Source organism: Camellia sinensis, chromosome 11 (assembly GCF_055761805.1).
Source record: "Camellia sinensis isolate YWXY chromosome 11, ASM5576180v1, whole genome shotgun sequence".
NCBI classification, from domain to species: Eukaryota; Viridiplantae; Streptophyta; class Magnoliopsida; order Ericales; family Theaceae; genus Camellia; species Camellia sinensis.
Genome location: NC_138971.1, coordinates 175,375,999 through 175,448,087, shown reverse-complemented (window position 1 = coordinate 175,448,087; position 72,089 = coordinate 175,375,999). Strand labels below are relative to the sequence as shown.

General features: G+C 36.9%; 2 protein-coding genes and 4 non-coding genes across 7 annotated transcripts; 5 read left to right on the top strand and 1 right to left on the bottom strand.

Moving 5' to 3' along the window:
• Positions 1 to 11,749: 11,749 nt before the first annotated feature.
• Positions 11,750 to 34,262, top strand: LOC114283660 (uncharacterized). Its single transcript, XR_014345158.1, has 15 exons — positions 11,750 to 11,850; positions 24,183 to 24,331; positions 24,418 to 24,529; positions 24,615 to 24,697; positions 24,957 to 25,020; positions 25,115 to 25,232; positions 26,050 to 26,204; positions 27,101 to 27,154; positions 29,420 to 29,492; positions 29,944 to 30,078; positions 32,584 to 32,621; positions 32,734 to 32,784; positions 33,217 to 33,384; positions 33,466 to 33,578; positions 33,880 to 34,262. It is a non-coding gene; the product is annotated as an uncharacterized LOC114283660 (transcript).
• Positions 13,897 to 16,551, bottom strand: LOC114283626 (uncharacterized). The gene is made up of 4 exons (XM_082895693.1): positions 15,585 to 16,551; positions 15,356 to 15,474; positions 14,665 to 15,079; positions 13,897 to 14,219 (listed from the first exon to the last, which is right to left on the bottom strand). The coding sequence occupies exons 1-4, from the start codon at positions 16,549 to 16,551 to the stop codon at positions 13,897 to 13,899; spliced, it is 1,824 nt and encodes a 607-aa protein (XP_082751819.1).
• Positions 34,263 to 46,684: 12,422 nt separating the features above from the next.
• On the top strand, positions 46,685 to 52,304 carry LOC114283659 (uncharacterized). 2 transcript variants are annotated; one of them, XM_028226530.2, is made up of 7 exons: positions 46,685 to 46,987; positions 47,947 to 48,013; positions 48,113 to 48,171; positions 48,272 to 48,361; positions 48,637 to 48,776; positions 50,916 to 50,970; positions 51,669 to 52,304. In XM_028226530.2, exons 2-7 carry the CDS (start codon positions 47,947 to 47,949, stop codon positions 51,849 to 51,851), a joined length of 594 nt encoding a protein of 197 aa, XP_028082331.2. In that variant the 5' UTR covers positions 46,685 to 46,987; the 3' UTR covers positions 51,852 to 52,304. The 2 variants fall into 2 exon arrangements, with proteins under 2 accessions (XP_028082331.2, XP_028082330.2); XM_028226529.2 differs by having other exon boundaries at positions 46,710 to 46,987; positions 48,269 to 48,361.
• Positions 52,305 to 53,443: 1,139 nt separating this feature from the next.
• TRNAA-CGC (transfer RNA alanine (anticodon CGC)) lies at positions 53,444 to 53,516 on the top strand. The gene has a single exon. It is a non-coding gene; the product is annotated as a tRNA-Ala (tRNA).
• Positions 53,517 to 68,768: 15,252 nt separating this feature from the next.
• Positions 68,769 to 68,883, top strand: LOC114283678 (small nucleolar RNA snoR69Y). Its single transcript, XR_003636646.1, has one exon. It is a non-coding gene; the product is annotated as a small nucleolar RNA snoR69Y (small nucleolar RNA).
• Positions 68,884 to 68,999: 116 nt separating this feature from the next.
• On the top strand, positions 69,000 to 69,089 carry LOC114283679 (small nucleolar RNA snoR53Y). Its single transcript, XR_003636647.1, has one exon. It is a non-coding gene; the product is annotated as a small nucleolar RNA snoR53Y (small nucleolar RNA).
• Positions 69,090 to 72,089: the final 3,000 nt, after the last annotated feature.

Here is a 72,089-nt window from a genome sequence, read left to right as displayed (position 1 = left end):
ACATTCACATTGATAGGAGTGTAAAATTAGTCCACGCCTCGTAGCTGCCCGAAACCCGACAACGACCTGTGGGCGGGCCCGGCCCGGCCTGTTGACAATGTGAATGTTCACATTGACATGTTAACATTCACATTGATAAAAGAATAAAACTAGACAGCAGCCCAGGGCGGGCGCGACTCGGCCCGGCCCGGCCCGTTGACAATGTGAATATTCACATTGACATGTTAACATTCACATTAATAGGAGTGTAAAATTGGCCCCCGTCCCGTGGCGGCGCGAAACCCGCCTGCGGCCCATGGGCGGCCCGGGGCGGGCCCGGTCCGGCCCGTTGACAATGTGAATATTCGCATTGACATGTTAACATTTACATTGATAAGAGTATAAAATTGGCCCGCGACCCATGGACGACCAAAAGCCCGCCCGCTGCCCGGGGCGGGCCGGGCCCGGCCCGTTGACAATGTGAATATTTACATTGACATGTTAACATTCACATTGATAAGAGTGTAAAATTGGCCCGCAGCCCGTGGGCAGCCCGAAGCCCCACCGCAGCCCGAGGCGGGCTTGGCCCGACCCGTGACAATGTGAATATTCACATTGACATGTTAACATGCACATTGATAGGAGTGTAAAATTAGCCCGCGCCCCGTAGCTGCCCGAAACCCGTCCACGGCCCGTGGGTGGCCCGAGGCGGGCCCGGCCCACCCTGTTGACAATGTGAATATTCACATTGACATGTTAACATTCACATTGATAAGAGTGTACAATTGGCCCGTGACCCGTGGGCAGCCCGAAGCCCGACCTCGGGCCAGGGCGGGCCCGGCCCGTTGGCAATGTGAATATTCACATTGACATGTTAACATTCACATTGATAGGAATGTAAAATTGGCCCGCAGCCCGTGGACGGCCCGAAGCCCGATCGCAGCCCGAGGCGGGCTTGGCCCGACCCGTGACAATGTGAATATTCACATTGACATGTTAACATTAACATTGATAGGAGTGTAAAACTTGTCCGCTGCCCGAAGCTCGCCCGCGGCCCGGGGTAGGCCCAGACCCAAACCCGGGCCACCCCGGGCCGCCCATGGGATGCGAGTCAATTTTACACTCTTATCAATATGAATGTTAACATGTCAATGTGAATATTCACATTGTCAACAGGCCGGGCCGGACCCGCCTCGGGCCGCCCACGGGCCGTGGGCGTGTTTCGGGCAGCCACGGGGCACAGGCTAATGTTACACTCTTATCAATGTGAACGTTAACATATCAATATTAATATTCACGTTGTCAACGGGCCGGGCCCGCGTCGGCCCGGGGTCGGGCTTCAGGCTGCCCACGGGTCACGGGCTAATTTTACACTCTTATCAATGTTAATGTTAATATGTCAATGTGAATATTCACATTGTCGACGAGCCGGGCCGGGCCCGCCCTGGGCAGCGGCCGGGCTTCGGGCCGTCCACGGGCCACGGGCCAATTTTACACTCCTATCAATGTGAATGTTAATATGTCAATGTGAATATTCACATTGTCAACGGGCCGGACCGGGCTCGCCCCGGGCCGCCTATGGGACGCGAGTCAATTTTACACTCTTATCAATGTGAATGTTAATATGTCAATGTGAATATTCACATTGTCAGCAGGCCGGGTCGGGCCCGCCCCGAGCCGCCCACGGGCCGTGGGCTAGTTTCGAGCAGCCACAGGGCGCGGGCTAATTTTATACTCTTATCAATGTGAATGTTAACATGTCAATGTGAATATTTGCATTATCAACGGGTCGGGCCGGGCCCGCCCAGGGCAGCCCACAAGCCGCAGGCGGGTTTCGGGCCGGCCACAGGCCGCAGGCTAATTTTATACTCCTATCAATGTAAATGTTAACTTGTCAATGTGAATATTCACATTGTCAACAGGCCGGGCCGAGCCCGCCCTGACCCAGTCCCGGGCCCGGGCTTCGGGCTGCCCACGGGTTATGGGCCAATTTTACACTCTTGTCAATGTTAATGTTAATGTTAATATGTCAATGTGAATATTCATATTGTAAACGGGCCGGCCCGGGCCCGCCCCGAGCGACGGGCTGGTTTCGGGCCGCCCACGGGCCGCAGGCCAATTTTACACTTCTATCAATGTGAATGTTAACTTGTCAATGTAAATATTCATATTATCAACGGGCCGGGTTGGGCCTATTTTTTTGGCTTATGGGCCGGCCCGGTCCAACTCGAATTTTTCCGGGCACCCACGAGGATCGACATGAGCCGAGCCCCTACACATTGACGATATAAACATTTATATTGACGGTGTGAACATTCACATTAAGTGTATTTTGGTAATTATGTCACCCATATGACTTATTGAAACATAAGAAAATAATGTGAACTAAATGGAACATAAGTAGATGAAAAGGGTATTTTGGTCTTCTTATCTCAAATTGGACCTAATGGAATAGTCAAAAAGAATATGGGTTGGATGGAATAAAACTCTTAGAAAATGGATTTATCAAAAAAACTCCTTTTTTTTTTTCCTTTTTTTAATATGTAGGATATTTACAAATGAAAAATATTTGACTCCTCAATTTTTTTCCATAATCTGACTTATAATGATGTAGTTATAAGTGTCAATTTTTATAAAAATATGAGAAGAGAATTAATAAATTATACATTTTAACCAACCACATACTCAAACTTTGACTATTTGAAGATGTTATTTCACTATAATTCCAATTAAGAGAATTTTCAACCCGTAATATATTCTTTTGTCAAATTATAATTTGATAAAAATTTAAAAATGTGAAACGTTGAAAATTATTATTTTTTCCAACAAAATTGGTGAAAAGAAAAAAAAAATTGGGATAAGAATGAAAGTTCTTTTAAAAATTGATAAAAATTTAATAAAAAAGTTAAAGTAATTCAAATCAAATCAAAAATTTTATTCAAATTTAAAATCAAATTAGATAAAAAAAAATTAAAAGAAAATGATGAAAGTTTAAAAATATTTTGAAACCTTTTTATTTATAAAGACTAGAAATTCGTATGTGTATTATATTCATATTGTATTTTTAGTTATGAAATTGAAATCAAAAGAAATGTAACTTAAATTATTGGATTAATAATAGAAACATCATATTAGTTATTGTTAAATATCACTTCACTTCATATTTGATAATAAAATTGTATACTTGTCTTAATTATAATTTCTAAATTTGTATATTTTCATAATAAGAAGAGATACGTCATAACTCATTTAATCTCATTTAATCAGGTTTAACTTTTTTTTAATATAAATTATTAAAATTTCACTAAATATATATATATATATTTAATTTTTTTTAAACTAATAATTTAAAAAGTTATAAATATAAAAGTTAACTTGTAAATTTTATGTAAACCACAAAATAAAATATTAAATTATTTCAAGATAATTATAATATTTTTTTTTAATTGATAAAGTCACGTGCATAACACGGGTTACCACTAGTATCTATACTATATATTACGCAAAAGGGGGTTTTTAACCCTAAGTCTTGTGGGAGTTCCAATCTCCAAATCTAAATCTCCTTATCAACATTTATTAACTTTTTTCAATCCACATGCCTGCATTTATTGATTTGGTCAAAATCCCTGATTAGTATTTAAAATCATCTCATACAAATAATTATAGATACAATCCGTACATAGTTACTGCAGTAGCCTTTTTAATTTCTCCTGTACACTATGGTTAGTGATAAGATTGTTAAATTATTTTTATAAAAAATCTTAAAAAACATAATTTATATATTAAAAAAAATTAAAACAAATATAAATATATATAATGGGTTTTTAACCCACAAATCTTGTGGGAGCTCCAACATTCCAATCTTAATTTTCTAAATTTTTGATTTAAAAAAAAAAATCTCAGCATTTATTAACTTCTCCCAACTCACAAGTCTTTTTTACTTTTCCCTACTTACTCCTACACCCTTTTCAACTTCTCTCATACACTATGTTAGTGATGGGATTGTTAAATTATTTTTATAAAAAAATCTTTAAAAAATAATTTGTATATTAAAAAAATATCTAAAACAAATATAAATTCTTATTAAATCTATCTATCTATCTATCTATATCTATACTATATATTAAGCAAAAGGGGGGTTTTAACTCCAAATCTTGTGGGAGCTTCAATCTCCCAATCTAAATTTCCTGATTTTTTGATTTAAAAAAAAAACTTAGCATTTATTAACTTCTCCCAACTCCCAAGTCTTACCTTCATAATAATATTTTAATGCATTAAGAACAACCATAAAAAAAATTCTTTGAAATCCAACACATATGAATTCCTTGAAAAGTCCCAACACATATGATTATTATTCCTTATAATAACACTTTAATGTATTAAGAGCAAGTATAAAAAAAAATTCTTGAAAAGTCCAACACATATGATTATTATCAAAATATTAAACTTTAATATAATATAATAATAATAAAAAGACATTTAATTCCTTAAAAAGTCCAACACATATTATTATTATCAAAATAATAAACTTTAATATAATATAAAAAAGAAAAAAAAGAAGACATTTAAAAATCACAATTCACATATATAGATAATTGTAAACAAAATCCGTGCATAGCACGGGTGATATGCTAGTATTATATAAAAAAACATGGGATTTTTAACTCACAAGCTTTGTGGGAGGTTCAATATCTCAATCTTAATTTTTTAATTTTTTTTCAGTATTTATTAACTTCTTCCAACCCACAAGTCCTTTTAATTTCTTCCATACGTACTACTACACCCTTTTCAACTTCTCTTCTATACTATGGTTAGTGATGAAATTGTTAAATTATTTTTATAAAAAATCCAAAAAAATATAATTTTACATATTTTAAAAAATTAAAACAAATATAAATTATTATTAAATCTATCTATCTATATATTATATAAGTAAAAGGGAATTTTTAACCACAAGTCTTGTGGGAGCTCCATTATCTCAAACTAAAATTTCTAATTTCTTGATTATAAATAATTTAAAAAATCCTCCATAGGTTTCATTCAAACAAAAATAAATAAATAAACATTTTTGACTTCTCCCATACCTGCTACTACACCATTTTCAACTTCTCCCATACACTATAGTTATTATGAGATTGTTAAATGATTTTTATAAAAAATCTAAAAAAAAAATAATATTGTATATTAAAAAAATATTTAAAACAAATATAAATTCTTATTAAATCTATTTATCTATCTATCTATATCTATATATTATAAAAGTAAAAAGGAGTTTCTAACCACAAGTCTTGTGGGAGTTCTAATATCTCAAACTAAATTTTTTAATTTTTTCCCATAAGTCTTGTGGGAGTTTCAATATTTCAAACTAAAATTTTTAATTTTTTAATTATAAATAATTTTAAAAAATCCTCTATAGCTCTCATTCAAGCAAAAAAATAATAACAATAACAATTAATATCTCTTGATTTATGACTTTCAAATGGAAAGTATATCAAATGTATAAAATAAAAAATAGAAAGTATACTAATCCATTTCAAAATTCAAATTTCAGGAGCACTAAATATGGAAAGCATTCAATTAATTTAAATTTCAAATTATAATGATTTATCCCATAATATACAAGTTTTAAATATTGATCTATTACATGATTTATCTATATATCTATCTACTATTATAATTGTAAAATATTGTCATTTCATTAAGGTTGAAAGTTGTAATTATTTTTTTTTCATTTTTTTATTTTGTTTAATTTTTTGTTAATATGTGTTACAGTGTGATTGGTATATAAATTAATTTTATATTCTTAAAATAAAATTTCAAAATTAGATTCTTACATAAATTATGTTATTATAAGTGGAATGAGATCAATATTCATTCATTAAATTTTGCATCCTTTATTAAATTATAAAATAAAATTTCAAATTATATTACTACAATTAGAATGAGATCAACATTCACAAGTGTCATGATGATGTGTCATAATATTATTGGTCTAAATATAATTTGTTTTATATACATGGGTTCAAATTATTAATCTCTATTAAGTTTTTTTTTCTATTTTTGTTTTAAATTTTATAAAAAAAAATTACATCCTTCTAAACTATAAGGACTTGAACAATAATATTTTTTAATATAATTTTTTTTTAAACAAAAAAACAAAACATAACTTTTTTAGTATTTACCAAACATGGTGGATTTTGTTAGATTTTTTTTATTTATTATTATTTCAATTGTCAATTAAAGAAATTAAAATAAAGAATAAAGATATCTTTGACTCAAATTGTTAAAAAGTTACTTTTGCTAAAATAAATTAGAAAGAAACGTTTTTTTTTTTTTTAATTATAAGTGATAGTTCCGTTAAACTTTAAAAGAAAAGAGGGTTATATGTGATAATTTATTGTTCATCTAAAATTATTTTCAGATTAAATGAAAATACCATATTAAATTTTCTTCTTACCTTTTTTATTCAAATACTTTTATTTTGTAAGAAATTTGATTTCATTCTATTTAATATTTTATTGTATTTTTCATATAAATTATTTATGCAATTATAAAAATTAAATTTTTTTAATATCATCTTAGTGGTAGTTTGGGAAGTGCCAAATAAGTATATTTTTTTACTTTTTACGAAAAGATGTATAGAAAAGTAGAGATATGATGTGACATAAAAAAGATAATTTAATATATTTTTTTACTTTTTACGAAAAGATGTATAAAAAAATAGAGATGTGATATGACCTAAAAAAGATAAAAAAATAAAAAAAATGAGATAATATGACACTTCTCAAACAACCTTTTATTCGATGATTCATTTCTAAAAGGTGTATTTTTTAAATATTTTCAAGAAAAATTCTGTTGAAAATCTTAAGTATATTGTTTTTTTCTTTTGTTCATTAATATTAAAATTTTAATTAATTTTATTTATTATTTTAAAAAATAAATTAGAAAATAATTTATATATTTATATATATAATTTTGTTTTGATTGCTCAGGTTATTTGGTGTTTCTGTCAAAGTCCACTCAAATTTAATTTAAATTTTTGAATTTCTGCATAAGTTCTCACTTAATTAAAAACTATGTTGTTCAATCGTTAAAAAATTTAAAGCTCAAGTCAAGTTGCTTGGGTTGAGTTCACTTAAGTTTGCAATTCTAGCAAGGAAGGTTGAAAGTTACATAATTAAATTTGTGACAAATTAAAAAATAATAAATAAATTGTGATAAAATTGTGGGATTTAAATTGTAAATTTCAATCTTCTTTGTTTTCATAATTTGCATACAAAAATTTAACTATTTATATTATTTTGTATAAAAATATATTATTAATTTACATGTCGTGTATAGCACGGGTTACCACTAATATATAAGAAAGAGAATGAACAAAATCAGAAATAAAACAGGCTCCAAACAAAGTGAAAATATTTTAAATTGTGTTTAAATTATAAATCTGTTGAGGAAAAAAAGTTTAAAAGATTTTTTTTTTTTTTGAATCCACTAAAAATTAATTTTTTTAAGCAACCCCCTAATTTTATTTATACTTTATTATATATATATTTTTTTTAAATTTAAAATTCAAACAAACAGAAATATTTTGTATTTTCTTAATTCTTTTTTTCATTTTTAAGGTTGGCAACCAAATTATTAAAGGCGAGGCTATTAAATTAAAGTATTAGCAACGTATTTGTCATCTAATTCGTTAAACAAATAATTTTATTTGGTTTAAGTTTCTTAAACACTTTTCAGAAAATTTTATTTGCTTATTTTTCGTAGTTTTTTTTTGTTTTTATTGAATTATTTTAAATATTTTAAGCAATTTTTATTTTTATTTTTAGACACACCTAACATAAATATACTTAAAAAATATAATTTTCGTGAAAAAATCTTTAAAAAATTGACTAAATACCAAAAATATATGAAAATTTAGTATATAGTTCGTATTTTTGTGTATTTATTAATTTTTTGAAATATTTTTTCACAAATATATATTTTTTTAGATACATCTAAGTAAAGTGCGTCTAAAAAATTTAAAAAAAATACTTAAAATTTTAAAAATATTTTCTAAAAATAAAAAAATACGAAAAACAAAGAACTCAGTTTTTAAAAAACTGAATTCAAAAAACTGAAATCAAACACATCGATTAATTTTATAAGATAAAACAACACGATTTAGGACTGGTTTGACAACCCTTGAAAAAGCTAAAAAGTCAAAAAATTACCAAAAACATTAATAAGTTATCACTATTCATCAAAAAAATAATATTTAAAAAATAATATACAAATATTAATTTAAATAGTAAATTAATATAAAAATTTAATCCGACCAACCCATCAACGTACGTCAGCCACATGTAATGAAAGGAAAAACAAAAAATAATAACATGGGTACATTCACTTATTTGCATGGTAAGGTTGGGCCTGTGGAGGCCACCATGAGTCTCGTTTTGATAATGTGAACCGTTCAATATGTAGAATTCGTCTAGTACTATGTACCTATAAAAAATCAAGTCTATCGTATATCGCTAACTATATGATCAAATCAGTTTTATATAAAAATTGGATAGTATTATAGTTAACAGTTGACAAAGAAAACTAACACGATCAGATAGTTATCGATATTCAATCAACGTGATTGTTTATAAGCATGTAGTACTCAATGAGTTCTACACATTCAACATTTCCGATTAGAAAAATAGGACCCGTGGTGGCCCCCACGGGCCAAACAATACCATCCAATCAAAGCCTGAGAAGTAGACAATATTTTTTATCTACTCACCCAGCCGGTCACCACTGCCATTTCGTACGGCTCCTACCCTATCTTCTCCTATACACTTATTTATACAATTTTTTAATACACATTTTTCATAAAAGTCAAAAAATTAACCCAAACATCCATATTTTTTTCCTCAACCTTTTAGTCTAAAAAGATAAAAAGTACACTTATTTAAAGCACCCCAAACAACTAGTACAGTTTCTCAGAATTGTTTATATTTTATAAATTTGTACATTTAGGCTTTGTTTGAGTAGATAAAACAAAGTAATTTATTAATTTATTTAGATCATATTTATTTTTCTGTATGTTTCTTCATAATAATAATTAAAAAAAAGGGGTCATATCTAAGGGGGATTTTTTTTAAGGTCCCTGATATTAAGAATTTATAGTATAAAGGACACTCAATATTTTCATAATGTCTAAGGTCCTTCAACATCAATCCAGAGAAAATTCGATCCAGAGAATTTCTCTGGACTTTCCAGAGAAATTCTCTCCAGACATCCAGAGAAATTCTCTTTATCCAGAGAAAATTCAGATAGTCCAGAGAAAATTTAGACATCCAGAGAAAATTCAGATAGTTCAGAGAAAATTCACACAATCCAGGAAACTCTGCATCATCGTGCATTTTATATGTTCTCTTACAAATATCTTTTCATGAAGGGTTACTATCAAAATTCTGTTTGCTAATCCTAGTGCTCTTTGTAGATCAAGTTCAACAAGATGAGGTGGTTGACAGTAAGATTTTGCCATACCTTAGCATAGATAAGAAAGAAAAGAAGTCATTCCCTAGACTTCCAGAGAAAATTCAACTTCAAAGAGAAAATTGGTCCAGAGAAATTCTGGGAAGAATTTCTCTGGACTTTCCAATTTCTCTAACATTCCCTAGAATTCCCACTGTAAATTTCTCTGGCCTTCCATTCTCTCCAGAGAAATTTCCCTTCTCTCTAGAGAAATTGTAATGTGCTTCATCTTGTTTGAATATGCTATATTGTTGATATTGATTCAGAATTTCTACAATTTGTTTGGGAAATTCCTATCATTTTCTTTGAATGAATTCAATAAATTTTTGTTGTACTTATCTACAAATTTTTCAGGGTATATCTATCCTTACCTAATTCTAATGGAGAGTGGGAAATATACAGAAGGCCAGAGAAAAAAATTTCTCTGGAGAGAAGGGAAGACCAGAGAAATTTGCAATGAAAAGTCTAGGGAAGGTAAGTCCCTGCACCAATTTTCTCTGTGAAGTCGAATTTAGCAAAATCAACAATTATTACCAACTCTACAACCTGAATTATGTAGAATCAAATATCAAATTTCACAGAGAATTCTCTGTGAACTTCATAGAGAATTCTGGTTCACAGAGAATTTCTCTGGTGACTTCACAGAGAAATTTTCAAATTTCTCTGACTAAACCACATACTCATCTCTGTGATTTTCTCTGGCCATCTAGAGAAAATTTCTCTGGCCTTCCCTTCTCCCCAGAGAAATTTCTCTTCTCCAAACCCAAAGAAATTCACTTAAACCAAATAAATTTCCCAAACCCAGAGAAATTCGCAAAGAGATGAAAAAGTCAGTGTATACGCAAAGTGCTTTCAATTTTCAGAGCTTTCAGGGTTTTTAAAGTAAGAACTCCTCAGATTCACACTCTCAATTTGTCCCTTTCTTGTTTATAGGAAATGAGTTTGCTAAAAATGAGGCCAAGGGTCTAAAATTGGCATGGGTTTGTATATAGAGACTCTGTCTTGTTCTCGGTTTGTCTCTAAAATGTTTTTCAATCTCGTTTATAGTGGTGGAGGAGTGAGAGATTCGTAGATTCGAAGAATGAGGTTCGGTGGATGATGGACTTATGGGACGCCATACTGGAGTTGGACAGAGTCGATACATGTGGGGGAGAATATGTCTGATAACAATAGAAGATTTCTTCGATGATCTGATCCGAGAGGCTGCCAAGAAGACAGAAGGCTTCTCAGGTCGAGAGATAGCGAAACTAATGGCCAGTGTTCAAGCAATCGTGTATGGACGCCTGGCAGCGACAGTAGGTTCATTGATGATACGCATCACATTGAGTCCAGCAATAACACCATCATCCTTTGTTGCCTGACATTGAGAATCATTGAAGTAGGTAGCCTCCATGTCTGTTCAACAGCTCTGCAATGCAACTATGGCGCTCTCTCTCTCTAGATTCTCTCTCTAAAATGAGGTTCGGTGGATGATGGACTTCTGGGACGCCATATTGGAGTTGGGCAAAGTCAATACATGTGGGGGTGAATATATCTGATAACAATCGAAGATTTCTTCGATAATCTGATCCGAGAGGCTGCCAAGAAGGAGCGGCAGTGGGTTCATTGATGATACGCATTACATTGAGTCCAGCAATTACACCATCATCGTTTGCTGCCTCACGTTGAGAATCATTGAAGTAGGCAGCCTCCATGTCTGTTCAACAGATCTGCAATGCAACTATGGCGCTCTCTCTCTCTAGATTCTCTCTCTAGAATGGAGAGACAAATCATCGAATTGGTTTATGGAGGTTTGAAGGGTGAGGGATATGAAATTTCTCTGTAGGGATAGACATCATAATATAATTTTGTGGACCTCTTCCATTACGAAAAGTGGGAGAGGGACCCTAGACCGATTTTCTCCATATCTAAAATAAGATAGTTAAAAGCCAATTTTTTAGTTGTTTTGAATTTTTTTAGTCATATTATCTCTCTAAAACACTCTAAAGGCTATTTTGCAAAGATGGTTAAAAGTCATCTTTCAACTTTTAATCCATTTTGAGTCTCATCGTCTCTCACTTTTTTACACGTTTTTTCAAAAAATGCAAAAAAAAAAAGAAAATAAAAAAAATCAATTTTTAACCATCTTCTCAAAACAATCCTAAATAAAATAAAAAAAATTGCACCAAACACGTCTCATTGGTGTTCAACCGCCAGGGGCAAAACGGTCATTTAACATACACCACTCGTAATAAAGTATAGACGACATACTGACCAGTCATATCATTGGTTTCCATCATTTTCCGAGTGGACAAACGAAGCTCCATTAGCTCCTCCTCTTCCTCCACCTTCCTTCTCCATCTCTGCAACAAAGTTTCTGCAAAGGTTCGAACCCTTTTCTCTCTCCTCCTTTCTTTTACTTATCCAATCATAATCTGCTATTTTTCTGTATTGTTTTTGTATGTGTTTCGTTATTCTTACTGTAATAGATGTTAGATCAGATCATTGGATCTTCTTCTTTTTAAACTGCAAATATTTGATTAAGTTGAAATAATTTTTGGGTTTAATCAATTAAGAAGCCTCAGTTTCTTTTCCCTTTTTTTTTTTTGGAGATGCTGTTTTTTTTATTTTTTTTAAGAGGATCATGGGGTTGTTGTGTGTTAATTTTAGGGGAAATTTTCATGTCAAACTTTTTAATTCTTGTAAATTTCCAATCTTTAGTTGGTTAGTGTAACTCTTACATATGGGAAGCAGAAGTTTCAGTTTATGATTTTGTCACATTGATTTTTTTTGATAAATAAGCATAAATTTATTAGGAAAGCATCAAGATGATGCAAAGAATACAAAATTCAAACCCTAAGGAAAAAAATGCTAAGCTTTCAAAGCCTTCACAAAAGCTACATAAGCTAAAACATTTGGATCAACCAACCCCGTGACCTAATTATATAACACTATAAACACCCACCTCTCCAACCAAGAAATCGAATGAGAACTTTGCAAGATTGCCAACACCAAACCTAGCTGCACCCAAACCTAACCAAAAGTCGCAACAATAAGTATCCAAAGTCGAGATGTAATTGGGTAATGAACGAGCAATTGGTCCACCAACTTAGTATCACCACAACAACACAAACAACAACAATTCACTAGTATTTTCCTACGGCGAATCAAATTATCAATCGTTAGAATACGTCCTAAGGTCGCCGTCCACACAAAGAAAGGTACCTTGGATGGCATGCCCGACACCTAGAACATTTCTATGGAAATGAAACCGCATCAACATAAATAAGCGCACCATAGGACGAAGACACAGAAAAAAGCCTCTTAGAGCTCGGACAGACCCAAGCCATAGAATCCTCCCCTGCACTCCTAGCTTGCAACCAGTATAAGAAACCTAACAGCTCCACTAACTGATCCACGTCCCAATCTTGAACCTCACTACGCAGTCGCACGTTCCAAACCACCGCCTATCCTTGCCCCGTTCGAACCGCCCCCACCATAACCTCACAATCTTCTGTAATCCAAAAAATCAAAGGAAACAACTGCTCTAAAGAAGTATCCCCACACCACCTATCACGCCAGAAATGGACTCTATTTCCCAACCCTACCTTCAGCTGAATCCTCTGCCAAAACTCCTCCCAGCCCAACCAAATTCCTTTCCAGACACCATGACCATGAGGCTGTCCCACCCTACCTAAACACCACCCCCCTCTTCCCAGACCAAACTTTGCCACAACTACCTTCCTCCATAAATGCTCCCTTTCCCTTACAAAATGTCACAACCACTTACCTAGCATCGCTAAATTAAACATAACCAACCACCTAACCCCCAAAACCCTTTTCTCCTTAGGACGATAAATCCGATCCCACGCCACCAAATGAGAATGAGAACCCTCCCCCCTCATCTCCTCATAAAAAATCTTGCTATAACTTCTCAACCCGCGTTGCAACTACCACTAGAATCACATGAAACGACATAAAATAAGTCGGGATACAAGATACTCTTGACCAAAGTAACCCTCCCAGTGTTTTTAAAGGCTCAAGGCACACTAAGGCGCTGAAGGTCTCTCAAGGCCCAGGCGCAAGGCGAGGTGCGAGCTTTATTGAAATAAGGCGCACAGTCTTAGTAAAAAATAGAAAAATTAACATAAACTAATCATTTATAGTACTAAGACAATTTTTTTAAAAATAAAAAGTAATCAAGATTTAAGATTCAAGACAAAATATAAAATAATTCTCAAAGCTATGAAAGTGCATATTACATAATATTCTAATTTTCAAAGATAAAACAATCAACATTCAATAAAATAAAAACAAAAACAAAAACATAAACACTAAACATCCAAAACATAAATATCCAACAAATACTAATATACGTCTTAACATTTAAAAACGTCAATATCAAAAGAAAGGGTAGGTTAGGTGGGTCAGTCAATCATCATCCTCAACAGCAATGGCAAGCAAACTATCATCTTCTTCTCCATCAGTTGATTTATATCCCTCAACATCTTCCTCCTCTGTGTCATCTGAGCCCGCTTCCTCTTCATCTATTAATTGAAGTGGAGTTAATCTTGATGATTTAGATATCCTCGGTTGTGCCTTTGAGCGTGAACTTGTTGCTCTACTTGCATGGCTACTTTCTTCTACTTCAGAAGCTCTAGCAACAGTGGCCCACGTCAAACCATTATCATCATCAAACATGCTCATTATCTGCATCTGATTCTCCATCCATCCTCCCAAGCAATCACTCATTGCTTTCATCAATATTTTGCAAAGATATGAGATCAACAGTGTTGCACATGTCATAACTAAATCTCAATGTTTTGTTATATTTGACAAACACTAAATCATTGAGACGTTGTTCCAATTTATTTCTTTTCTTGCTATGAAGCTGCAAGTATTAAAAAGATATTAAATTCTATATAATGAAAATAAAAAATATTTGAATTGAACAAAAAATTAGTTAGAATGTTAAATACTCACATGTTCAAATACTCTCTAATTTCGTTCACAACCCGATGAACTACATGTTAGGCTAAGGACTTTTATGGAAAAAGTTTGCAAGTTTGGAGTTTTAGAACTATATGATGCCCACCAATCAGGTGCGATAATCACTAGTTAGAAATAATTGTTACAAAGTATTGAGTTTTACTAAAAGTATTACTAAAAATAAACTCTATTGAGTCCATAATATACTACCTGGTACCCTTGTATTTCTTTGCCTAATCACAACAGATTTACCAAAAAGACTCTCAGCCTTCATATAAGTACTCATCTCATTAGTAATCAAATCTTGAACAGTGACATCCGGGACCAACCTTTGCATGCATTCATAAAACCCATTCATCACTTCATGATCTTTTTGCACCTCTAATGCTCTTGGGTAAAAGAATTCTGGGTTAAGAAAGTGCGCAACTGCATGTAAACGCCGATGCAATTGGACATCCCATCTTTTGTCAATGATTTCGAAAATTTCATTATACTTCTCTTCTTTATGATCAAATGAACTTGCAATGCATTCTTTTGCCCTATCTATTGCCTCATAAATGTATCCCATGGGAGGTTTCTTCTCGGTATCAACCAATCTAAGTACTTTAACGAGAGGACCCGAGACCTTAAGGGCAAACACGAGTATTCCAAAATGAAGGCATCAACAAAGTTTGTGCCATTCTTTTACCTTGTGGCTCCTTTGCCCATTTGCTTGAGGTCCAGTCTTCGGAGGTGACCATCTTTCTCAAATTATTTTTTTGTTGATGCATCCTAGACAAAGTCAGAAAGGCGGTTGCAAATCTAGTTTTTGCAGGCTTGATCAAATTCTTCAGATTTGTATAGCACCTCATCATGTTTAGCAACGTAGGCCGGTTGTAAATGTAGCTATGTACTGTAAAACCCTTTCAAATGTCTTTTTCAATCTAGGTATCTTGAAAATGTCTTCTAACATCAAGTCCAAGCAATGAACAGCACATGGTGTCCAATACAAGTGTTCATACTTGGCTTCCAAAAACCTCCCTATAATGTAACAATAAGGAAGAATTATTATTTTCAAGTTTTTAAATTTTAAATACAAAACAAACTATGAGTAAACAATTTTGATGTAAGGAATGAGGAAATATTCTTGCCCGCCAACACATTAGCTACAACACTATCCGTGATAACTTGCACCACATTATCTTTTCCAACTTTCTCCGCAAACTTGCCTAGTAATTCAAATAGCTTTTGCCCATCCTTTGAATAGCTAGAAGCATCAACCGACTCAACAAACATGGTTCCTCTTGGACAATTAACTAAAAAGTTAATCAATGCCCTTCCTCTGTTATCAGTCCAATCATCAGCCATTATGGAACACTCGTATTTTGCACAATCCTCTTTATGATTCTTCATCAAATCTTCAGTATGTTTCACTTCTTTTTTGAGTTGGGTAACCCGCATTTCATGGTAAGTTGGTGGCTTCATACCAGGACCATATTGCCCAATGGCTTCAATCATTGGTCCAAAACTCTCATAATTTACTGCATTAACAGGGATACCAGCATCATACATCCACCTTGCAAATCTTTGCACTGCCTGAGCTCTCATGTCTTTTTTGTAAGGGTCATTTGCATCAATTTTGGTTTGCTTTCCTTTTGCTTGGTCTCTTTGATTTTTCATCACTGATTCAGGATTGGGTGTGAAGTAAACATCCATGGGCCCTTTTCTCTTTGACATTTTTGATTTGGATTTGGATGAACCTTGGCTGCTACTTGTCAACTTACGGCGTTGATTGACATTGATCTCAACAACATCATCATCCTCATCTTCATCTTCATCTTCCATGTCCATGTCATCGAAATCAGGTAACATGTTCATTTCTTCTTTTTGTGTCTTCTTTTTTGACATGAACTCTCTAGTCTCTTCTCTTACATGAGCTGGACACTTCGGGCAAGCAGTGACATTCTTAAAACCTCCCGCGAGGTGTTGTTTCACTCGATAAACACCTCCATTTGATACTTTGCCACAAAAATTACACTTGAACTTGTTTAAATTATTCTCCTTCACCAAATGGACATATTGCCACGCCGAATCTTTTTTATTACTTTCCGATGTCATTTTCTACACAACAAATTTAATAAATGGAAAATAATTTCAGTGTAATGTAATGTGTGATGAATTAATTATTTGTAATTTTTTTCCCTAACAGATAAAGGAAAAAAAAAAGACCAATAGCACATTGTATTAATTAATTATTTGTAAAAAAAAATTCAGTGTATTTTTTTAGTTAATTAATCAAAATCAGTAATATAAGTATTTTTTTAGTTAATTATTTTGTATTTGTATTTTTTTTCAGTGTAAATTTTTTTTCAGTGTATTTTTTTTAGTTAATTATTTTGTATTTATATTTGTATTTTTTTTTGTTTCTAATAGAGACTCAACTCAAACGCATAATTAAACACAAAAAAAAGAAAAAAGCAAAACAGAGCAGTCGAAGCAGCCCAAAAGAAAAAGAAGAAGGAGACAGAGAGAGAGTCAAAGTCGAACCACACCTGAAGAAGTCAAAGCCCAAAAAAAAAAAAAAAAAAAAAAATAGAACTGAAGTCGAAGCAGAAGAGGCGGAAAAAAAGAAGAAGAAGAAGAAGTCGAAGCATACCTGCGAAGTCGAAGTTGAAGTCCAGCAGTCCAATCGAAGTTGAAGTCCAAGGCGAGGCGAGAGAGGAAGAGACGACACAGATTAGGGTTCATGTGAGTCGTATTTGGGTCATATTGTACATGAGTTGTAATCCTCTGTAGTTAAGAGCCATTTGAACACACCCTCACAACCGTTAGATCAAATCTAGCTCTTAAACAATCAAGCGTGCCTAGGCGTGAGCTTTGCGCCTCTCTCGCCTGGTTCAAGTCACGACTAAGGCGCGCCCCTACCTCAAAGCGCCTCGCCTGGGACCTGTTCAGGCGCAAACTGTGCACCTCGACTCGCCTTGTGCCTAGTGTCACAACCCGCCAAGTTACAACATAACTGCTTACCAAAAGAAAGTCTCATGGAAGGGAGGCTAAGGGAATATTCTGGAAGCTCCTGGAAGACTTGAGAAAATATGAAGACCATACAGGATGCTGGAAGCTTCTAGAACTCCCTAGAGTATTATAGACAATTGTACATAAGACTAGAAACTTGTACATACTTCTAGAATAGGTTCTTTGAGAGGATGAGGGAAGGATCTAGAACCCCCTCTATCCATGTAGATCTAGAATAGTCTATTAGATGTAGGAGGAGGAAGTGTCTAGAATACTCTCCATCATAGTAGGTCTAGAACATTCTTTGTAAGCCTATAAAAAGGGGAGGGCCTCATTTGCCCAAACCACCCAAGAAAACCCAAGGGCAACCAAGAGTTGTAAGCTTTCTCAAAGTATATACAAGGCATTCTCTCAAACTCTCTCTTTGTGTTCTTCTTTCTTCTCTTTCTTGCAAAGTTTGTGAGTTAGGCTGACTTAGCATCATCAAGTAAGACTTGAGATTGTCTAAGTGCCGTATGGTTAGCTTGGAAACAACCGAGTCCGTGACGTGACAGTTGGTATCAGAGCAAGTTCAAGGCAAAGGAAGAGAAGGCAACAATGTCATCCGGTGTAGAGGAGACTGTGACGGAGCAAACCCGTGGAAGGGAACCCACGAAGGGAATGAAGGATAAGCCACGAGATGTTGTGACCACCATGGAAACACGGCTTGCCAAGGTGGAGCTTGCCATGGGCGACTCGGGGGAGCGTCTTGATGTGTTGGAGCAAAGCCTTGAACAAGAAGTGGAGGGTCTCAAAGGAGAGATCAAGGAACTCCACGATGGCATGCTTTCCACCATCAATTCTATGGCACACGATGCTCAAGTGGCCAACGATTCCTTCCAAGCTAAGGTGTTGGAGATGCTCACACAGTTTGAAGCTCGCTTGGAGGAGGTGCACCAAGCCGTGGCAATGTGCAAGAGGGCCATAGCTGGGGGCGTTGTGACCTTGCTGGGGACATCCAAGGTGGAGGTGCCAAAACCAAAACCCTTTGATGGAAAGAGGGATGCCAAGGAGGTGGACAACTACTTGTGGCACATGGAAAGGTACTTCGAAGCGATGGCGGTAATCGAAGAAGATGCGAAGGTACGGACCGCAATCCTTTACCTCACCGACACAGCTACACTATTGTGGCATAGGAGGCATGCTGACATTGAGCCTGGGATGATTTTAAGAGAGAACTTAAGAAGCAATTTTATCCCGAAGATGTGGCCTACCAAGCAAGGAAGAGCATGAGAATCTTAAACACACCAAGTCTATTTGGGATTATGTAAGGGAATTCTCTACACTCATGCTTGAAATCCCGAATATGACTGATGAGGAATTGCTCTTCAACTTTCTCGACAACCTACAACCATGGGCGGAGCAAGAGTTACGACGCCGAGGCGTGCAAGACCTTGCAACGGCCATGGCAGTGGCAGAATCACTTATTGAGTACAAACGTGGGGATGGCAAGGCCAAAACATCCAAGGGTGACCCTAGCAGAAATTCTAGTGAAAGTGAGGAGGATGAGAATGGAGGCATCCGACGCAAGGAAAGACACGGCAAACCTCCTACTGGCAAAGAGGGAAAAGACAAAGCCAAGTATCAATTCAAGGACAAAGGCAAGTTCAAGTCCAAGACCAACTGCTTCTTATGCGATGGACCACATTGGGCAAGAGACTACCCCAGGAGACAAGCCCTCAATGCCATGATTGAAGAACGGGAAAAGGTGGAGACTTCGCAAATAGGGTCTCTACAACTACTCGGTGCCATCAAATCGAAGCCTACTACATTGACCCAAGGGGATAAGGGTTTAATGTACGTCGATGCGAAGATCAATGGGAAGGCGACCCCGAGTCATGGTAGACACAGGCGCGTCGCACAACTTCATCAAGGCAGAGGAGGCCAAGAGGCTTGGCCTGAAACTTGACAAGGGGCAAGGATGGATGAAGACAGTGAACACCAAGGCAAAGCCCGTAGATGGCATGGCTCGTGGGATTGAGCTACACCTTGGTGGGTGGCGCGGAAAAGTCAATTTTTCGATAACATCACTCGATGACTATGACGTGGTGCTAGGAATGGAATTCTTGCGGGAGTTCAACGTGGCACTGTTACCTCACAACAACACCGTGTGCATTATGGAGGGAGGGCCTTATATGGTACCAATGGTGAGTAAGCTAAATGGTAAACTCCAACTTCTATCAGCTATGTATATTAAGTTGGAGACGGACAAGAAAGAGGTAGTAGGCATTGCCAAGAAGATGACTAGCTCTGCAGAAGATAGTCCACCACCATGCCCAGTTGTTAAGTCATCAATAGGGCAAGTGGACAAGGCAAATCTAAGAAGGCGCAAGTCAAGAAGAAAGCCTGCGACTTCAAGGAAGAAGACGCGACGAGGGCGTCGTGAGCATAGGTGGGGGAGAATGTCACGACCCGCCAAATTACAACAAAACTGCTTACCAAAAGAAAGTCTCATGGAAGGGAGGCTAAGGAAATATTCTGGAAGCTCTTGGAAGACTTGAGAAAATATGAAGACCATACAGGATGCTGGAAGCTTCTAGAACTCCCTAGAGTATTATAGACAATTGTACATAAGACTAGAAACTTGTATATACTTCTAGAATAGGTTCTTTGAGAGGATGAGGGAAGGATCTAGAATCCCCTCCATCCATGTAGATCTAGAATAGTCTGTTAGATGTACGAGGAGGAAGTGTCTAGAACACTCTCCATCATAGTAGGTTTAGAACATTCTTTGTAAGCCTATAAAAGGGGGAGGGCCTCATTTGCCCAAACCACCTAAGAAAACCCAAGTGCAACCAAGAGTTGTAAGCTTTCTCAAAGTATATACAAGGCATTCTCTCAAACTCTCTCTTTGTGGTGTTCTTTCTTCTCTTTCTTACAAAGTTTGTGAGTTAGGCTGACTTAGCATCGTCAAGTAAGACTTGAGATTGTCTAAGTGCCGCACGGTTAGCTTGGAAACAACCAAGTTCGTGACACTAGGCGCGCGCCTAGGTGCACTTTTCACAACACTGACCGTCCCTCCTTTAGATAAATACTATCGCTTCCACCCTGCCAACCGCCGTTGCACATGCTCTACCACCCTGTCCCACACCCTGAGGGCCTTGAAAGAAGCTCCTAAAGGTAGACCAAGATACGAAACTGGCAGAGAAGCTACCTTGCACCACAAAATCGCTGCCAAAAACGGAAGTCGAGCCACCTCACCTACTGGAATTAATTCAGACATTGAAAGATTAACCCGAAGACCAGACATAGCCTCAAAACACAACAACACGCACCGATGTCCAATCTGACCAACATCCACATTACAAAATACGAGCATCATCCATATAAAAAAGATGAGATACAACTAAAGAGGTAGGTTCAAAACCCACCTCAAAACCCTGCAATAGGCCTCCATGAACTGCCCTCGACAACAACTGCCCCAAAGCCTCCATAACCAGAATAAACAACAGCAGGGACAGGAGATCACCCTGTCGTAGGCCTCTATACGTGTGCAAAAATGTATCCACCGCCTCCATCTAGCCCCAAAACCCATCCTCACCAGCATATACAACAGAAACTCCCAACTAACATTGTCATATACCTTTTCAATATCTAGTTGGCACATAATCCCCGCCTTCCTCTGCCTCAACCTCGAATCGACACATTTATTGGCCTCCAAAACCGCATCCAAAATTTGCCTACTGCCCTCGAAGGCATTTTGAGACTCAGACACCATCCTTCCCAACACCCCTCGAAGCCAATTTGCCAAAACCTTGGCCAACAGCATATATACACTATCCAAAAGACTGCTAGGTCGAAAGTCTCGAATATTCTCCGCCCCATCTTTCTTGGGAATCAACGCAATAAAAGTGGCATTCAAGCTCCTCTCAAACTGTCTCGTCCGATGAAACTGCTCAAACATAGCCATCATATCTTCCTCCACTACTCCCCAACAGTGTTGGAGAAAAGCTGTGGAAAAACCATCAAGCCCAAGCGCCTTATCCCCAGGCATACTTTGTAGCGCCTCAAACACCTCTTCTTCCGTAAACGCCCTCTCCAATAAAGGACAATCCGCTTCTGGAATAACATGAAACGGAACCCCATCCAGCGTCGCCTCCAAACTCCCCCGTCAGACCGAAATAGATACTCATAAAACCCACTATGGCCCCCCCTAATCTCCTCCATAGATTATAACTCCACCCCATTCACCCGCAATCTCCCTATCTGATTCACTTGCCGATGCGCGTTTGCCATACGGTGAAAGAAGCTCGTGTTCTGATCCCCATCCTTCAACAACAGACATCTAGATTTCCGGCGAAAACTAATCTCCTTCATATGAGCCACCTGCCCAAATTCCTTTCAAGCCGCATCTTGTTAAAATATTCGCCTAAACTGTTGTCACATTGATTTGGTTCATACAATTGATGATTAGTCTTACCTTTATGCAATATAAAATACTTTTTTTTATTTTTATGAGTGAAGCAGACAAAGATAATGACTCATTTTCGTGACTATTATTATAAAAAGAAATAAAGAAAATTTGGAAAGGTTTCGGATAGAGAAGAACGGCAACATGGTATTTGCATTGCTGATCCTGAATAGTTTAGTTTAGGAGGAGGTTCATTTAAGGATGCTATAATCTGAAAATAAATGTATACGACTAAGAAAGTTTGGGATGCATTGGATTGAGTTTTTAAGATGTACAAAACTAGGAGTTCATTTTTAGCTAGATTATGGACTGCTTGGTTTTTTATCTCACTACGCTCCATTATACTAGATATATGATGCTCCAAGTCTTACTGAAAAAAAACTCAGCGGTCATGTTTGTTTGGTTTTCAGAAACTTGTTTTAGAAATTTTTTCCAAAAAATTAAAAATGAATTTGGTAAAAGAAATAAAAAAAAAAATCAAAAACACTTCCAATTTTTACATGACTTTATCTTTTGGAAGGCCATAAATCATTTTTAAAAATTAAAAAATATTATTTTGATATTTATTTTTATTAAATTAGTTTCCATTTTTTTCAAAAAAATTTCTGAAATTTTTTTCTCAAAAACAAACCAAAAAAGGCCAGCATCTTTGTTTTCCATAAATGCCCGGATGTTATTTCCCCCTCCATCTGTGATTTTACAATCCTTCCATATTCCATCTTTCATTAAATCCATCTAGGTGACATGCTTAGTTTTCATATGGAACTAAGGATGCCACCCATTAGTTTCTTCTATACCATAGGGCACATCTATATTGTATAAATTTTAGAATATCGTAACACTGGAGAATAGGTCATACATTATTCAGGAAGTTGTTACTTACAGTCACTAAAGAACTACCTGTTCTGTTGCCCTTGCCTCCAAGTTTTGTTGTAGTCCGCTTCTTGAAAGTTCTCTTTGAAATTCTAGAGGGGTAGATTACTTTATTTCTTTTCAAGTTACTAGTTAGGACTTGATTGAGGGATCAATTGATAAACATAAAGTAACAAGACCAGAACTATGAACCAACAAAAAGAAGAATGTCGTTGGGCTTCTGTTCGAGCTCCTTAACAAGTTGCTAGATCGAAGTAGAACATTCTCCATTCGCCTGCTAGCAGCAGAGGGGGTTTGCTTCCTGCTATATGCGATGTGTCGAAAAAGATTGATTCACATGATATGTCTTGTCTGCATTAGAGACCAAAATTGCACTTTGGCTCCTTACCTTTCACTTGTAAAAATGTTAGCCTCTACGTGCACTTGAATTGCAATGTTATCCCTCATCAATAATCATTGTTAAATTATAGTACTAAAATTAGGTGTGGTAGTTTGTTGACCACTTTGTGCTTAATTTGGGAAACACTTTTCATTCTCCAAGTTTCATCCAAATTTCACTTTGGCCCCCAAAATTGCAATTGCAATTGCAAATGCAAAAGTTGTACCTTTGAACTTTTAGTCAAATAATTGCAATGTCAATCTCTATCACAATTGACATCAAATTATATAAAAATCAGGCATGTAGAAGTGGTGGTAACGATCAATAATTTCAATGGAAAATGTGATGGTGGTTCTTTGTGGAAAAAAAGTAACTTAATGAAATAGTGTTCATGTTTTTTTTTTTTGGCAGGAGATGTAGTGGACACTTTTGTATTAGCAAGAGAAAACATGACTAGTATAAGTGCTGAATTTCATTGATTGAGATGAGACGGTGAAGTGGTTGCTGATGAGTTTATTATAAAATGAGAATGGAGGACATGGTGTTGATGGGTTTTGTTAATGAGAGTTTTGAGGTAAACTTTTAGGGACCAAAGTAATTTATGGTTGAAATTTGGAGGGTGAAAAGTATTATTCCAAATAAAGGAATATTGGTCAATAAATTTTTTATTAGGTTATGGGATAGTCATGTGCTTGATTTCTGTCTAATTCAATGACATTTATTGCCAAATGGACGACATTGAAATTTGGGTGCAACTTCGAGGTTAACGTTGTTACAATTGAACATTGGAGGGGCCAAAGTTAAATTTTGGCGTAACTTGGAGGTGATAAATGCACTTTATCCATTTCAAAGATAGACATTTATCTATCCCTCCAGCAGTTACACTGATGATAGCTTGTAAGTGTCTAGATGGTAGCAAAAGACATTGTGATTAGTGTTGTAAATTCTTGTATGATAAACTTGAATTCTTTTTCTAGGATATGAAGGTGGATTGTCAGTTACAATTTCCAATTCATTGTATTCTCATTATAGTTTTGCAAAGTGAAAGAAAGCTTCATGGGTGATGGTCCTCGAGGAATAAAAGTTTTCTCAGATCATTTTGAAGTTTCAACATCTGGGGTGGACTCTCCTCAAGCAAAAACTCCCTCTATTTCACATCCGAGGACAGATAACACTTTGAGGTATTTCTTCTTGCCAGTAGCGAAAGTGAAAGAAGCAAATACTTTGAATTGATTTCAGTTTGGTCTGTTGTTCTGCATTAGCATAGGTCCCATAGCCGTTTATGGTCTCGAAGAAAATTAAGAAATGCTGCATCCATGCTGAAAATGTTTAGTCTACCAAGGCTACCATGGGGACCTGACACCGATGATCAGGAAAAGGTTGATAGAATCATATTCTATTGCTAGCCAAATTGGTAGTTTATTTTTCATATTTCATGACAATCACTGTGATTATGATTTGCAGGTTGTTCTAACTGCAGCAGAAATAGAGTCTCTTCGATCAGAACTTGCTGATTTAGAAGAAAGAGAAGCTCATTTGAAAGCTCAGTAAGGAGAATTGATGTTTGGCTTTGAACTGTGATATGCTCCTTTTCTCTTTAAAGAACTATCCTCTTGCTGATTTAGAAGAAAGAGAAGCTCATGAGCTTGCATACTGCATATGCCTATTTTTGTTTTAAATTCTAATATTAGGTTCTGTAGTTTTCCTTTTTTTTTTTTTTTTTTTGACTGGGATAATCTGTTTCCTTTGAATAAACTTTATATGTTCTCTGTATCAACAATATTGAGATCATTTTGTTCCTTGCAGGTTGGAACATATTGATGAAATTTTGAGATCTGCTCGTCTTTCAGGCTATCTATTCATTCGGACTGTACTATATTCATGTTTTAACGTTTTTCTTTGTTTTTGAATGCTCTGTTTGTGCATGTTGATAACGATAATTTTCTGTATCTTTTCATTGATAGAGATGGGCAACAATACCTGGTGAACCTCCTCCTATTGATGATACTGAAGTTGATGACTGGCTTCCACGTTATCTTGTCTTTCAGGGATCGTGTATCTTCTTTTATTTGTTGTCCACAGGTAGCTGATTGAAATTTTTGGCAATATTATGATGCGTTCGTTTGTTAATGCTTTCGTTTTTGGTTTTTTTGTTTTCATTTTCACATTTTTTTTGGAAATTGGAAATGAAAACTTTTTGGTATATAGTTTTCATTTTAAAAAAAGTGAAATTTATTCCAAATTTTCAAATTTTTTGGAAACGAAAAAAGGTGCTTTCACTTGTTTTCAAAATATTTTTTTACTTTTTCCTCTCTTCCCCACCATCCACCACCAACCACCGGACACCAACGGTCGCTGGCCGACCACTGGTGACACTTTGGTGAGCTCTGGCCATCTTTCATCGACTCCCGACAAGCTCCAGTTACTGGATGGTCACCACCCCGTGACTTCTGGCAACACTCCTGTGGCCATCTCCGACCACCGTATCACGGACCACCACATTTGGCCACCCCTCACCACTGGCCTGTACCTCCGGCAACTAACCATACATGATTTTTTTCTTTCTTTTTTTTTTTTTTCTCAAAACATTTGTGTACACCAAACAAGATTTTTGTTTTTTTTTAACCCCCCCAAAAACAAAAAATCTTGGTTCTTGTTTTTTGTAAATAGAAAATACAAAACTGGCAACATTATCAAATGCCAAGAGTTGCTTGTTTCTTTCCCCAGTGCATCTGTTGTGCAAATTCGTCGAAGTATATAATTTATCACAAAAAAAAAAATCGTCGAAGTATATATTAAATCAAATTCATTAATCCTCTTTGCACATTTAGATAATATACTTTAGGGAGAAATGCACCAACATTTCCTGGTAATGAACTTGAAATAAATATTTTTGCAGATATGAGTCCTCAGGACTCCACCCTCCTTTCTGATGTCACTGAAGTAGGTCCTCTGCCATGAATTCAACGAGAAAATGAGGAAACTCGATACTGCTTTTACATTGTAACTCATCAAGGGCTGCGATATGAGTGCTCTAGTGTTTCCAAAGTGCAGGTACACACTATTATTTGACACCTAGTTAGTGCAGATATTGAATGTTAGTACACTATCACCTACGTTTTGACAAATTTAGGGTAGCATTTGGTAAAATTTTCTGAATATGATTTGAGAATAGAGTTGTATTTTGAGTTTGTGAGTTTTGGAATTATAATTTGAGTGTGGAAAATTTGTTTGGTTATGAGTTTTAAAAAGATTTTTGAATTGAATTTTGGAGGGAGTTTTGAGTTTTTGAAATTAGAAAAGTTATCTGATTAAAAAGTTTACAACTCATAACCAAACACACAACTCATAATTCTATTTAAAACTCATATAAAAATTAAAAAATTTTCGAAATATTTTTTATTTACAATATAAAAATAATAGGTGCCCAAGAAAACAAAAACAAAACTAAACACTGTTCCGGTTAACCAGGGGATGTCTAGGAGGACAACCGGGTTAGCCAAATTTTCCCGTCTGAAAAGGAGTTTTCAAAAGTATGTGTGGAATTATAATTTGAAAGCTCAAAACAAACACCACACTCAAATGAGTGGGTGGAAATGTGTTTGGAACACATAACCAAAGACAGCCTAGTATTTTCTGCCTTTGTCATCAATTCGTTCTCCTCACGCGAAGGTTGCAGTTACTTTATTAGTGGGATGGGTATTGATCTTTGTTATCTGATGTGCTTTAACTTGTTGATCGCATTGGTCCCATGAAATCTAGGTCAAATTGTTTATCAGCATTGTGACAGGGTGTTTTGAATGTGTGTTTATTGAGTTTGTCATTTTATCTGCAGTTTATGAAATGGGTTGTTTGGAAGGATAAAACAAATTTATTCAATGAAAATTTTCTCCAATCTGATGGATGATGACTTCTTCTCTTTTTTTAACCTCTCTTTTTGTTTCTCTCAGGTGGACTCTTGGTTGACGGCATTGCAAATTGACTGCAAGTTGGGACCTGATACAGCAGCTCACACTGATTCATGGAAGACGTGACATAATTTATGCATCTGTAACTGTAAGTTGTAAATAGGTTCAAAAAATAAAGTGACACCTTGGATTAGCCAATATGCAACTTAGCAGCAATTTTCATGATATTCATTATGTTTTGTACGTAACATGGCATTCTGGTAGAATAACATTGAGTGTTGCATCTACCGATTAATCAGAACCATGTTTAGAAGTTGTACATAGAATCATGTAGGCTACCAAACCTTGTATTTGCTGGACATCGGAATTGGCCATGTCAAACTTTGTGCAGTATATACTCATCCATTTTTTTGAAACTTTTGCTGTTTGATCATGCACGTGTTGCTAGAGCTTCCATTTTTGGTTGTTTTCTCGTTAAGGCATCATTTTTGGACTGCACATTAAAGGAGCTGAGATTGATTATTTGTTGCTTCTTTTTTCGATAATGGAATATGGAAGAATATTTGTTGAATGATTGAAGAGGAATCTCAACCTCTTGGAAATTCTGCTGAAGTGCTTGCAACTTTCTTCAGAGAAGCTTTACCCTCAATCAGCGATGGACCCAATTGGCTGCTGGGGGCGACTGCTCCCCTAAAGTTTCAAAAGCATGCTTAAGGTTTTTTTTTTTTTTTGTGTACCTGTCTCCCCCGAGATTAGAAGCATGTGTCTGGCCCTGGCCTCAGTGCCTTCTGATTAATATCCTCTTTTTCTATTTTTTTTTTTTTTTTCCTCGTTCAATAGCAAACTCTAATCCTTCCTAGGATATTTCAGAAGCACCAATCCTCATACTTTCGCATGTAGAACTGGGTAATTAACCGTTGAAACAAAAGGGGTCTAACATGCGAGATTGGAGTCGTGATATACAAACATAATATTTGTATGTAATTGAAATTCACCATTGATGCACATCAGCAATACTAAATTCTTCTTTGCAAAATTGTTAGGTTCAATAACTTGAATTAGACATGCTTTCTGGGCAAAATTGTGTAGTAACATCAAAAATTTGTTGTAATTTTGCTGCATACAGTTGGAGAAGATTGATGTTAGCGATATCAAATTTCTAGGGTGCAATTCTTTTCTCCATGGACAATCCATTAAATTAGGATTTAAAATACGCTAATGTGGAATTACTTTTAAATCTTTTTCCTGATGGATGATTGTTAAAGTGAGCCTTGACAGTGAAAAAGGTCTGTCATGTTCTTCTCTTTATGCAAAGAGAAAAAGGCAGGGAATGTATTCTCTTTTCTCTGCATCACCCCCTGCTACGCCAATAATGTTCTACTTGAACCAGTAATGTTAGAGATTGAGAATTTGAAAATATTGAGAAAATTGATATGTGATTTAAATTTATTTTAAATATGGGTTTTACAATAAAATAGTTAAATTTAAATCACATATTACTATTTTTCTGTGTCTTGAATTTTTTTTATTTTTTATTTATCTCCAGCATTACTTGAAAAGGAATATACTACATTCCATTTCCCCCCTTCTTTCTCCAAGTTGCTAAACCGAAACAGAATTGATTTTCTTAGGAGTAGAGAAACCCAATCTTTATCACTTTCTCGAAAAACAATCAAACAAGAGAAAATAGTTTTTCAGATAGGCAAATGATTTGTAAAAAAAATTATACGTAGGCCTATTTTGTCAACTGAGTTAAAAATTAATTTTGACTCTTTAAATTTTTTAAATTACATCATTTCTTTATTTTTTACATATTTTTTTAAAAAATATACAAAAAATTTAAAAATTAATTTTTAACTTATTTCTTAAAATATCTCAAATGATATGTCAATGATATTTTTAAATTTTTTGAAAGTCATAAAAAAAAACAAAAAAAAAACTTATACAAATCACGTGGTCCTCGTACAATAAAATTCTGTATAAAAGTTGTCTTTAGTTAAAAGTTGATTATAATCAATTTTTTGTAAGAGATGGAAGTGAGTTACAATCTGGGAACCCACTTCCCAAAAGACTCAAAAATGTGTAATTTCCTTTGATTTCCGTTTCTTATCCTGAGAACCAAACAAGGCTTTGTTAGAAGCATAGGACGGGAAAACGGCGTCGTTTTTGAAATAGAACGACCACTAGCAAGGTTGTTTTTGACGAATTGCATGACGTTTTATCGATCCATAACTGACCAGGGTTTTGACCACCTCATTTCTCACGCGTCCTCTCTCTCTCTCTCTCTCTCTCAACTCTCTCTCTATACAGCCAAAGCTCAAAGGAGAAACCTTGTGAGACCAATCGACGATGAGCTCTCAGGTATGCAGATCTGCTTCCGGAGCTGCCAGGTCTCTACTCTCTGCTTCTAAGCAGACCTCTCATGTCTTTTCTGGTAATTCTCTCCCTCCCTCTCTCTCTCTCTCTCTCTCTCACACACACACACACACATTTCAATCCCTTTCTTCATCCTTTTTGTGTAGTTTACGTGAACGGTTAATAAATTTCGCTTTAATGTTGAGAGTCCTTTTTAAATTCTGAATCATATATATATGGATTGATTGTTTATTAAATCTTACAGAGTTCATTTGATTCAGGTAAATTATTGATGTTCAACATCTGAAATTTGTTGCGCGAATCATCCTTTTGTTCTTCAATTTGTTCTTGTATATTTCACTATTTAACTGATTTTTTTTTTTTTTTTGTAATCTAGATGTGTTATGTACAAGTACATTTCATGATTGCATGTATATCAAATGCTGGTGTGTTTTGCATAGACAGCACAAGTGTATGCAATAATATGTGTGCAAATTGAATTAATTTTACTGAGTTTTCTGCAACTGTAGAAGGTCGAGCTGTGGCTAGTGCTGCGACAGTTTTATTAAGAGGAAAGGTGCCTTATTTAGCTTCATACGGGAGGACCGATTCTGGAAATACGTCCCGAGGATGGATATCTGGGGCGCTTGCCCTTCCTGCTGCAGGTTTGGACAGGAACTTCTATTTTCTGTAATTCTATGTGAATTTTTAATAAGATATACTTCTTGGCAGCCAACAAGGATGTGAGACTTGGGCCTCGTTTGGGAACAGGCTAATTTAGTAATTTTTTAGTTATTTGACTAAAAAGGTAGGTAAAAAAAATTTGTATGTGTGGGATGACTTTTTGGCTAATTACGAAAAGATGTGCAAAAAGTAGAGAGAAAAGAGAATCTTTGACTTTTTTGTATGAGTTGTTGGCTTTTTGGCTAATTTAGTAACTTTTTGACTAATTGGCTAAAAAAGTAAGTCCCCAAACGGGGCCTTAATGTGTTTGGTTTCAATTTTCTGGATTTAATTTCCTAAAATCGAGTTTTTTGTGTTTCGTGTTTTTTTGTGTTTAGTGAATATTTTTAAAATTTTAAGTAATTTTTTTTTACTTTTTTAGATGCATCTTGCTTAGATATATTAAAAAGTAAAACATTTGTAAAAAAAATATTTTAAAAAATTAATAAATCTATACTATATATTAAGTAAAATGGGATTTTTAACCTCAAGCCTTGTGGGAGCTCTAATCTCCCAATCTGATTTTTTTGATTTTTGATTTTTTTTTAAAAAAAAAAACCTTAGCATTTATTAACTTATCCCAACTCTCAAGTCCTACCCTCGTAATAACACTTTAATGTATTAAAAACAAACATAAAAAAAATTCTTTAAAATCCAACACATATGAATTTCTTGAAAAGTCCCAACACATATGATTATCAGCCCTCATAATAACACTTTATTGCATTAAGAACAAGCATAAAAAAAAATTCTTGAAAAGTCTAACACATATGATTATTATCAAAATATTAAACTTTAATATAATATAATAAAAAAAAAAGACATTTAATTTTTTGAAAAGTCTCACACATATGATTATTATCAAAATATTAAACTTTAATATAATATAAAAAAGGTAAAAAAGAAGGCATTTAAAAAAAAAAAGACATTTAAAAATCATAATTCACATATATAAAAAAAAATTTAAAAATTTCAACACATATGATTATTATCAAAATATTAAACTTTAATATAATATAATAATAAAAAGATATTTAATTCCTTGAAAAGTCTAACACATATGATTATTATCAAAATATTAAACTTTAATATAATATAAAAAAGGAAAAAAAGAAGGCATTTAAAAAAAAAAAAAAGACATTTAAAAATCGTAATTCACATATATAGATAATTGTAAATACAATCCGTGCATAGCACGAGTGATATGCTAGTACTATATATTAAGCAAAAGGGGGTTTTTAAACCCCAAGGCCTGTGGGAGCTTCAATATCCCAATCTGAATTTTTTTAATTTTTTATTTAAAAAAAAACTCAGCATTTGTTAATTTGGTCAAAATTCTCTGATCAGTATTTATTAACTTTTTTCAATCCATGTCTTTCCGCATGCATGTATTTATTGATTTGGTCAAAAACTGCCGATCAGCATTTAAAATCACCTCATACAAATAATTATAGATACAATCCGTGTATAATTACTGCAGTACCCTTTTCAATTTCTCCCATACACTATGGTTAGTGATAAGATTGTTAAATTATTTTTATAAAAAGTCTTAAACATAATTTATATATTAAAAAAAATCTAAAACAAATCTAAATATCTAAAATTATCTCGTGCATAGCACGGGTGATAGGCTAGTACATAAGAATACGAAAAATATATTGAATTTTTGTATTTTTTTTTTTTTGTATTTTTGATATTTAGTGAATTTTTTAAAGATTTTTTTTTTCACAAATATTATACTTTTTTAAGTGTATTTATGTTATATGTATCTAAAAATTAAAATAATTATTTAGAATATTAAAAAAATTTAGTGAAAACAAAAAAAGGCGAAAAATGAAAATTTTAATTTTTTGAGAAGTGAACCTGAAAATAGGAGCCAAGCAAGCTTGTTAACTATTTTCTACTTGATTTGCCTCAATTCCTGTTTCAGGAGATGTAAAGGGAACTGTTTTGTGATAAGAAGCTGAGGGTTTTTTTTTTCTCTCTCTCTCTCTCTACATTTACATGCTCAAATGGATAAATGGAATGGAGACAGATATATACCGTTTCAATGTTTTTAGTCTATACTTTCTCTGTATCGCGAGCTGTTTGATTTACTATTGTTGATTCAACAAGTTGTATGTGTGAGAGCAGTGGTGAGAAAAAAATTGCATTTTGCAAGTTGGGTTAGATGGAAGAGGAGTCTTTTCCCTTGTTGAAGATTCAACAAGATCTCTTTTCTACATCAATTACGCTATGCTTGAGCATTTTAATGGGTTGAAAACAATAGGATTGGGATCTTTCAAGTTTTGACCTCATTTATGCATCTCCCAACATTACATCTTGATCCTCAATTGTGAACATTTGTTGTATGCAACCATACTTCCTGCACTTGAAAACTTATTTAATCACCGAATCCTCATTTTTTATTTTTATTTTTGTTGTGTTTTTCTTTCTTTATACTGCAGCCTACATGCTTCAGGAGCAGGAGGTGCATGCTGCAGAGGTACTATAATTAGCAATTGATTCTATTTTCTTTCCCATTGTCAACATCCTTTTCCCATCATTTCCTTTTATCTATTTGGTGACATTTTATACACTTTTTCTTCATGATTCAGATGGAGCGCACTTTCATTGCTATCAAGCCAGATGGTGTTCAGAGAGGGCTGGTAAGATAACTACTGCACTTTCACATTTACGCTAGTGGCGTGTGATTTGGCAATTAGCATAAAATATACATATTTTTTTTCAATTTTCCTCTGTCAGTTAATTTGGCTGCTTCCAATGTGATAGGTGGTCTGGATTCTGTTTGCTCAATTTTTCTTCTTTTACCTCTGGCCTTCCTAACCACGAACTATTTAGCAAAGTCCCTGAAAGAGATATCATTGGCTACAAATTAAATCCTTACCTGTTAGCAAAGAACAAAAAAAAAAAAGGATCTTCCCTCCTTTCTGTTTCCCATTTTTTTCTTTGAAATTTGGGAAATCTACATTGAGTTGCACCATTCAGCCCTAAATCCTGTTTGTGAATTCAATTTTCTTTCTCCTTTTCTTTTTTTGGTTTTATTTTATTTGATCTGAGGCAGCTTCTTTGTGTTCCAGATTGCAGAAATCATATCGCGTTTTGAGCGAAAAGGTTTTAAGCTTGTGGCGATCAAAATAGTGGTTCCTTCAAAGGATTTTGCCCAAAAGCATTATCATGATCTCAAGGAAAGGCCTTTCTTTAATGGCCTGTGCGACTTCCTTAGTTCTGGCCCTGTCATTGCAATGGTTAGAAGAATATTGACTTCTATTTCCTTATGTGACAACTCGAGAGGCAGCTGAACGTTTGTTATCTTTTAAATTTTGCAGGTCTGGGAAGGTGAAGGAGTGATAAAATATGGCAGGAAGCTCATTGGAGCCACTGACCCACAGAAATCAGAACCTGGAACCATCAGAGGTGATCTAGCCGTTGTTGTTGGAAGGTATTTTTAAAAATCAGTGCTGTATTTGTTTTCATTGCTCTTACCAATGGGTCTTTCACTTCCAGAGTCACCTTCCTTTAGTCTTATGAAATCAAAAATCTAGGGATCATTTGGTAATGTCTATGTTTACAGTTTTTTTTGTTTATGTTTACAAAAATTTTGAAAACGGTAAAGAAAAACTTATTTGGTGTCTATTTTTATTTTCAAGAACTTCTAAATAATTTATGGAATTCTTGTAATCGCAAAAAAAGTTGTGTTGTGATATTGTTTGATTGCAATCTGATGCTGTTTTGCGTTGTAGAAATATCATCCATGGAAGTGATGGCCCCGAGACAGCCCAGGATGAAATCAAGCTGTGGTTCAAACCCGAAGAGTTGGTTAGTTATATGATCAGTGGAGAGAAGTGGATCTACGGAGATAACTAATGAAGATTTTAGTTCTTTTTCCCTCGGCAACTTAGGTCCCGCATGAAGAGTGGGGTAGAATCATAATTGTCAGAATAAAGTTATTTTTCTTTAGGTGACTAGTAACATTGCTTCAATGCAAGCTGCTAGCGAAATAGATCACCATAATAATGGGATTTACTTCTTTTATCTATGATTCCAAATAATGCAATTTTCCAATTATATATGTATTTGTTTTTTTTATTCCAAGTTATGTGGTAAAGATATTATTTTCCTATCATTTTAGAGTTTGTCCATGAAAGTGTGTAGATGGATCTCAGTGCAACTACATTGGGCAAAAAGGGATGGTAACAGATTGGGTTTTTTGAGTTTTTTGTGTGGATTTTTACTTTTAAACTCAATTATTTTAATGATATAATTTCAGATTTTATTATAAACTTGATAAATTTGACCTATCTATCACTATACTTTACCCAATGAATGTTCTGTCAAACCATTTATATTCGAATTGGATTGAAACAAATACAATTGGATGGTGAATTTTGACATCCCTCCCATTGAATTGCTTTACATGAACTTCCCACTTAATGCGCGCACAAAAAAAAAAAAAAAAAAAAAAAAAAAAAAAAAAGAAAAAAAGAAGAGAGAATAGCATGCTTTGCGAGTCTCACAATGCAAAAGCAATTGATTTACTTATTATTTTTGCCTTTTGATGAGGTAAGGGATCCAATGGAGGATGAGTCGGGTAGATCGACGCTTCTAACAACTTTACTGGTCTCGGAGTTCACTGGAGGTTCCTGTAAAAAAGGTCCGGCGGGGAATGGGAGTCCCCGAGCAAACCCTCCGACGATCAAATTAGAATAAAAGAGATTGACTGTATCCAGAGAGAGGGGGAAGATAATGAAGAACTTAACCTTCGATGTGTCTTGGAAACTTCCTTATATCCTTTGTTCATCGTTTCCTTATCCATTCCGACCTGCCGTGTTGGCGGAAACTCTATACTCTAGCTTGCATTGTTCACAGTAAGGTTGTCTGTTCCAACGTGAAGGGGTTGTCGTATTTAATACTGTGAGAGCCTCATTAATAGCTGATGTGTGGTGCAATAACTTTGCAGGATCTTTGTCTGCTTATGTGTCTAGGCCCCGGTTTGGCAAGTGTTCGAACGTTATTGGTCCTGGTCTAGTATTAATTTCTCAGAGCTATTGGGCTTTGATAACTAGGGAGTGGACTGGCCCCTGTTCCGTGGATTGGGCCCTCTTGGGTGTCCATCGGTGTCAGGAGTTTTCCATTCTCGAGTGCAGCTTTAGTCCAACGAAGGGAATAAGTAAGAAGCCAATCGCAAGGATGGGGGCCGAGCGGGGTGACCGATCATGAGGAGGGCTGACCGCAAAAGGGGCCAAGCGGAGAGGTCGATCGTGAGGAGGGCCGACCGCGAAGGAGGGTCAAGCGAGAAGGCCAATCGTGAGGAGGGCCAACTGCGAAGGAGGACCGAACGGGAAGGTCGATCGTGAGGAGGGCCGACCGCAAAGGAGAAGCCGAGCAGGAAGGCCGATCGTGAAGAGGGTCGACCGCAAAGGAGAAGCCGAGCAGGAAGGCCGATCGTGAGGAAGGCCGATCGCGAAGGGAGAGTGACGGCGCACGAGGCTCAAGGAGTGACGAAGCACATGATGATGCGAAGTGAAAAGACAGGGGGAGGTAAAGGGGAGGTACAGGTTGATGGGCGAATCGTGGCCATACACGTAGGGGAAGCGGGGGAGGCGGTGGGGGATGTGATGCGTTGATAGGAAGTGAAAGGGTAAGATGGGATGTGGAAAAGGCGGGGGTTTTTTGTGGAGAAATTTTCAAACTAGCGAAATTTAACCACGATCCTTGGGAGATAAGTAAACCTTGGGCCTTTGGAGTAATAAGCTTTACTTACCTGATCAGAAAGAATCATCAAATTCCAGACTTACAGGCCTTCATCGCAGTGGACTCTCCCTTTTTGCGAATCGCAGAATTCCTAGAGCCTACAACCGAAGCGATTTGGAGAAACGTGGCGCGAATGGCCCAAGACAAAGTAGCAGTTGTGGGTTGGAATCGTTAGGGAAAGATGACATAGTAGAGTTGGCAGAGCAGTATAAGGAGGGGTGGGTTGGTGAACGGATGGCGGGTGACACGTTCATGACGATGATGTCGGCAGTCCAGCCCATTAGCCAAGTGGCGCCCGACCATTGGCATACGAAGGCGGACAAATCGGTGTTAACGGCAGAAAATCTGGAGGAGATTCGAAGTAGGTACCAGATTCCGGAAGAAATGGAGTTGAGAGTGCCGACAGCGAAAGAGAGAGCGTCGGATGCTCGGCCGATGGAGTTCACCTTGTATGAAGAGGCGTTGCACGGGGATCTAAGGTTGCCCCTCCTTTAATTAGTTGTGGACGTACTCAATCGTCTAGAGTTGGCCCCGGGGCAATTGATGCTGAATGCGTGGAAGATAATATTCGTCTGCGTGATCGCGTGGCCGCGGGCAACTAGGGGAGAGGCAATGACTGTGGATGAATTTTTATCATGCTATAAAGCCTCAGGGCAACAGGAAACCTGGGTGACGATCCAGGCGGTGACGGGGAGAGAGTTGGTGGCAGGGTTGCCCTCATCAGTGAAGGGGTGGAGGCCGAGATGGTTTTATGTGTCGACGAACACTGGTAGGAGGGTGCGCCTAACTTGGAAGGTGCTCATGAAGTCGTTGGAGCCGAAGTTGGGGGTGGTGGCGGAGACTAGGGTGAAACAGGTGAAGGAGTGAAAGGAAAATGAAGGACTGAAATGGGACGATCTCGTCCAACCGTTGGCCCTCTTTGTCTTGAGCCTAGGGCCCAAACCAAAGGAAGGAGACCTTGCGCCGGAAGAGGTAGAGAGGAGGAGGAAGGCGCAGGAGGCGGAGGATAAGCGTGTGTTCGCGAAGGCCAAAAGGTACAAGGCGCAGCAACTAGGCCTAGCGCCAAAGTTGGTCGTGAAGAGGCCGGTCCGACCACGACCAAAGCCCTTGGGCGAGAAGAATTTAACCGATTTCATGCCTTTGCGAGCACTAGTGGACCCGTTGAAAGAGAGAAGTGATAAAGAAGTGGAGCTGGTAGTAAAGAAGAAGAGGAGGAGAATGATCCCAAAGGGCGGGGAAGAAGATGTCATAGGAAAAAAAGTGAAAAAGTAAGTGAAGGAGGAGCCCCCAAAAGTGGGGGGAGAAAATAGCAGGGTTAGGGGGGAGGGGGTAGTAGAGGAGGAGAGAAGAGTGATAAGGGGTGATCTGGCGACAGATTGGCCCCCTAAGGATGTGCCTTGCGAAGAAGTACCGCCAAGACAGGAGGTGGATGTAGGGTGGTTGGGCGGAGTAGAGAGGAGTATCGCGTTGAATACCGCTATGCACCATGTGCGCGCAGTGGTTGGAGGCCTAGGAAGGAATGGGTGTGAGGCGAAGGTGGCCGCAGACCACCTATTGGGAGCTGTGGAGGATGCGGCGGTACGAAGTGTGGCGCAAGTCACAGAGGTCGACCTCTTCAAACGTAGACTTCCATGTTCCGACCTATCTGGTGTTGGAAAACGGCATTAACCAAGCATTGGTAAGTGGCCTCGGCATTCTTCAAACTGAATGGCATGACTCGGTAATAATAAGTCCCCCTATTGGTGATGAAAGAGGTGTGCTTCCGGTCGGCTGCATGTATTAAGATCTGATTATAGCCGGAGAAAGCATCTATGAAGCTGAGCATCTAATGTCCCGCAGTTGCGTCAACCAACAGATCTATCCTAGGAAGGGGGTAGCTGTCCTTGGGGCAAGCTCGGTTAAAGTCGGAATAGTCGACGTAGAGTTGCCATTTACCGTTGTTTTTGCGGACCAAGACCACTTTGGACGACCATCTGGGATAGTCCACATTTTCTGATGAACTGTGCTTGTAGTAGCTTGTCTACCTCAGCAGCGATGAGGTTGTTACATTCCAAATGAAAAATGCCGTGCTTTTGGCAAAATTGTCGGAATTGGGGGTCGATGCTGAGGCAGTGAGTAATAAAATTGGGGTTGATACCTGGCATATCTGAATGAGTCCAAGCGAAGACATCATTGTGTTCGATTAGGAGAGCCGTGAGATCGGCCTTAGCCTGAGAAGATTGGTTGCCGATCTTAGCCATTTTTGTTGGATCCGTAGGATCAACAGGTACTTCAACAAGTTCCTCCATTGGTTCTCCTCTGACTAATTCATCATCGTCTCGGACATCTAGGCCTTCGATGATCATGGCTTCTTTCATTTTGACTTCCTTCAGTGAGGCGACATAGCATTCTCGGGCTATGGTCTGCTCTTCTCTCACGGTGTCGACCCCCTGGTCAGTAGAAAATTTCATGGCTAGATGGTACGTGGAGGTGACGGCATGAAAAGTATTAAGGGCGGTGCGTCCTAATATGATGTTGTAAACAGAAGGACAATCGACGACAATGAAAGTGAACAATTTGGTGGACTGCCCAGATATTCTCTGATGGTGATGAGGAGATCGATGGAGCCTATAGATGTGACCTGATTGCCAGTGAAGCCCACCAGGGGGTTTGTAGAGGTGACAACTTTTCGTCCTCGATTTTTAGTTGGCGGAAGGCATTAAGGAAGATGATATCTGAGGAGCTGTCGTTGTCGACCAGAACTTGCCTGACTTTGTAGTTTGAGAGGAGAGCAGAGATGACCAGGGGGTCGTCATGAGGGTAGCGAACGCCGATGTAGTCTGTCGCTGTAAAGGTAATCGGCTCGGTCCATTGCTTGGACTGCTTATAGGGTCGGTCCACCGTGGCCACTTCCCTATCAGAGCCTTGTCAAATTTTTCAAAGCTCGGCTTGCTGTGCCAACTGGGATGATCCGCCGCACGCGAGGCCGCCGGCAATGACCCTCATTGCGCCTAACAGAGCGGGAGGATCACTGTGAGCTCTCGGGTGATTGCAAGGTCGGTCATTGTGCCGCTTAGGTGGTGTTGGTCATCGGGAGGGAGTGTGTTGGCAGTTATGATTTGAAGGGCCAGTTCTGGGCCGTTGCGGGGGACGGGCTATGGTGAATTGACTGAGTCGTCCTTGACGAACTAGATCCTCAACCTGGTCTTTGAGGTTGACACATTCGTCAGTGTTGTGACCATGGTCTTGGTGGAAAATAGCAGTATTTGGATTGGTCCCATCGGGTGGATGGAGATCTGGAAGGTTGAGGCCATTTCAAGTTATAGTCTCGTTGAATTTGGTTCAGGACTTGCTCCATGAGTGAGTTGAGGGGGGTGTATTGCTAGAATTGACCAAGTGGACGGGTAGGTGGCAGTCTATTTGAGCGTGCAGGCCAATCGGAGTGTGATGGGGGTCAGTATGGGTATTACGGGGGATGTGACTCAAGCTCTTTTTTTTTGTCCTTGGAGGGTGGGAGTTTAAATGTGGAGTCTTGACGAGCTGCCAGGAAGTCTTCGACATTCATGTATTTTTGGGCTTTGGTGAGAAGGGAGGCCATGGTGGTCGGGAGATTTTTGGAAAGGGAGAAAAGGAAATCAGATAGGTGTAAATCGGCCATGAAGGCGGTGAGGATGACTTTGTCATCATTCTCCTCCACTTGTAGGGCTTCGGTGTTGAAGCAGGTGACATAGCTGCGTAGCGACTCTTCTGCGGTCTGCCGAATGTTTAGTAGTTGGGTGACTGGGTGTCGTTGTCGCAGAGCACCGATAAAATGGCTTAAGAATGATTCGCTGAGCTGGCAAAATGAAGTAACTGAATTCGGAGGGAGCTGACTAAACCAAAGGCGCGCCGACCCTTTTAACGTGACGGAGAAGGTGCAACGCATGATTTCGTTCGGAAAGGCGTGTAAGATCATAAGTGTCTGATACGCTTCCATGTGGTCGACATGATCAGTAATACCATCGAAGGTGTTGATCGATGACATCTTGAACTTGGAGGGATGAGCTTTATCCCGGATAGAGGCGGCAAAAGGAGAATTGACAATGGAGGACGGCTTGTGCTGTATGTTCTGCATGACCCCCTGTAGTTGGAGTTTCATGGCCTGTATTTCTTCATCCCAGACGGGGACATTATCCCCACAGACAGGGATCAGGGGTTGAACACTGCTAACCTCACCTTCGTGTACGGCCTCATGGTGTGATAAGGGGTGATTATGAAAAAGTGGTGGCATGTCTTGACAAGGTTGCGAGCCTGACAGAGGGGGGTGCAGACCGTCAAGATTCAATGGTTGAGGCCGCGAGACGAAGGGTGGAAATGTTCCTTGAGGTACGTGTGGTGGGAATAGACGGTGGAGGTGGGCCTGTTCTGGGTGTGGGGGAATTATCGATTGTGATGCGGGCGGTACGGGTAGGTCACGCTAGAGTAAAACATTGTTCAAGGCTTGGTTCTAAACGGTCAGCCGGTTGATGCTGTTGGTGAGTTTTGTGAAATATGGAGGTGGGTTATTTGGGTTAAAGGGCTCAACTTCGGGGTTATCGGCGTTGTGTTGGGAAGTCATGGATCTAGTCGTGACCATCCATTTTGATGCCGAGGGTGGGTGGCTACGGGGTTCCTTCCGACGACAATGAACACAACTGTCTTTCCGAAATGGATATTCCTACAGATGGCGCCAACTAATGAGATAAGGGATCCAACGGAGGACGAGTCGGGTAGATCCATACTTCTAACAACTTTACTGGTCTCGGAGCTCGCTGGCGGTGCCTGCAAAAAAGGTTCGGCGGGAATAGGAGTCCCCCAGCAGACCCTTCGACGATCAAGTTAGAATAGAAGAGATTAATTGTATCCACAGAGAGAGAGAGAGAATGGAAGATAATGAAGAACCTAACCGTCGATGTGTCTTGGAAACTTCCTTATATCCTTTGTTCATCATTTCCTTATCCATTCCGATATGTCGTGTTGGCCAAAAGTCTATACTTTAGCTTGCATTGTTCACGGTGAGGCTGTCTGTTTCGACGTGATGGGGTTGTCGCATTTAATGCTGTGAGAGCCGCATTAATGGTTGATGTGTAGTGCAATAACTTTGCAGGATCTTTGTCTGCTTATGTGTCTAGGCCCTTGTTTGGCAAGTGTTTGAACATTATTGGTCCTAGTCTAGTATTAATTTCTCAGAGCTATTGGGCTTTGATAATCGGGGGGTGGACTGGCCCCTATTCCGTGGGTTGGGCCCTCCTAGATGCCCATCGGCGTCACCTTTCTAATGAAACGAACACCTATGAACACCTATTATAAAAAAAGAACCCTTATTCTTAAACTAACTTAATCGATAGTTTTGTTTAGAAGAAAAATAGGTGTGGGGGTTTGGCAAAATATTTTGTTAGCAATTATTTTTCATACACCCACCTGTCCTAATGAAAACGATGAGAGCATGGTATACCACAAATTTGACTCTGTAGTATCTTATTGTCATTTAATTTTTTGTTAACGGAATTTTCTTAAAATTTGTTACATTTAAAAATTTTTAAGTTGTCATGTAAAAACGATATGAAGTAAAAGAATTGGGAAAAAATTCTAGGCCTCTTTTGAGAAGTTTGTTAAAAGTTATTTCTCAATTTTTAATTCATTTTAGGTCATATCATCTCTCACATTTTTTATATGTTTTTTTAAAAAAAGTTAAAAAAAATCGAAAATCCTAACTGTTAACCATCTTTTCAAAACACTCCATAAGTTGCCAATTGGAGTAGAGTAGCACAAAATGTGACACCCTAATTGTTTAATTAATTTAATAAAAAAATAAAAATAAAATAAAATATTTGATTTTATAATTATACTCGCTAAAATGTAATCTAACTTAAAATTAAGAGGCATAGTTTACCAAAGGGAATGGCGTCCCTCCAGTCCGTAATTGGATTAGAGGGCACTGTTGAGCCTGTGGGATTCACCACAGGTTCCGTTTTGATAATTCGAACCATTAATGTGTAGAACTCGTTGAGTTTTAGATGGCTATCAAAAATCACGTTAGTCGGATATTGATAGATATGTGATCGAATCAGTTTTATGAAAAAAATGGGCAGTGAAAAATAAACGGCATACAAAAATCTGATTTGATCACATAATTATTGATATCCAATCAATGTGTTTTTTTACAGACATATAATACTCGACGAGTTTTACACATTGAACGGTTCAAATTATCAAAATGAGACCAGTGGTAGGCTTCCATGGGTCCAATAGTACCCTCTAGTCTAATCACGGACTGGAGTAAAGCCATTCCCTTTATGAAAATAGGATTAATATATTATTTTTGGGCTAAATCAAAACAACTATGAAATTTTATGTGCTAAAATATAATTAGGTGATCATTGTGACCTATCAAAAAGATGGTATATGTTATAATTATTTTAGGAGTTGGGCCCAAATGTAATTACTCAACAAAGAAATTATAGGTGACATTCCAAATGTTCAATTAATCTTACACTATGTTAATATTAAATTCTGGAAGCATGCGATTTAAGGAATTAGATGTTATTAAATTTTGGAATATTAAAAATTGAGAATTTTGAGGACAACATTTTTTGTAAAATTGCGTATTTTTATAAATAAAAATAATATATTTTTTTGAATTTTTTATATAATTATTCACATTATTTTAAATTTAATAGTTTGTATATTTTTATACTGAATATTATTTTAAAAATAATAATTTTTATTTTATATTATTATTTGATATTATTTTTTGAATATTATAATATTTTTATATTTTTTCTAGATCAAAATTTGGTTTGTGTTTCTCAAAAAATTTTGAGAAAAATTCTCTACAAATAAGTTTTCAAAAGTAATCAAACCAAACAAATTTTTTCAAATTTTTTTTCTAAAACTTGTTTGGTTTACAAGTTTTCCAAACAAATCTCTCTCTCATGCACATCAAATCAGTCACTTTTTCCAAAACTCTCTCTCAAAATAATTTTTCAAAACATTTTTTGAAAAAAAATCAAACCAAACAAATTTTCATACTTTTTATCTCAAAACATATTTCTCATATACAAACTAAACAAACCCAACATTTCCTATACAACAAAGATGTGTGCCCTCCAATTCTCTTCCCCACCCCCCCCCCCCCCCCCCCATATAAAGATGTTATCTTGTGCATCAACATCATGTCCCAAACTCTTTTCTTCTCTCTCTTTCGACATTTCTCTCCCTAACTGTTTTATAAAACTTTCAATTTAGTTGGGGGTATTTAGTGGGTCACAATAAACGAAAAATAAAAAGTTAAAATTAATATTAAAGTGAGTTATATTATACTTTAAGTTATCATAAAATATTTTACGTATATCTTAAGTTATCACAATTTATTTTATGCAAATCATATTTTATATATTATATTAATATTTCAATTACGTTAATTAATTTATGAACTTTATTTTGTTAAATTGAAACTCATAAATATAATTGTTTAAATGGCGAATTACACTAACAGTTCCTATAGTTTAAGCCTCGTGTCACTTGGTCTCTGACTTTTCAATTGTGACACATTTGACCCTGAATTTTGAATCTTGTTCCAAATAAGGACAATTGAAAATATTATTGCTTAATTTTAAGGGCAAAATCATCAATTTGATAAAATATAAACTAATTTGATAAAAATAAATGTCAAAAAATTATTTTTGAATTTTTAAAAATTATTTCTACACACAAACGATAAAAATTATGTAAAATTGATAAATCTTTTAGACATTTATTTATTTTACCAAATTAATTTTTATTATGTGTTTGGATGATGATTATGTAATTGGTGGTTGTTAAAATATTAACGTGTAATCGGTATATTTAATATATGAAATATTTTTAATTTTAAATTTTTTTGATTTAATGGATTGATTTAATAATGATATCAAAGTTGTCGTCATATTTGACTTTTAAAAAAATATAAACTAATTTAATGAAAATAAAAACAATCACATATTACATGATCATCATCAAAACACATAATAAAATTAATTTGGTAAAATAAATAAATAAATGTCTAAAAGATATATCAATTTTATACAATTTTATCTTTAGTGTGTAGAAATAATTTGTAAAAATTTAAAAATATTTTTTTAACATTTATTTTTATCAAATTAGTTTATATTTTATCAAATTAAGCAATGGTATCTTCAATTGTCCTTATTTGGAATAAGATTCAAAATTTATAGTCAAATGTGTCACAATTGAAAAGTTAGAGACGAAAGTGACACAAGTCTCAAACTACATGGACTGTTAATGTAATTTGCTCTTGTTTAAATTTTAGAAATTATTTGACAATAATTTTTATAAATATTTATTTCTATAAGTACCACTACAGAAGTCTTATGTCTTGGGAGATTTAAATAATCATTGGCCTCTGAAAGGTCACTTTGTAGTCATCTGTTTGTCATTGATCCATTGAACTCTGTTCTGATTATCACTCCAGTCATCTCTATTCTGTTCTGTACTATGATTATGATTATTTGCTTATATGATTTTCACATTTTGCTCATGTCATTTAAAATTAGTTATATATTTCAGTTACCAAACTAATTTTTGTTTAACCAAATAATTATTCATGGTAATTTTTGTATTATCATGCTTATTGTATAATATTTCTCACTCTGTCATGTGCTTATGATGTTAACCACTTTTGGATGACGTGTGAGGACTAGTGCATGGGGTATGGGGTAGGCACAAAGCACTTTGTAATCATAATACAACTCCTGTAGTGCAATTGAATAAAAGTTCTAATGTATGCGTTTTTGTTATATTTAAATAAAGATTTGAATATTCTTTTATTTTATTCCGCTGCACTGTTAATTTATTATGATTTCAATTATTGTTTTGTTATGATACGGTATCTTTAAATACTAGTTTGGGTCATGACAAAAATAACATGTGATAGAGCACGTGACATATGACAGCCAATATATGACGTGATTATTTTTGTATTTACCCATTAAAATTACAGATAATTCTTAACCATGCTTAATGATAAGAAATATACCAGGCCTAATGATAGGAAATAAAGATCCTATAGGATCGTATTATCCGAATACCAGATATTACAGCTTTGCTAGCTAAACACCAGTGAAATTCAAATTGAGGTTTTGTTTGGAATGTTGATTGATGTTTTATCTTTTTGATTTTTTTGACTATTTTATCTTGATGCTATAAAGTATTGTTTGGAATAAGTTTTTTAATTTTTGTGAGAAAAATAAAATAAAATAAGACTAGTGTTATACGCATCAATTAGTGTATTAACTAGTGTACCAATTAATAATGCGGTATAATTTAAAATATTTTTGGTATTTATAATTTGTAGAATGAGTGAGGTCAATAATAATGTCATAACTAGTGTACTAATACTAGTTAGTACACTAATTGATACATATAATATCTAGGGATGACAATTTGAACCCGGCCCGACGGGGACCCAACCTCCCGACCCCGAATTGAATGATTTTTTCCTGAAAAATACCCCCGACGGGCCGAAGATGGTATTTAAAAATAAATCTCCAATGATATTCGGGCCGGGGACAAGGATACATTTTCCAACCCCGGACCTGGCCCGGCCCGGCCCCGACCCCGCCCCGTTCAGCCCCCGACCTTGTTTATTTATATATAAGTATATATGTGTGTGTTGTGTGTTCATATACATCTGGCCTTTCTCTCTATCTCTCACACACACACACAACCGCAACTCCCTCACCGCCGGCTCCTTCTCTTGTTCTCACCGGCGACTCCTTATCTCCCTCTCAAGGTATTTCCGTCTCATTCTCTCTCACGGATCTCCTTCTCTCTCTCTCCCTCTCTTATTTTTTGCTTTTGTTCTTTAGATCTGTTGGTGATGAATATCGTTTTCTGGAGCTAATTTTATTTATTTATTTATTTTTGATGTTGTTGATGTTGGTGAAGATCTGTTGGTGTTGAAGATCTGTGTGTGTTGTGATTTTTTTTTTTTTTTTTCTTTCTGGAGCTAATTTTTTTGAAGATCTGTTGGTGATGTTGTATTTGAGCTCAAATAGCTTGTTTTCTGTTGATTTTTTTTGGCTGGGGATTTTCGGAGTCCGGAAAACCCAATCCTTGTTAAGGGCAGGAGTGGGGGCGATAGTGGGTTCCCCGTTAGGGATCGGGGCCGAGGGAAGTTTTGCGATCGGGGATCGGGGACGAAAAGGGTGATCCCCAGACTCGCCCTATTCCTTTGCCATTCCTAATAATATCATTTATAAAATAATTATAATTTAAATATGATATTTTATTTTATTAAGTATAAAAATATATTTTATATTTTTATAATTATTTTAACCATAACTTATCTCAACGCATCGTGCCAAACCAGTGCTAAAGCCACATGGCACCTTCTTTTGAATTGTAGATGACGTGGCGCTGCTTTGTTGACAGACCAGCCTAACTAGCTGTCCAGCAAAGTCGTAGATTAAGAGATTGTTTGAGGTGATATAAATAAATGTAATTTTTGTCTTTTATAGATTATAGGCTGGATTTAGATTAAGTTTGAAATGATGTGTTAGAGAGGTAATGTGACTTCAATAAGATCATATAATTTAAGGGGTTGTTTGGAATGATATAAATAAATGTACTTTTTGTCTTTTTACGAAAAGATATTCAGAAAAGTAAAGAGATGATGTGATAGAAAAAAATAAAAAAATAAAAAGATGAATTATTTTAAAAATGACAAACTTGACCTAAATATGATAGTGCCTTTTTAATTTTTTTAAAACTCGTCCAAACAGTCTTAAAATTTTCATTGCTAGAGGCGGACTTGAAACGCAATTAAAAACGACTTACAATGTAATTGGTTGGTTGGGAATTGAAGTCCGTCGTCAATCATAAGGTCCTCCTCTATATATACGTGCTTCCTCATCTTTCTTTCACATGTTTTGTTGACCCTTGTTCAGGCATCGATCGACTCTCGTTTTGTGGACTTTTCGAAATCGTCCTCTTAGTCTTCCCAAACTCGAAACCCTAACCCTAATTTCTTAAGAAATCTTTCTCTATCCATCTCTATTTCTACTCTCAACTTCATCAATCTCTTGTTTCTGCAAAACGGTAACAATCTCTCTCTCTCTCTCTCTGTGTGCGCGTGTATAGTCTAGGAGAATGTGTTTTTTGTTTTGTTTTGTTTTGTTTTGTTTTGTTTTGTGAAACTTGTTTGATTCTTGATTATTGAGAGGGCGTGTATATGCGGTGGCTGTTGGTTTCTGAACTTAGTTCTATGCTTATTCTTCGTTTGGTTGCTGAGAAAATTGAGGATGAACCGAGAAAATTAGAAGTTTGAATCTTTTTATGTTTTTATTTTGGTTTCTGTAAAGATTGGAAACTTACTTTTAGTAAATTAAGTAGAGGTACAAGGCGCATATTTTGGTTCTATTGGCGTGTGGTTTTTTGAAATCTTGATAAACAAATACCTCTTTCTGTAATCTAGGCTATCTTGAAATTGAAATAATTTTGTGGCATGTATGAATGTTTTGATGCCTGATTCTTGGGATCTATGTTATCTTGAAATTTAAATACTTTTGTGGCATGTATGAATGTTTTGATGCCTGATTCTTGGATTTTCAAGGATTCAATGAGAAGGAACTAAGGAAGTACTAAAACTTTGAATCTTGTACTCCTTTTGTCCATTTTCATGGATTACTATGCTTTGTTTGGTTCTCATGATTGCACAAAGATGAAAAGAAGATATTTGAAAATGCTGCTTTCTTTTCAAAGCTTTTTCATCAATCTTACTTTCCTTCATTCTTCACTTTGGAGTCATATTTTTCTCCCCCTTTACATATGAGTTTTATGATAATGCATATTTGATTGAGTTTATCTCAACGAGAAGAGAAAAAGGCATTTCATACTTATTTTGTTTATTACTTAAAACCTAGTTTTGTTTATGAAATGCCCATGTGTATGTTATTAATGGAACAAGTGTCATTTATTCATTTATATTGTATAGAAAGTAAAATATGTAGTTTTTACTATCTGATTTTTTTACCTGATTATTCCATGTCCTCTTTTAGATGGCAGCTAAACCACTAACAAGCGAGACAATAGCTCTCACTGAGAAGAAAATGGACATGACATTAGGTGTGCAACAAGTCCCACATTTTTTGTTTGTTTTGTGTTTGATATTATATATGTCGTATTGATTACTACAACTTGTGTGTGGTATTATACTTTATCCAGATGATATCATCAAAATGTCCAAAAGTAATACAACTAAAGCTAACAAGCCAAGAGTTTCGGTAAGCAGTTCCCCCTTGGAATTACTACCTATCTGGTTCTTGATTGTGCTTTACTAGCATTTATGGTATCAATGATTGTCCTTATTTTAATCCTCAACAGAATAGAAACCAAAAATTTGTGAACAGTGCTGCCCAAGAGAAGTCCACAAAGGTTCGGAGGTTTATGGACTCAAGATCCTCTCTCAGACAGGTATGCTGCTAAACTGCACAGTTATATGTTAAATAATTTTCCTTACAGATGTGGATATGGAATTGTGTGGGGCAAATTTGTAATGGCTTTGGTTTCATTCAGTAGATTTATGACCTTTGGGAAAACATCGAAACAGGGCCTATTTTACTAGGTATATTTAGACAATTGGGGCTTTTGGCAACAAGTAGTTGTTTTTTTGGTGGGCCTTAGGCAATCAGCTAAGTGGCCTTTGGTATCATTTTGCTTTAGTATGTTAATTTCTCTTTTGCATGTAGGGGGTTCTTGCACAAAGAAGGTCTAATTTTCAGGGAAACCAATTTCCTTTGGCAACTGAGGCTGCACGAAAGGCTGCAGTTGCTCCTTTCCGCAACAGAGCCTTTAACCGAAGCAGGGGATTTAATGTAAATAAACTGAGGTATGTTTTTTTTTTTTTTTTTTTTTTTTAAAAAATTTTGTTGTGATGAAAACATGAATGGTAACACTGTTAGAATAATTATTGGATGTCTGTGATGAACTGATGATGATGATGATGACTATGATGATGTTTAGCATTGTTGTGGATATTTTGCAGGTAAATTGTGGCTCTACTCTATTGTTGATGACTTTGCAATGTGCTTCTGGTTTAATAGTATTAAGTTCTATACTATTGGTGGAACTATTGTAATTGGTTGGGTGTCAGTGGAAAGCTTCCAACCTTGAAGTTTTCCGTTGATTACTGTTCACACCTTGCCATCCAAAAAAAGGATGCTTGCTTTTTTAAGCTTGATATTTGTGTTGTATGTGGTTGGGTGATTAAGTTGAGCAGTGCATATAGCGTTTGAATTTGGCTGGGCTACATCTTGAATTGGAGCTGTATTGTTTTCATTGGTTGTTGAGGCAAAAGAGAATGTGTGGGAGCAAGGGTTTGAATTTAAGGTGGTGGGTAACTAAGCATGTGTGAGTTTTGTCTGCTGGAGTCAACATAACTTGTGATGGCTACATTGTGCATTTAAGTGGCTATCTGCATGATATGATAAGTACTTTCCTGTTTTGCTGTTGTTTACTGGATAGTGGTCCAGTGATGGTTATTCATGGCTAGCTTTGTGCATACCTTATATAAGTTTCCTGGTTTGAAAATATTGTTTCATTGGATGATTTATACTCAAGGAAGCACATTTCTTTCCACTTGGTGAGGTCTTTGCCTTTTTTCTTGTGACATTAAGTCATCTATACATGGCATGCTATAAGTCTGGTTGTTCTATTCACTTTGCTATAAACTTTATTCTGAGAGCCCAATCTGGCATTCAAACTTCAATTGATGGATTTTGGCTTTATGTTCTAACTGGGAAGTCATTGATGTTGAAAATAAGACGCTTCATCTTTTGTTGTGTTAGTTATATTCAGTGCTTCTGTTGGAACTTGCCCAGCCCTTTCTAAATCAGCAACCAGTTATCAATATTTCCTTGCTGTTTAAAGTTTCTGTTTTGTGACACATCGATAATTGGTCTTCATCTGCTTTAAACTGCCTTCATATTGAATTGGCACAATATTGTTGGTTTTTGAAGTGGACTCTTCTGACGTACTGAACATGAGTTCAAGCCCTTCAGGTTGTTCTTGAGATGATTAAGGGGAAAACTTTGCGGTCAGATGGAAGTCAAAACTAATAGACGTATGGTGTTGCACATATCATTTAATTTACAGAATGTTTAGTGGTCGGCATCTGCAGCTGTGGTGTCTTGTGATTTACCTACCAGTGACTTAAACATGGTTGGAAGATTTTACATTATAGCCTGGCAAAGGTATCATGGCTTCTGTGGGTGAAGTTTTGACTTGTGCTTGATGGCTAGTTAGGAAGTTGTCCAGGACTGGATCTCCTGTATGTTGGACTGCTGGGCGGAAAGTAACCTTATGGTTTTTGGCAGTTATGTGGTTCCATTGAGGCCTATTCTCCAGGTTATAGTTCCAGTGGAAACATTTTGATGTGACTAACTTCTGATGAAATGTTCAATTAGAGGGAGCAGAATTAAAAAACTTTCTGAAGACGTCAATTTTCACTTCAGGTCATCAAATTATCTCTGTTAGTTGGAAAGAAAAAGGTTGTACAATGGTTTGTAGTAAGTGTTTCATCCCAGTGAATGTGATGGCTAGTTTGTAAGTTGGTCAGGAGCAGATCCCTGTGTTGGACTGCTGAGGAGAAAGTAACCATGTGGTTTTCCTTGGTTCAGCGGTTCCATCAAGGTCTATTCTCCAGGTTTTTAATACCAGCAGAAACATTTTGATGTGACTAACTGCAGCTGAAATGTTCAATTAGAGAGCAGTATTAAAAAACTGTCTGAGGATATCAATTTTCACTTCATGTCCTGAAATAGTTTGTCCTATCTTTCTTTAAAGTCGGAATTAAATAATGTAGTGTGGTAAGCACCTCATCCCAGTGAATTTACATGTCAAGATGGTAGTAACAACTATTCATTGTTTGCTCTTGGCTACTTGGGGTGGTACTCATTCCTCTGCTTGTGGTTTCGTTTTTCAAATTATGTTTGTGTCCTTCATTTGTAGTTGAACTTTCTGTATGCAGGGTAGGGGTGCCAACTGTTCAGAGGAAGGCAACAAAGGGGAGCTTTACTGTGAAGGTATCATTTGTATGATTTACAAATCCTTGTGTTCTTATGGGGTGATTCTATTTACAGGACACTTCATCTCAGTACACTTCCCATTTTATAATTTGCTATTACAAAAGTTACCAAAAAAGGCTTCAGCCCTAAAAAAAAAAAATTCTAAATCCTAACTTCTCAGCCCACACATTCTTTCACCACAATCTCCACCAGCCACCACTACTGCCACCCAACTGCATTGCCGACTTCACCATCCACTGTTGTGGTTGCCATTTCCCACCTCCCCAAACCTTTTCCCCCATCCTGCCACCCCCTCTACCTTCACACCCCTTTGCAAAACCCTAGTCCAAGGCGGAGGTCAAGGGGCTGGGGATGGAGGGTTGCTGTGGTGGGAGGGTGGGAGGGGGGTTTGTGGTGGTGGATGGAGTTTGCCAGTGGAGGAGAGGGTCTCTTGTGGGGGGAGGTGCTTGGGGGTTGGTTGTTGGAGGTGGTGGTAGTGGTGGCTGTAGGTGTGATGGGATAGAGTTAGGGTTTGAAAGGTTAGTTGTGTAAAGATGAGTGTATGTTTGGCATTTTGTCGAGTGTAAAGAGAGAATCGAAATTTTAAATTTGTGTAGCAATTATAATTTGGAGTCACCCGTAATTGCATAGTGGAGTTAGTTACACTAGTCATATCATTTATGAAATCTCTCAACCAGTTGCGCGCTTGTTTGCAGCAACCACAGCCACAGCCACAAGTCAACACAGTACCAAAGCAGAAGCCTCAGACCCTAGATTCACTGTTTGCAAACATGAAGGAACAGAGGATGAGGGCTTTATCTCAACAGAGCAGTGGAAGACGAAATGGGGGTGGCCAGCCAAGGCACCAGCATTGGGGAAGAGGTCGATTTGGCAACTGATAAGAGTCTGGTGACAAACACACAGCTTGATTGGCATCATTAATTGCTTGCGAGATAGTTCGTGCTTTACTTTGCTAGTTGAAGTAGTTGGGTGGCATTGAGAATGCATTGCCTTCTACTGATCATCTTTTTTCTGTTCATTTCTTTGTTCTTGTCAGTTTTTTGTAGTATTTTCCCTTATATACTCTTCAGTCATTTGCTGTGGCATTATCATTGTATAGCCATCTCTCTCCTAGGTCCAGATCATGGATGTAATTCTTACTTTCTGGTTGGTGGCTGAAAAAGGATGTTACTTTGTGTTTCTCCAAGTAAAACATTTGTGTTTGTCTCTGCACTAGGGATTTGCTAAGAGATTGCGGGGTGAACGATTGGGGCTTCAAAATTTGAAAATGTGCCATCATTTGGATAAACCAAGTTTCAATGAATTTCAGATCTATGTGAATAGTTTGTTTCCTTTTGTATCTGACTGAGAATGCAAGCTTGTGTTGTTGAGCGCTGTTTGCTTTGATATGTTAGTGGATGCTTCCCAGGCCTTTGATTTTTTCTGTAGCTCTCAATTGTGCACCTTTGGCCTTTTTGGAGTCAAACTTTCACAATACATTTTTGTGCTAGTAATTGTATTTTTGTCATTTTTGTGCTATCAATGTGTGTGGATGCATCTACAGCGTTACTGAGATGTGTAATGGGAATATTAAGATATGTAGTGTTGCATGTTTCTTTTCAGGAAAATCAAAGTTCATTTGCCTAGATCAAGAGTTCAAATTTTGTTGCATGTAATATTCCCTCTTCCGTCTATCCTTGAGTTCTAATCATGGATCGATTGCACCCACTGTCTAACAACTTGATCAATTACAACATTAGCAAAGCTATGTCTTAGTGTTGCGTTTGCTAGTGATGTGGGTTCTGTTTGGTTGAGTTTTGAGAACTTTTATTTAAAAAAATAAAAAATTAAATTGACGCAAGCATTAAAAAATATATTTTATTCCAAAAAAGAAAAAATTTATGAAAATAAAATGTGTTTTTGTTTTTCATTTTTTTTAACCGGACTAATTTTGTAATTTTTATAAAAAAAATTGTGTTAGTGTGCAAAAAATTATGTCTCCAACTCGGTCTCGTTGGGCAATTATATATTTTAATTAAAAAGTTACTATAAGGGTGTAGTAATACTCTCTATTTTTTTACATAATTTTTTTTATAAAAAATCAAAAAATTATTAAAATAATATGCTTTCAAACTAGGCCAATCAAACTCTTTTCTGCTTTCCACCCTTGTGGTTGCAGATGCCTTAGAATGGGAATGTGTGTGTCCAAGTCTAAAGTAAGCTAGACAGACAGACAAACAAATTAAGATAAGATCTGTTGTGGTTGGAAACCATTCAGGGAGGGATACTTAAATTAAAACTGAATACTGATATCCTTGGTAGTACTAGTGGAGGAGGCCTCATTATGGATCTTTTGTAAAAATGGATTTCAAGGATTCCGTCATCACTTTTGTGTTCCATCCAATTCTGCAGAGGAGCTGTGGCTTTATTTCACGACGCAAGTTGAACTATTTTTATACAAAATCATAATCTGATAAGTAATCAGCAAGTTGGGGGTGTAGCTCATATGGTAGAGCGCTCGCTTCGCATGCGAGAGGCACGGGGTTCGATTCCCCGCACCTCCACCTTTTTTTCTTTTCTCTTCTTCTCTTTTGTTTTTCCACCAATGTTTGGTTTCCTCGCTCTGGTTTTCGTATCAAAATACTAATTTTAAACCTGATGCGATGTGCTGTGCTGGTTGTTGATGCTTTAAATGATCAGAAATTGATGCATAATTTTGGTGCAGCAAGAGTATTTCGATGAATATTTTTGTTCTATGCTATTCGTAGAATGTTTTGGTAGATGTCTCGGTTCAGTTGTTGAAGGCTCAATTTTGGATAATTTTCTAATTTTGTATCTAAATTTGTTTATTCCTACTCTCTCTCTCTCTCTCTCTCTCTCTCTCTCTCTCTCTCTGTTCTTTGGTATTTGATGAGTTCCCAAACGGTTGATAGATAATAATGTTTTAGGTTAAAAACTTCTGTGCATCTATATATCATTCTGGAAATGCATGGAAAAGCTTGTGTCAATTCCCTTTTTGTCTTTAATTTTCTACAAGTAATTTTTATATGAAGAGTTTTCTTGCTTTGTTGAGTTAAGTTTTCATTTAGACTTTCAATTAGTTTCTTAGGCTGTGTTTGGTTTATGGTCTCTTTCTAAATCTTTCTCCAAATTTATGAACCAAACACAGCTTAAGGATTTATGGAATTATATCTTGATTTTTATGCTTAAACCAGAACACCAGACATAACCCGTGTCCTTTGTTTGAGTCATGTGAACACACCATTAGAGTCGGATTGGTTTTCTTAGAATTTTAAAATGATGACAAGGTTTCGTTCCAAGAGAAACTCCTTGGTTCATTTGCTCGTCATTTTTTATAATGTGGACAATTTCATTTTTCCACAGATTCTGTCTTGTTCCAAGTGCCCGTATGAGATGTAAGTATTAAGTCAGAAGAAATTTGGTTGGGTTACTTTTTTGAATTTGTCTCATTTGATCTATTAAGGTTGTTTTGAATATGACTTATAAATTGATTTTTTTGTTTATTATAAAAAGGCATGCATAAAAGTAGATAGTCGATATGATCCAAACAAACTGGCTTTTTTGAATGTTGTCGAAGGAGGCTTGAGACTCTCATTTATTTATTTATTTTTTTTGTGTGTGTTAAAGATCTTTGCCCTCATTTGGCATGTTGGGTTAGGGGACTTTTTGATTAAAATAGTCACAAAAAGATAAAATAAACTAAAAAATTAATAAAACAAAATGTTACATCCAAACGATAATCATTTTATTTCTTTTTTCACAAAAATAAAAGAAAGTCAAAAAGCCTAACCCAGTTAACCCCAGGTTAAACAAGTCAAAAAGTCAACCTATTTTCCAAATGAAATTTGCCATTATTCTAATGATCTACAATCATTATTCAGACTGCAAAACAATTGCATTGGAAAATTTTGTTTTTTCTTCACTTTCCAATTTTTACTTCATTGTTTTTGCACAATAGTATATGGTTTTGATCCCAAGATATTCACTTTTATAAGGATTCCCAGCATGGATGTTCCTAAAAGTAAAGAAGCAAAGAATTCCTGCTGCAGTTTGCCCCATTATGGTTCATTTTTACCAATTTTATTATGTTCTAGCATACTTAAATCAATTTTGAACATTTATCAGATTTTCCTCTCGCTTGTGTAATAGTTGTCACAATATTCATGTGAGAGGGTAATTTCTGTATAAATTGGGGCGAGCTGGGTAATGGGCCATTCTGTGAGCCAGTACAGTAAGGACTGAATAAAAGGGCCTTGAAGTTAGCCCAGTTCAAAGGAGCTTTGTTGTTAGCTCGGTTGGCATGATCAGAGCGGCAACAGTTAGCTCAGTCAAACCAGACTAAGCCGAGGTATTGTGGGCCTTTTCTCAGGGCCTTGCTGTTGAATAGCTCGGTCGAGGCACGCTATGGATAACGTGGTTTCAATAGGCAATCGAGGTACAACCGTATGAAAACTTAGCTAGTTTGGTGTTGTGCATTGGAGCGCCAAACTTGGTTAGCTCGGTATTAAATGAACAGCCCAGTTGAAGTGTCAAACCGAGGCGCGCGCAGTGAAAGGAAGAACTGAGTTAGTTGGAGCTCGGTCTAGTCTGCGGCTTTAGCATGGCCATGTTATCTCGGTCGTATTAACATCCAACCGCGGTAGAACCATCTCACTTGGTTTAAGCAGTGAGGGGGTGTTAAAGGATAAGCATTATCTTTCGGGAATGTGATTCCTAGGAAGACTCTATATGGAGGAGTAAGAGTCCCACTTGGATTGTGCCATGCGGAACCTATAAAAGCTCACAACATCACCTATGGAGAGGTAACACAACTTTAATTCTAGAATACACAGAGCTTTTGTCTATTTGTCTATTTTGCTCACTTAGGCATCGGAGAGGTATCCGGCACACACCCACCGGCTAGCTCACGTTTGTGTTTTCAGGGAATAAAGCGACGACGTTTGGAGGAGCGCAGATTTGATCAACAGGATTATACGAGAAGATTATTCCTTATGTAATAGTTAAATCAATTTTGAACATTATGGTTCATTTTTACCAATTTTATTATGTTCTAGCATACTTAAATCAATTTTGAACATTTATCAGATTTTCCTCTCGCTTGTGTAATAGTTGTCACAATAATCATGCATTTCAAAAAAAGGGTTTTTCTGCACTTCTCTTGATCATTATTCTGAAAGCCAATGACTGCTGCATTCTTTCTAAATTTGTTGCAGATGATATGTTATGATCTTTATGGTCTTCAATTATTCTACGAATCGCAACTAAGAGCTTCCATGTGAGCAATCTTTCATAATTTTAGATTGTGATAAGATATTCATTAGAAGGTTGGGCCTTCAATTGACATTTTTGAACTGTGATTGATTTTAAGGTGTTTTTCTTTCCCTTAGTCATATATTCAAAGTCGATTTTATTTTTTTTTAAGGTTTGGATGCTGGCTTGCATGCGCTAATTTGACAACTAAATTTATGCGGTGGGAGAACCTTCTTATCGATTAAAACCTCTAAACATTATCAGTAGTCCTTTCTCGGATTGTAGACTAATTACTAAACTTATCATCACCTTGTGTTTTAGGCCTCGTTTGGAAAGTTACCGGTTTAGTCAAAAAGTCAAAAAGTTATTAAAAAAATAAAAAAGTCAACAACTTATATAAAAAAGTCAAAGATTTCATTTTTTCTCCTACTTTTTGCACATTTTTTCATAAAAAATTAAAAAGTCATCCCAAACATACTAGTTTTTTTTACATCACATTTTAGCCAAAAAATCAAAAAGTTACTAAAAAGCCTGTTCCTAAACAAGGCCTTAATGACAAAAATAGGCACCACAACAAAAATAGTCTTTAGAGATGAAAACTAATGATGAAAATAAATTTTGTCACAAAATACGTATCTTTTAATGACGAAAATAATATTTCGTCTCAAAATGTACCATTTTAGAGACAAAAATAAAATTTCGTCACCAATCTAAATACATAATAAAAAAATTAGGTGACGAAATTATTTTTCGTCATTATTTATATTTTTTTTGTCACCAAAGATTTTCCCGCTATTTTTTCGGAGGGTACCAAAATTTTGAGACTTTTGATGACGAAACAATTGGTCACCAATTATAAAATTATTAATGACGAATATATTTTTGTCACCAAATAATTTTTAATATTTTAATATTATTTAGTGACAAAACTATTTTTGTGGCCAATATTTTTATCTTTGGTGAAGAAATAATTTTGTCACCAATAAATGATTTAGTTGCTAAATATTTTAGAGGGAAATGAAAATATATTGGCGCCTATAGAAGCGGATCTGTTTTTCTTAAAAAAAAAAGAAAAAAAAGAAAAAAAACCTGTTATGCTTGGTTATACACATAGACCTCTCTCTTTCTCTCTCTCACACACACACAATAATTTCTCCAGCAAACCTAATTTCACACACACACACACACACACACACACACAAAATAATTTCTCCATCAAACCTAATTTCACACTTCACACACACACACACACACACACCTTATACTCATTCACGGGACTGAGTTTCCTCATCGTCGCTGCTAACATTTCATCGATTCACACACATCGCCGGCGCGCCAATCAGCTCACCGCCGACAGCCTTTCCTCACCGCCGCTGCTGTGCCGATCGGCTCACCACCACCGCTGTTAGTCTCTCACTCTCTCTCTCGATGCTCTCTCTGTGTAATAGTTTCGTCCACTGCTCTCTCTCTCTGGTGTATATGCTCTAGATACATATAATATATATATATATATATATATATTACTTCAGCAGCCAATGTTCATCTTTCTTTGTATGTGAGTTTTTTTCTCTTTTTGTAAATCCAATTAAAGCCATTGCTCTGGAAATTGAATTCTTTATATGATTTTTTTTTTATTGGCTTGTGTATTGAATCAAGATTTAATCCATTGGCTTTCCTGATTGTTTAATTAATTAACCTTACCTTTTTAAATGCTTCTGTTAACTAGGGGATTTGATTATTATTTTTATTTATTTATTACATTTGTCTTCAGAAAGAAGAGAGGCCAAAACTCATCTTAGAGTAAGCTCGGAGGATGTGAAGATTGTAGATGAAGTAATAGGATATTTGATTGAGTTCATTATTGTTACGTTTGGGAATTTTTTTTTTGTTTTTTGTTTTTTGAGATGTTTATAAGCTATATTTTGTTGATATGTTGATTAGATTTTGGTATGAGGACAACATAATTATTTTGGTCCTTTAATGATTGTTTTTGTTTTCTACCTTAATGATATTTGTCTTTATGCAATGAGTGAGGTTTTTAAATATTGATGTTGAATGAATTAAGACATTTTTATCATTAAATATGAGAAGACTTTAATAGTAGCATTGAAAAAAAGGCCAGAATATTTATAATCCCTAGCCACCATCTTTATTGCCACATTATCTTAGGTGATTTTTCTTGACTTACAAGGTCTTAATTTTGAGGCCCCCTTCCCTTCAGTTCAGAGATTGTCTCCTGATTCATGAACAATATCTATTTTCTTTCAGCATCTCTGCCCATGGAATGCCAATTTTTTGTGTGATTGTTTTATCTATCCTTATTCCTTTTCACGAAGTAATTTTCTGTGCTTTTCATGTATTAATTATTCAGAGCTGTTTCGTATTATGATTTCTACGATCCTTTTATGCCTCAAAATCTTCTTTTGACAACTTTTTTTTCTCTTCTATGACACTGCATATTGTCCTTCATTGACCCTTTGAATCATGGACTATTCTGTTGTCTAAGCCTCTAATAACCTTTATGGTTCAGTTCTATTACTTTATTCAATTTATTTTATAGTACTCGAACACTATCATATTTCTATATAAATATAGATAGGTAGAAGTCAGTAGTTTACATGATAAGTGTTAATATGTAGAAATTTGTTGTAAGCAGGGAAATGCTCAGAGACCGGAAGTGCGTGTAGTCACATGGAACAATGATGAGCTTGCAACAGATGCACTACCTGTCTATGGCTTTGAGCATTACAAGGCAAAGGATTATGCCCTTGCTCATGCTCCATCCTCAGGTAAAAGTGTCCGAGAGTTTATGAATTTGCATTCAAACAGTGGTAATACTTATGCATTTTTATGTAGGTAGCAGCTATGCAGGTGGGCAGTGGGCTGCTAGTGATGAGCCATTATACTATATTATATCCCCAAAGGATGTAGTTATTGCAAAACCTAGGTTAGTTCAATTTTATCTTTCCTTAGTTTTTATTTTAATAGAATGTCAGTATGTAATTTTCCTATTGATAATTAATTACATCACAAAAGGCTAGAATATTTATAGTCCGAATACACTTTTTACATATCCAAAATACTTTCATATTTTTTTATTCACTTTTTACATATTTCAATACACTTTACACATTTTTCAACACTAATAACAGCCCTAGGGGTTGTTTTTAGCATTATCGTTAATTATATCAATCTATATGCTATCTTATCTATAAAGTAAGAAGACACTTTTTCCGCACTTGTGAATCCAATCACTGCTTAATGCTATCTGTCAAGTTTAGTTCATGAGATGATTGTTATGCAAACATTAGGAGTTATCTGTTTAAAGTTCTCCCCTGCTTCTCATCTTTTTCATATGTCTGCTCACCAAATGTAGTATCTTTAGAATTCCAATTAAGCATAGGCTCCTCACCATTTATGGATATCTAAATCTGAATACTTCAAGTTTGTGAGAAGGTAGATAGAAGTGAAAAAAATCTGGAAGTTCTTATTGAAAAATAAGAAAATGGTGAAACAAATTAAGAAGGTGCATGAGTAAATAGGTGTCCCAATTGGTTGGGAGGTGCTTGAGCAGACAAGTGTAGAATTCATCCATTAGTTTTAGTGAGTTCAATGAATTTTTTATTTAACGAATTTAAGTGTATGTCATCTTAATATAGTGAGTGAATTGCCTGAAAATGGAATGCTTTAAATTTTAATTCACCCTTATAGAAAAATTGGGGGATTTAAAAGCATAATTTTGATTCCTTTACTGCTCGCATTGTTTGTTTTGCCATTATATCATCTCCTATGCCATATTAAAAATCACAAACTCTGTTGATTTACAAATGCAATTTCTAGTTGATTGCTAGGGATGCAAAAGATCATATTTCTTGGCTTCTACAACATGGATGGCATGAAAAAGCTTTAGCAGCAGTTGAAGCTGGGCAGGGACGAAATGAGCTTCTTGATGAGCTATTTCTATTTGATTTTAGTTTAACAGTTCATTTATTTATTTGCATTGTATTACTTACTAAATAAGTAATTGATGCATGATTTACATATGAAATGTTTACATTTTCTTTCCCATATTTTCATGGAAACAATGTAATATAGAAACCTACAATTTGTCAAGATTCTCTTATTTTTTGGAAGTAAGCTATTTATGTGTTGTTATTTTTAGTCATTCTGGGTTACTTTGTGAATATGTCAATTAATACCTAATGTTATAATCATGAATCACCTAGTTCATGAGGCATATGGGTTGCATATGTTCATAGCATGAATAGTTTGAAAGTGTCCTAGAAGGATTATATTGTTTTGGGACCAAAAACTATGCTCAATGCAATGCACTGGATACTTGTCTAAGGCCCAACATTTCAAAATTCAAAATAATGGCCTTTATGCCCCAAATGCTAACATTTGGAAATTCAAAACAATTGCCTTTATGACCTAAATACTTATTCGGCAACAAAGCCAAGAAAATGATCAACCCACTGAAATCCCTCCATAGCATAAACAATTCAATGCTCCAAACCTTTACGAACCAAAATTCATGCCTCTTTTGTGGCTCCAAATTATAGCCTTTTAAGGGCATTGTGCTTCTAAAAAATAAAAGAGCGACATTAGGCATTCCAACTCCCCCGAAGTATGAGGTGGTTAAAATTAAATCTAGTCATTTTCTAGATAAAAGATGGTGCCTAGTCCTTGACAATTGGTTATATATGCCATTTCCATTTATGACGTTCGGACAGTCATTTTTGTAGCCATAGTACGGCTGTTTTCACTATCTCTTGTTGTCAGTTTTGATTGTTTCAATTGCAAAATCTTTTTCCTGTACATGTGGACAATAACTAAACTTTGCTATGTATTTCCTTCCACAGTTCCATATTATATTATAGTATCGGTAATAATACATTTTCAATTTGTCCACTATGTATGCAGGTGGGGTCTAGCTATCTTGATCATTTGATTGTGGAAAGGAAATATACTAAAGCCGCATCATTATGTCCCAAATTGTTGCGAGGATCGGCTTCAGCATGGGAGAGGTACTAAATACTATTAAGTATGACTCTCCTGTAAATTTATTTTTAATAACTAGCAGTGGGTTATTTCTCATAAATGGGTTTTCTACTTTGCTCATCTTCGTTAGCTTCCTGTATTGGTTCCATACATACCAACTGAAAACCCAAGGTTACGTGATACTGCTTATGAGGTATGCAATATTTGACATTTCTTGAAAACTTAATTTGATACTTCATATGCTCTTTGGACTTGCTAAATTGGAAATAAAGGTCTTAGCGGTTTTTGTTAATCATCTACAGGTAGCTCTTGTTGCTCTGACAACAAATCCATCTTTTCACAAGGATCTCTTGTCAACTATCAAATCTTGGCCGCCTGTAATTTATTCTGCCTTGCCTGTTATCTCAGCCATAGGACCTCAGCTTAATACTTAATGGAAAAGATCTTTTGCTTCGTATCATATCTAAGCTTGAAATTGCCCATTTCCTTGATTTGCTTTTTGTTTCTGTTGTTGTTATTGTAATCATTATCAGTTGTTACCTAGAAAGGAAAAATTCAAAGAGAACACTGAAACTTCTTTATTGACACTTTCTTTTGTAATCTATGAATGTGTAGGTTGTCCAACTGATGATGACAGATTGCAAACGTGCAGTACCATTGTTGACCCAACATAGAGACTTAATCACTGCATCAAAAGTTGTTGCGGGGAATAAGTGTGATTCCAGATACTTTTTACATCTGTATCTATTTTCGCTATTTGAAGCTAACCCGCATGCTGGAAGGGATTTCCATGATATGCAGGTATGCAGAAAGAGAATTAAATTCATATTAGAAAATGCTTTCACACTAGAGTTGGTTTTGTTCTTAACTTTTGGAGTGATGGGGAGATTGAATCAGAAGAGGCTCATGGGATGAAAATTGATGTGCATAAATAAAAAGAATTGCATAATGGCTAAATATTATCATCTAAATTAATCTTTTGTAATGGCAACTGTGGAGTGTGAGAACCATCCACTTGTGAGCTCCATCAATAAGTGCACTTTTTTTGACAGAATCTACCTTCTTGTAGATGTTGGAACTATTAAAGTGTTCAGAATAGTAGTTGATTAATCATCCATTTTATGGAAAGATACTTCTATTGGAAATGGTGATATTTCGAATCATGGGATGTGGTAGTGCTATAAGTACGTTGTCGAACTAGCACGGGACACCTGGTTCGAAAACTAAATCCAAAAATGCACTTTTTCACATTTAAGCTTGAAAATAGGCCTTCAGGGGCCAAAATCGTGTCATAGCCACGAGACGGCCCGAGTAATACCTCAAACATCTCGGGAGGGATCAAAGTAAGTTGTGGAAACTTACGAAACAAGCACGGGACTCCCGGTTCAAAAACGAAGTCCAAAAATGCACTTTTTTCACACCTAAGCTTGAAAATAAGCCATCGGAGGCCAAAATCATGCAACAGCCACGAGACGGCCCGGGGAACACCTGAAACATCTCGGGGGAGACCAATGTGAGTTGTGGAAACTTACGGAACTAGCACGGGACTCCCGACTTGAAAACTAAGTCCAAAAATGTATGTTTTCACAATTAAGCTTGAAAATATGCCTTTGGGGGCCAAAATCGTGTAACAGCCACGAGACGGCTCGGGTAACACTTCAAACACCTCGAGAGGGACCAATTTGAGTTGTGAAAATTTACGGAACTAGCACAGGACGCCCGGTTTGAAAACTAAGTCCAAAAATACACTTTTTCACACTTTAGTTTGAAAATAGGCCATCGGAGGCCAAAATCGTGCAACAGCCACGAGACGGGCCGGGAAACATCTCAAACATCTCGGTAGGGACCAATGTGAGTTGTGGAAACTTACGGAACTAGCACGGGACTCCCGATTTGAAAACTAAGTCCAAAAATACATTTTTTCACACTTCAGCTTGAAAATAAGCATTTGGGGGCCAAAATCGTGCAATAGCCACGAGACGACCTGGGTAACACCTCAAACACCTCAGGAGGAACCAAAGTAAGTCGTGGAAACATACAGAACTAACACGGGACTCTCGGTTCGAAAACTAAGTCCAAAAATGCACTTTTTCACACTTAAGCTTGAAAATAGGCCATCGGAGGCCAAAATCGTGCAAAAGCCACGAGTCAGGGAACACCTCAAACACCTCGGAAGGGACCAATGTGAGTTGTGAAAATTTACGGAACTAGCACGGGACTCCCAATTTGAAAACTAAGTCCAAAAATGTATTTTTTCACACTTAAGCTTGAAAGTAGGCTTTCGGAGGCCAAAATCGTGTAACAGCCACGAGACGGCCTGGGTAACACCTCAAACATCTCAGAAGGGACCAAAGTAAGTTGTGGAAACTTACAGAACTAGCACAGGAATCCCAGTTTGAAAACTAAGTCCAAAAATGTATTTTTTCACACTTAAGCTTAAAAATAGGCCATTGGAGGCCAAAATCGTGGAACAGCCACGACACGGCCCAGGGAACACCTCAAACACCTCAAGAGGGACCAATGTGAGTTGTGGAAACTTACAGAACTAGCACGAGACTCCCGGTTTGAAAACTAAGTTCAAAAATGTATTTTTTCACACTTAAGCTTGAAAATAGGCCTTCGGGGGCCAAAATTGTGTAACAGCCATGAGACGGCCCGGGTAACACCTCAAACACCTCAGAAGGGACCAAAATAAGTTGTGAAAACTTACGGAACTAGCACGGGACTCCCGGTTTGTAAACTAAGTCTAAAAATGCACTTTTTCACACTTAAGCTTGAAAATAGGCCTTTGGGGGCCAAAATTGTGTAACAGCCACGAGACGGCCCGAGTAACACCTCAAACACCTCGGAAGGGACCAAAATAAGTTGTGAAAACTTACGGAACTAGCACGGGACTCCCGGTTTGTAAACTAAGTCTAAAAATGCACTTTTTCACACTTAAGCTTGAAAAAAGGCCTTTGATGGCCAAATTCGTGTAACAATCACGAGACGGGCCGGGTAATACCTCAAACACCTCGGGAGGGACCAAAGTAAGTTGTGGAAACTTAGGAAACTAGCACGGCACTCCCGGTTCGAAAACTAAGTCAAAAAATGTACTTTTTCACACTTAAGCTTGGAAATAAGCCATCAGAGGCCAAAATCGTGCAACAGCCACAAGACGGCCCTGAGAACACCTCAAAAATCTCGGGAGAGACCAGTGTGAGTTGGGAAACTTACGAAACTAGCACGGGACTCCCGGTTTGAAAACTAAGTCCAAAAATGCACTTTTTCACACTTAAGCTTGAAAATTGATCTTCGGGGGCCAAAATCGTGTAACAGCCACGAGATGGCCCGAGTAACACCTCAAACACCTCAGGAGTGATCAAATTAAGTTGTGGAAACTTACGGAACTAGCACGGGACTCCCGGTTCGAAAACTAAATCCAAAAATGCACTTTTTCACACTTAAGCTTGAAAATAGGCCATCGGAGGCCAAAATCGTACAACAGCCACGAGAAGGCTCGGGGAACACCTCAACCACCTCGAGCAGGACCAATGTGAGTTGTGGAAAGTTACGGAACTAGCACGGGACTCCCGGTTTGAAAACTAAGTCCAAAAATGCATGTTTTCACACCTAAGCTTGAAAATAGGACTTCGGAAGCCAAAATCGTGTAACAGCCACGAGACGGCCTGGGAAAGACCTCAAACACCTCAGGAGGGACCAAAGTAAGTTGTGGAAACTTAAGGAATTAGCACGGGACTCCCGATTCGAAAACTAAGTCCGAAAATGCATTTTTTAACACTTAAGCTTGAAAATAGGCCCTCGGAGGCCAAAATCGTGCAACAGCCACGAGGCGGCCCGTCGAACACCTTAAACACCTCTGGAGAGACCAATGTGAGTTGTGAAAACTTAAGGAACTAGCACGGGACTCCCGGTTTGAAATCTAAGTCCAAAAATGCACTTTTTCACACTTAAGCTTGAAAAAAGGCCTTCGGTGGCCAAAATCGTGTAACAGCTATTAGAGGGCCTAGGTAATACCTCAAACACCTCGGGAGGGACCAAATTAAGTTGTGAAAATTTACGGAACTAGTACGGGACTCCCGGTTCGAAAACTAAGTCCAAAAATGTACTTTTTCACACTTATGCTTGAAAATAGGCCATCAGAGGCCAAAATCGTGCAACAGCCACGAGACGGCCCAGGGAACACTTTAAACACCTCGGGAGGGACCAATGTGAGTTGTGGAAACTTACGGAACTAGTACGGAACTCCCGGTTTGAAAACTAAGTTAAAAAATGCATGTTTTCACACTTAAACTTGAAAATACGCCTTCGGGGGCCGAAATCGTATAACATCCACGAGACGGCTTGGGTAACACCTCAAACACCTCGGGAGGGACCAAAGTTAGTTGTGGAAATTTACGGAACTAGCACGGGACTCCCGGTTTGTAAACTCAATCCAAAAATGCATTTTTTCACACTTAAACTTGAAAATAGGCCATCGGAGTCCAAAATCGTGCAACAGCCACGAGACGGTCTGGGTAACACTTCAAACACCTCGGGATGGACCAATGTAAGTTTTGAAACTTACGGAACTAGCACGGGACTCCTGGTTTGAAAATTAAGTCCAAAAATGTACTTTTTCACACTTAAGCTTGAAAATTAGCCTTCGGCAGCCAAAATCATGTAACAGCCACGAGACGCCCTGGGTAACACCTCAAACACCTCGGGAGGGACCAAAGTAAGTTTTATAAACTTACGGAACTAGCACGGGACTCCCGGTTCGAAAACTAAGTCTAAAAATGCACTTTTTCACACTTAAGCTTGAAAATAGGCAATCGGAGGCCAAAATCGTGCAACAGTCACGAGACGGGCCGGGGAACACTTCAAACACCTCGAGAGGGACCAATGTGAGTTGTGGAAACTTACAGAACTAGCACGGAACTCCCGGTTTGAAAACAAAGTTCAAAAATGCATGTTTTCACACTTAAGCTTGAAAATAGGCCTTCGGGGGCCGAAATCGTGTAACATCCACGAGACGGCTTGGGTAACATCTCAAACACCTCAGGACGGACCAAAGTTAGTTTTGAAAATTTACGGAACTAGCACGGGACTCCCGGTTTGTAAACTCAATCCAAAAATGTATTTTTCACACTTAAACTTGAAAATAGGCCATCGGAGTCCAAAATCGTGCAACAGCCACGAGACGGTCTAGGTAACACTTCAAACACCTCGGGATGGACCAATGTGAGTTTTGAAACTTACGGAACTAGCATGGGAGTCCTGGTTTGAAAATTAAGTCCAAAAATGTACTTTTTCATACTTAAGCTTGAAAATTAGCCTTCGGCAGCCAAAATCGTGTAACAGCCACGAGATGGCCTGGGTAACACCTCAAACACCTCGGGAGGGACCAAAGTAAGTTTTAGAAACTTACGGAACTAGCACGGGACTCCCGGTTCGAAAACTAAGTCTAAAAATGCACTTTTTCACACTTAAGCTTGAAAATAGGCAATCGGAGGCCAAAATCGTGCAACAACCACGAGACGGCCCGGGGAACACTTCAAACACCTCGGGAGGGACCAATGTGAGATGTGGAAACTTACGGAACTAGTACGGAACTCCCGGTTTGAAAACTAAGTTAAAAAATGTATGTTTTCACACTTAAGCTTGAAAATAAGCCTTCGGAGGCCAAAATCATGTGACAGCCACGAGACGGCCCATGTAACACCTCAAACACCTCAGGAGGGACCAAAGTAAGTTGTGAAAATTTACAGAACTAGCACGGGGCTCCCGGTTTGAAAACTAAGTCCAAAAATGCACTTTTTCACATTTAAGCTTGAAAATAGGCCATCTGAGGCCAAAATCGTATAACAGCCATGAGACGGCTCGGGTAACACCTCAAACACCTCGGGAGGGACCAAAGTAAGTTGTGAAAACTTACAGAACTAGCACGGGACTCCTGGTTCAAAAACTGAGTCCAAAAATGCACTTTTTCACACATAAGCTTGAAAATAGGCCATCGGAGGCCAAAATCGTGCAACAGTCACGAGACGGCCCGGGGAACACCTCAAACACCTCGGGAGGGACCAATGTGAGTTGTGGAAACTTACGGAACTAGTACGGGACTCTCGGTTTGAAAACTAAGTTCAAAAATGCACTTTTTCACAGTTAAACTTGAAAATAGGCCTTCGGGGGTCAAAATTGTGTAACATCCACGAGACGGCCTGCGTAACACCTCAAACACCTCGGGAGGGACCAAAGTAAGTTTTGGAAACTTACGGAACTAGCACGGGACTCCCGGTTCGTAAACTAATTCCAAAAATACATTTTTTCACACTTAAACATGAAAATAGGCCATCAGAGGCCAAAATCGTGCAACAGCCACGAGACTACTTCTGCCGATACTACTTCTACTGCCTCTGTTAGTTCCCGTTATATATGATCAAACCATCTCAGCCTATTCTCTCTTAGTTTATATTCTATCGATACTACTTCTACCCATTCACAAATATATTCATTCTAACTCTATAGTGTTGCTGCACATTCACCTTAGCATTCTCATCTCAGCAACACTCATCTTATCTACATGTTGTTTCTTAGTTGCTTAACATTTTGTCTTATACAACATCGCTAGAAATTATGCAAAAATAAAATAAAAAAGATTTTTGAATTTTGGGGTTAGATTTGTAGTGTAAATAGAATTTGCCTCTTTTTTACTAGGCTTTAGGCCTCATTTGGGAACAAGCTCTTTTAGTAATTTTTTGACTTTTTGGTTAAAATGTGATGTAAAAAAAAAAAACTAGTATGTTTGGGATGACTTTTTAGTTTTTACGAAAAGATGTACAAAAAGTAAAGAAAAAAGGGAATCTTTAACTTTTAATATAAGTTGTTGGCTTTTTAAATTTTTTAGTGATTTTTTGACTTTTAGGCTAAAAACTGATATTGCCAAACGAGACCTTAATTATAAAAAGTCAAAAACCCACACTGAAAGCCCCTATAATAGGTTTTAAAAAGCCCATTATTTTGTATTTCAGTGGGACAAACAAAGCCCATTAAAAGGTCGGCTTTCAAAGCAAACCAAACGAAGCCTTAGCCCCCAAAAAGATCAAGTCTCAACAGGCCTGCTAAAGCCCAGACTCTCAAGGCCCAAACTTATGCCCAACCCATAACAGGCCTAGCTTTTCCATTAAGAGAGTTGCGTTAATCCCAGTCCAGTAATTAAATTAAACCTCCAGGGCCATATATGTAAAATCACAGATTCGACGTCCCCATTATAAGCCCTAACCCAAGCCAATCGATCTCTTTATATATTTTTCTGCAGACTCCAAACCTTTCACTCACCTCTCGCCTCTGTATTAGTCGAATTCTAGCCCAGGTCTCTCTCTCTCTCTCTATATATATATATATATATATAAACTACATATATATGTATGTTGATTAGAATTTGGATCTTCGATTTTGTGAGGAAAAGAAAGAAAAGTGAGAATTTGTGTAAAAAAATTGTATTTTTAGTTTATTCACATTGTGTTTTTAGTAATAAATTTGTGAAATTCGAGATCTAAAAAGTATGGGGGTGCGATGATGATAAATGTTAATCCCAGCTCATTATGAGGCCTTGTTTTTAGAGACTAAGGCCTGGGAATAGACTCTATAGACTCTATCCAACATCTATCTGAGCTTCAAAACTTTTTTTTATGTTATTATTTTATTTTTATTTTAATTTTGATTTTTGATTTTTGATTTTTGATTTATTACTATAACTTTTGTGATTAGAAAAACAAGGGTTTGATCTTTTTAATGTTCCCTGTGATGTTTGTAAGTCTGATGACCATGCTAATTTTGATCAATCTGTGATTGAATCCTTATTTACTTGTTTTTCTGAGGGAACATTACACTTTTTTGCCATTTTCAATTTTCTACTTCTCTTGAATTGATTTTTTTTTTTTTTTTGCACATTTAAATCTTATTATATAAAAATATGATTAGTCTAGCATTATTGTTAGAGATCTCCAATCTATAGTACTTAAAATTATCCTCAATCCTTTTATCAATTAGTTATCAAATTAAGAGAGATTTTTTTTATCAAATTGATAATTAAATTTGAGTTTGATGAAAATTTATAAAAATAAAGGATTGAAGATTGAAATTTTTTCATTAAATTTTATGAAAGGAGAAATTTTGGATAAGAAGGAATTTTTAAAAGGATTTTGATGAAAGAACGTGGTTAGTTCATATTAAATTATACTTCTATTCAAATTTAAATTCTCAAATTAGATGGAAAATAAGTAGTGAAGAGGTGGAGATGCTTTTTACATAGTAAATTAGCACGGGAGAGACCAATGTGAGTTGTGAAAATTTACAGAACTAGCATGGGACTCCCGATTTGAAAACTAAGTCCAAAAATGCATTTTTTTACACTTAAGCTTGAAAATAGGCCTTCGGGGGCCAAAATCGTGTAACAGCCATGAGACGGCCCAGGTAACACCTCAAACACCTCAGGAGGGACCAAAGTAAGTTGTGGAAACTTACAGAACTAGCACGGGACTCCTAGTTCGAAAACTAAGTCCAAAAATACACTTTTTCACACTTAAGCTTGAAAATAGGCATCGGAGGCCAAAATCATGCAATAGCCATGAGACGGCCCAAGGAACACCTCAAACACCTCGGGAGGGACCAATGTGAGTTGTGGAAACTTATGGAACTAGCACGGGACTCCCGATTTGAAAACTAAGTTAAAAAATGCACTTTTTCACACTTAAGCTTGAAAATAGGCCTTCGGGGGCCAAAATTGTGTAACAGCCACGAGACGGCCTGGGTAACACCTCAAACACCTCGGGAGGGACCAAAGTAAGTTATGGAAACTTACAGAACTAGCATGGGACTACCGGTTCGTAAACTAAGTCCAAAAATGCACTTTTTCACACTTAAACTTCAAAATATGCCATCGGAGGCCAAAATCGTGCAACAACCACAAGACGGCCTGGGTAACACCTCAAACACCTCGAGACGGACCAATGTGAGTGGTGAAAACTTACGGAACTAACATGGGACTCTCGGTTTGAAAACTAAGTCCAAAAATGCACTTTTTCACACTTAAGCTTGAAAATAAGCCTTCGGCGGCCAAAATCGTGTAACAACCACAAGACGGCCCGGGTAACACCTCAAACACCTCGGGAGGGACCAAATTAAGTTGTGGAAACTTACGAAACTAGAACGGGACTCCCAGTTCATAAATTAAGTCCAAAAATGTATTTTTTCACACTTCAACTTGAAAATAGGCCATCGGAGGCCAAAATCATACAACAGCCACGAGACGGCTTGGGTAGCACCTCAAACACCTCAGGACAGACCAATGTGAGTTGTGAAAAATTACGGAACAAGCACGGGACTCTCGGTTTGAAAACTAAGTCCAAAAATGCACTTTTTCACACTTAAGCTTGAAAATATGCCTTCGGTGGCCAAAATTGTGTAACAGCCACGAGACGGCCCGGGTAACACCTCAAACACCTCGGGAGAGACCAAAGTAAGTTGAGGAAACTTACGGAATTAGCATAGGACTCCTGGTTCAAAAACTAAGTCCAAAAATGCACTTTTTCACACTTAAGCTTGAAAGTAGGCCATCGGAGGCCAAAATCGTGCAACGGCCACGAGACGGCCCAGGAAACACCTCAAACACCACGGGAGGGACCAATGTGAGTTGTGAAAACTTACAGAACTAGCACGGGACTCTCGGTTCGAAAACTAAGTCCAAAAATGTATTTTTTCACACTTAAGCTTGAAAATAGGCCTTCGGGGGCCAAAATCGTATAACAGCCACGAGACGTCCCGGGTAATACCTTAAACACCTCGGGAGGGACCAAAGTAAGTTGTGGAAACTTACGGAACTAGCACGGGACTCATGGTTCGAAAACTAAGTCCAAAAAAATACTTTTTCACACTACAGCCTGAAAATAGGCCATCGGAGGCCAAAATCGTGCAACAGCCACGAGACGGCCCGGGGAATACCTCAAACACCTCGGGATGGACCAATGTGAGTTGTGGAAACTTACGGAACTAGCACGGGAATCCCGGTTTGAAAACTAAGTCCAAAAATTCACTTTTTCACACTTTTGCTTGAAAATAGTCCTTCGGGGGCCAAAATCGTGTAACAGTCACGAGACGTCCCAGATAACACCTCAAACACCTCGGAAGGAACTAATGTAAGCTGTGAAAACTTACGGAACTAGCACGGGACACCCGGTGTAGAAAATTTAATGTATAAAGAGAAATAGAGAATTGTATTATTGATTGATATATTGTATTACAAATCAGAGTGGCATTATATAGGAGAGGGTTTGGGTAGTAGGTGAGGAGTAGTGGAGTGTAGTAGGTGAGTGTGAGTAGTAAATTCTAACAGCCCCCCGCAAACTCAAGGAGGATAGAAACTAACCAACTTGAGTTTGAAGAGAGGAACAAAATAATAAAATACATAAAAATAAAAAAGGATAGGAGACACTGTATGGTCGTGTCAGACCGTTGGTGAAGACACTGGATGGTGGTGTCATAACGTTGTAGAGGACACTGTATGGGGGTGTCAAACCGATGTAGAAGACAGTTTATGGGGTCATGTCGGACCGTTGTAGAAGACAGTTTATGGGGTCATGTCGGACCGTTGTAGAAGACAATGTTGTGACAGTTGTTGTGACAGTTTACGGAGTCTTGCTGGACCCTTGTAGAAACTAACCGGAATCAATGTCGGGACAGTTTACAGAGTCTTGTCGGACCCTTGTAGAAACTAACCGGAATCTATGTCGGGACAGTTTACAGAGTCTTGTCGGACCCATAAAGGAGCTAACCGGAATCAATGTCGGGACAGTTTACAGAGTCTTGTCGGACCCTTGTAGAAACTA

Bases quoted from the DNA above. Each gene is read 5' to 3' on its own strand.
- LOC114283626 (XM_082895693.1), bottom strand. From the start codon at position 16,551: ATGACATCGGAAAGTAATAAAAAAGATTCGGCGTGGCAATATGTCCAT. The intron at 15,080-15,355 runs GTTTTACAGTAC...TTTGCCCTTAAG, and splicing joins TGAAAAAGACATTTGAAAGG to GTCTCGGGTCCTCTCGTTAA. The intron at 14,220-14,664 runs GTAGTATATTAT...TATTGATGAAAG, and splicing joins AAGAAATACAAGGGTACCAG to CAATGAGTGATTGCTTGGGA.
- LOC114283659 (XM_028226529.2), top strand. From the start codon at position 47,947: ATGGCAGCTAAACCACTAACAAGCGAGACAATAGCTCTCACTGAGAAG. The intron at 48,172-48,268 runs GTAAGCAGTTCC...TTTAATCCTCAA, and splicing joins CTAACAAGCCAAGAGTTTCG to CAGAATAGAAACCAAAAATT. The intron at 48,777-50,915 runs GTATGTTTTTTT...TTCTGTATGCAG, and splicing joins TTTAATGTAAATAAACTGAG to GGTAGGGGTGCCAACTGTTC.